Genomic DNA, 52,670 nt, shown 5'->3' on the forward strand with positions numbered 1-52,670 from the left:
TACAACAGTCTCAGGGAACATCTCCTTTACTTTTACTAGGAATGAACCTCCTTTTCTACTTGCAAATTATTTTAGAAGCATTTAATTTGTGGTAATTTAAATTTTTCATAGTACACCATTCAAAGTGAGATTTGGAAAAGTTTTGCAAGAAATAAGTATGCCTGTGAGATTTATGATGAAGCCAAGGCCCACAGAAATCAAATGAGATAACCAGCATAATGTTAACTCGTGGCTGAGCTAGTACTGGAACTTGAGAGTCCTGCTTCTGAGTTCTCTGATGTTAGATTGTACAGATTTGAAAAGATAGACATCTTGGACTCCCAGAGGAAAGTGTCCCAGACGAAATAAATCACTGTCAGAAGTGGGTGAGATTCCACTGAAGTCATGCCAGGAATGAGTTGAGTAATTCATCTTCAAAGAAATTCATTGCATCTTATCTCCAGGAAGATATTAATGATATTAATGGCACATTTACGCAATGTAAGTTTCATCATGCAAATTGCCTTTATTAAGACATTTCTTTTCGTTGTTTGCACTTGCTTTCAGGCTGAACTATAAAGGATTTGTCACTAGCCCTACAACCTATCCCACTTCTGTTGAAAACAAAGGTAAAACTCCCACTGACTGCAGCAGGAAACTACTGAACTGTATAAACCTGGTTAAAACCTGGAACAAAGTACTTGGTGGTAGAAGTAGCTTGAAACTTGAAAAAGCAAGTAAAGGGATCAATATTTAAATCACCATCAGAGTCAGTAAAAAGTAGACTAATTGCTATATTGTATTGAAGGACCGCTGTGCATTACTCTGTTCCTGGGATATGAGTTATCCTGCCTATCATGTCATAAAGCATTCCCAGAGCTTACATCGAGAATGTTTCACCAGTGAATAAAGAATACACAGCTCTTCCAAGCAAACTTCTGTACCAACAAGACATCCAAAACCGAGTATAACCAAGTAAAAGAAAGTTTGAGGAGCTCATAAATAGCTACAGATTCATGTCAGACAGGAGGAAGGTGAGTAATAACAGTTTGGTAACGGCCAAACATGAAAGCATGGGAACAATTAAATTGCACTTCTCAATTTCCCAGTCTTGATGTTCAAGGGAGGAGAGAGTCTGTGAGTGGTGGGGTGTGTTGCATAGAGCCCTTTACACCTGGCCATCTCTACTCTTTCTCCTCTTCCTCTGTATTCCTTTAGAGGTGTTAGCCCACATGAATGTGCACCATTTTTGCGGCATCATTGGAAAACAGTAGCTGGGCTACTGTCTATATTCATAATACACAATGATAAAACTAGACAGTAGCTACAAAAAGGCACTCTGTTTTACACTCTGTGAGTGAAATATTAGATCCTATCAACTGCCTCAGTCTCTCTGTGCTCCCCATGGAAAAATGAAAATCCACAAGGTGTATCTAGTATGACTTGAGAAATTTCTATGTACTTCACCCTTTCCTTTCCCTTCCAAAAGGCTCCACTCATTGCAGACAGCTTGCTCCTGTTACACACACATTGATGATTAAAAGAAAATTCTGCTCCCCACATGTGTGTCAATGCAGTCACCGAGTAGACACTTACTTACCAGACCACATTTGCTTCTTCCACATCTGGGAGAGTAAAGACAAAAGCAAAAGCAGTAGCAGGTGTCTGCCCCCTGATTCACAATGGAGGCATCCTCTGCAAAACGCTCCTTAAAAACAGGGAGTTTATCACACTTGCATCATGAGCAGAGAGCTCTATGTGTCACATCAGACAATTGCTACCAAATGTACTTTCTGTCGTGTGATGGGCAACAGTTCAGTAATTAAAGGCACAATGAAGGGGATATTTTTAGCAACTTGATAGCTTTAAGATCACTGAATTATCTACCAGAAGTAAGTCACACACATCCATGGTCATAATTGGAGTAGCTACAGTTATTCTGATGGGAAAAACATTTCCACAGGTCACCTGTGCATGGGGTATTAATTTGTGCATGTCGTTATCCAACGGAGGAAGAGCAGAACGGAGGCCAGCATGCTTTGGCTGATCTCTGCATGCTGCACATCTCTACTCTCCAACTTCCTCCTGGCACATCCTGCAAGCACAACCCCTTACCATGCAAGGCAATGCAGGTGTGAGTATGTTCCTTTTGCCAGGTGCTTTTTAAAATCCTCCCCAGGCATGAGTTCCTCCCTGATGGTGTGAGGCTAGACAGCAGTGCAAAGGGAGGGGGCTGAGAGGAGGGCTGGAGAAAGGGCTGCCAGAGCTTCCAGGGCTGCACCCAACGGATGGGATAGAGATAAAGGGCTTCTGTGCTGCTGTTAATGTCTCTCACAGCAGGAAGAGAAGGTGCTTGTATCTGCTGTTTGACACAAGATAATTGTTACTTTGTCTAGATCAAATGTAAAGGGTAGGAGTGGAGATATGGGGTATCCTGCAGACACAGAGAATATGTGACTGCTCAGTGTAGTTGTCTAATAGGCAAAGACACAAAAGGGGACAGAGAAGCCCTCTGTTACTCTGAGTAGTTCCTCACTAGTTATTTTCTAGAGCCTAAATAGCATCGGGCCCAGAAAACAGAGATATCTTATGCTACTCTGGCTGTTACATTCCTACTTCTTGTACCAAGCACAGAAACAGGAGAGGAAAGAAATGACAAGAATTCATCTGATTGGTGTCTTTCCTTCATCTCTTCTTTTTTTATTACCTACAACCGTAATTTAGCTGCTGCTCCGAAAAAACTTTGAGCTTCTCTCCAAGAAGCTGCTGGTAATATTTTCTCAGCAGATTAGCAGTTTTCCTACAGAACCAGGCAGATTTTAAGTAGCCTAGAGAACACCTTCCAGCTGCAGACAGAATTGTCTGGGAAGACTGCAGTTTAATTCAGGCAGTCAGCAAGCTGGCTGGTTGCTTATAGGCTTGGGGATCTTGGATAATGCACTATCCAGAAGTTTCAAAGACTTCATGCATATAGAAAATAGACATATTTTATACATATATACATGCATACTGTACATGTTCATACATCACCTATACAAATATATGTATGTAAGTTTTACACTGCTAAATAAATGAAAATGATCGAAGCAACTCAAAACTTACTGCAGTTGATTAGGAATACCCTGAGATTATGTATACACAGGCTGCCCCTTGTAGGTTGTGGAGTCTCCCACCTTGGAGATATTCAAAAGTTATCCTGACATGGTCTTGGGGCAACTGGCTGTAGGTGGCCCTGCAGGGAGGCTGGACCAGATGACTTCCAGAAGTCCCTTCCAACTGCAGCTGTTCTGTGATTCTGTGATATTTCTTACTGAAAACCTTATTAATGCCATTCTATCTGTGGGTAAACTCCCACCCTAAGTTTCAGTTCATACTGTACATATCTTGCATTTAGTCCAAGAAGTTGCCCAGATTTGCACTTTTTTTTCCCCACTGTTGGGGAAATTGAGGCCCTGAGAAACCAACTGACTTGCACTGGCCTTACACATCGAGCCAGAGGAGAGTCTTGCCCCTGGCTTCTGTTCCACCCTGGCCACTGAGACCAAAAATGGTAACTCTCCAAGACTTCCTGTTGCTTTTTTCCCTCCTTTTTATTTTCAAACTACTTGGAAAAACACATGCTTCTGTGATTTTTTTAGAGGTAAATGTGCCTTCCCTCAGCAGCCATGCTGACACCTTGAACATGTCATTGCATCAAAATGCATGGAAGTGGTATTCTTTTGATGAAAGATGATGATTAGCCTCCTTTGGGAAGGAGCTTTGACAAAATGCACTTGAGCCTGAACACGCAAGTAGTTTTGAGAACCAGGATCTTGATTCTAAAATTCAGTGACTGTCTTGAACAAGAGTCAGCTTTGTAATGAATGAAGAAATGTGGGTAGGTTTGAGATATCTGCAAAACTCCAAGAATCATACCTGTGATTCAAGATCAAGACTGAAGTGGCTGCTGTAACATCACACTGAAATAGCTAACTGTGGCATGAGTGAGACAAGACAAAAGGCAGCCAAAAGGCCACTACAAAAACCTAGAGGCATTGTGAGACAGGATCATACTTTCAACTTTTGTTTAGCTATTTGAGTATCTAAAGTACAAGAGATCTGTCACCAAATATAAACACTGAACAAAGTCATGAAAGAGAATTTCCCACCTGTCCCCTCAAGGCAACACTCAGGGCCCATCCTGCCCAGCAGAGCACCCAGGTCAGCTGTAGGCAGAAGGGAAGGAGAGCTTCTTCCTCCCCTCACTGTGAAATGGCTCTATCTTTAACAGAGGTATCTGGAATAGGTTCAGTTTCTCACTCTGTCTCTCCCTTGATGCAGAAGTTTGTAAGTGGGAAGAAGACCATGGGCAGTGCTCCACAAGGGATGAAAATCCCATTTCCCCAAGGATGCTATTAACCTGGAGAAGCACTGGCCCCAAAGGGACTACAAGAAGAATATAAACTAAGAAAGTAGCTCAAAGGTGTATTAGCTGATACTCGAGTCTCTTACACAAGCTTGGCAGGTCACATTAATCAATTTTTCAGTTTGGAAATGAAATCTGCTTCTTTAGATAGTTTATAAAAAACTGCCAGAACTTACATTTTCTCTGAGAAATTAATCAAAATAAAACTTTAATTTCACTCTGGGAAAATATAAGCAGTCATGAACAGCACCATACACGTGTTTAAATTTTTCCAAAAGTTTTCTTTTGTTTTCAGCAATGGAAAACATCATTTCTCCAACCAGTTGCACAGTGCTGCAGAGTAAGAAGATATATGGAGGGCATTTTTTTTCCCAGACTGCAACAGATTTCCATTCTGTTGGTTTGGCTGTATGAAGTGGTTTGGCTTTCTTTAAGTCACAGCATCAATACGCCACTGTGCAAACAATAGAAGGCATAAACAACATTTATTAAGGCATTTTTACCACACTCATTTTCATAGTATTTGAGTCCTGTGAATGAATGAAATCAGCAGTGCTGGAGAGGGTTAGGATGGCTGCCCATACACACCCTGGATGAAGAAATACCTTTGGCCTTAGTTTGTCCTGCTTCCAGATGAATGCTGTCAGCATACAACAAGCAATAGCTGTTCCAGCTGGCATTTCTAACAGCCTCATCCAGGGCCTGATCCAGTCCTTGATATATTCAATGGCAAGACCCCCATTGAGCTCACTGGGAGCTGGAACTGGCCCTAAAGCTCTGGTTGCAGCAACAGCACTATGAAATTGTCCGTGCTCACAGTAAAGTAACTCTACACAGGGAATGGCTCTTTGGTTGTGAGCAATCAAATCACAATCACATTTTAAATGCCAGAAACAAGGGGAGAAACAAGAAGGAGAGAGCATATTTTAAGGAAAGTAATTTGCTTTTTTTGAGTTCTTTACGTCTTTCTTTGATTTCTCTGTCTGGGATGGCTCGAGTTCTGCAGGGTCTACTCTTCATGTTGTTTTATACCTTTATTCCTACCTACCTTTCAAATTTTTGTAGAAAAACTAAAAAAACCTGCTTCAGATGTGTGTGTGTGTGTGTGTGTGTTTGTGTTGTTTGTGTGTGTTTGTGTGTGTTTGTGTGTGTGTTTTTTCATTTCCAAAATATACTTCTACTTAAACAAGGAAGGGCAGTAAAGGACAGACTTCTGTAGTAACTTGCACCAGGTCAGAGTCACAGTTTGCACGTGAGCATCGCCACAGGTACATGCTTGATAAAATTAAACCCAGACTCAACATTCCTTAAAGTAATCATAAAATTTCACTGGCTTCTCCGGCTTCATTGAAGATCAAGTCTTTAGGAGGGGAAAGTGCAATATTCTGCACAATTTGGGAGCTGAACATCTATAAAATATTGCCAAAGTCTCTTTCAGTGTCTTTTTAAATGAAGAATAAGAAAAAAAAAACAAAACAGCAGCATAAACATCTTATTCTAAAAGTAAAAAAATCATGGATGCGGTAACTAACTTTGCTACATATACCCTATAAACTCTAGCATTTTCCAGTCCAGATCAAAAGGAGAAATAAACTGATTGCCATTTGTTTTACACCATAAAACAGTTTAACTTCTCCCTCAATGAGCTGAAGTCAAAGAAAGAAATCACATAGCACATATTTCTATGTATCAGACACACTCCAGGCTCATCTTGCAGATTCTAATTCAAGCTGGACATGTAGGAAAACTTCTCTCCAAACATTTACTTTGTTTGATGAATTTGTCCTGGGAGATTCACAAGTAGAAATCTGACAGACGTTTGATTCTTTGTGAATTAGTCACTCCACTCCTTTCAAATAAATCTTTATGTCCCACTCCTTTGACTTACTCAAGAGAATGTATTGTCTTTTTAAAAACATAATCTATCCATTATCAAATTATAGTTGAAGAGTGCTGCCTCATCCCATTCTTCTCCATCACATAAAGTGTCCCACATGCTTGCTGCCTCCATTCTTTCCCATCCAGACTCTCTCTCTCTCTTTTAAATATCTTTCACCACCAGATTGGCATTGGCAACCAGCCAACCAGCCAGCACTTTAGCTACACAAGTGCTATGCTGATATACCTAAATCTTTGAAGTGTCACACAACAAGTCCAACAAGTTAGTTTTCTTCCTATTTTAATACTTTTTGCAGAAAGCCTCATCCACAAAGTACATTTCCCATCAGATCTTTTTCCAAAACAGCTCCTTTCTGTGCAAATATCTGTTGACAACTTCCTTTTTAAAATGCTTTGACTGCTATGATATTTCTGAGAATACGGCTGAGAGACGCCTCTGTAAATTATTTTACATTATGCCTACATTAGGTATAGACCCTGCACCAGGAGCCCAAGTTCAGAAAGTCATGGTTGGGTTGGTTAATACAATTTTTAATGAGCATTGATTTGACATGCTGCTTAGATCAAAGTGCAAAGAGCTGTTATTTGTCACTGCTTCCCATTACAGCTCATTCTGAACAGCAGCACAGTAATGAAACAAGTAAGATTGAGCATATGAAAAAAAAAAAAAAACACAACATGCATCAAGATTAAAAAAACCCATATCCCTAAAACAACACAAAACAAAAAAAGACAAGACAAAGTATAGACTGCGTTGGTTTTGGCAAGTTCTCCCATGTCTGAACCCACTGGGTATTGACCTCATTTTATTTCATCACCACATCTGAAGCTGCACTGATAGTAAATCATAAGTGGAGCCTAATTTACCAAGTTGACCAATGGAGCAGTAAAGTCCTTGCCTTTTCCTCTTATGAAAAGCTATGAATGATGCTGCCGTGAGGGGCTGTCACTTCCCAGGGGAGATTCCCAGGGGAGAAACCACGAGCTTCTGGTGTAATTGACTTTTGGGATAAATGACTTTTTGCAGGCAATTCTCAGCCTCCTCTTTTTGCAGATAATCACGTTGCTTGATCTGAGGATGGTAAAGCAGGTTGTGTTTACAGAAAAAAAAAAGCCTCTTTTTTTGGATGCTCCTGTTTTTATATGACTGTACTTCAAAACTGCTTCACAGTGACACTGGCATACCTTTTACATTCGGGTAAATAGCAGGTAACTTACATTAGGAGCCTTCCTACACACCATATTACCCACACACCTGTCAAATATGTGAAATTTTTCAAGCTGACTTTTTCCACCAGGCAGGAACCCTTCATAATAATGTGATGCCCATGGCCAACAGGGTAATCTGCTTTCTCACATATGCTGCCTTTCATTTCTCCTTATATCTCCCATTTGCACACCTGGAGTTCTCTCACTGATAGCCCTGGCAGGAACTTCTTTCAGGAGAAGTTCCTGAACCACACACAGATCTGAAGTACAATTTGAGTCCTCAACACTCAGAAATATAGATGCTTATACTGTATTTAAGTGAACATTATTGCTTTCCTTGCTCACTTTATGTATTTTACTTATTGTATCTGCAGGTAAAGAAAAACTACTTGGGCGTCTCTGCCGCTGTAGGATTCTTACAAGGGATGAGTCAGAACTTCGTCCTGTATTCATCCTGAAAACAGCCAAGGGGATACACGGGGTTTTGCGGTTTTTTTTTTTTTCAAAATTGACAGCAAGAATCACCTCCCTTCACACACAGGCCTGACAAATGCCTCTGAGGCAACCACAAGAATGGGCTGAAGATGAGCAAGCAATGTCAGGTAAGGGTATTTTTACAGCCTTACCCAGCGTTTTTTCTTGCGTTCACAGACACCTGTTTCTTGAAGGATGTTGCTTTTCTCAGTGTATCACTCTCCAGGTCACTGAGAGGATATCTGGCCACTACAGGCTTGTACAGACCGCCACCAAGTGCTCTGGAAACCAGCCTTTCTGGATTGAAAAACATCTGTGTGAAGGCTCAAGTGTAACCCTGACATTCCAAGGCACCGGTGCTGAAATTGTGACTCACCACTTACTTGTTTCTGTCTCCGTTTCCTCCCTGCATAAGCAAGGAAGATTAAATTTATTCTTCCTTCTCAAGGGAGTTGGAAGTAATCATCATTGTTTGTATTTCTTTTTAAGCACACAGTGTGTAAACACTTTAGCTCAGTTAAACTTTTCAAAACTCATGTTGATTTTCTTAAAATTTCCTACAATTTGTTACACATTCTTTGCCATGAGGTTACAGCTGAGCCCACGAGTCCAAACATAAACTAAAAAACACGATGTCCCTGTCCAGAGGACTCTACAAATGAAAGCCCCATGCTTAAACTCAGGCACATGAATCACTCACACGTACAACACAAAGTCCATGCGTGTCTGCACGACCAGGGCCAGACTGGACTAAAAAGCAAAACTAATCAACAACAGCCATGGTGAAAGCGTGTGGGAGAGTGCAACGCCGAAGAAGGCAACCTTGATATCTATTTTTAGCTTTCAAAATGCCCCATTTACAATGGGAAGCCGCAAGCACACAGAGGTTTCTTTTCGAGGCAAGGGCGCCTGCCAGCTTGCGTTCTCTCCAGCTTACGGGTGCAGCTGCGAAGACCCGCTTAGCACGTCTTGGGAAGCGGGATTCAGGCACCGGGAGCCGCAGCCTAGCCGGCACCTCCCTGCCCCTCTCGGGCCGATTTCCCCGCAGCAGGGGAAGGACCAGCTACCCCCGCACGCCATCCCGCGCGTCCTCCAGCCTTCGGCGGGCACAACCGGCCCGTCGCCTCCCGCCGCCTCCTCCGCAGAGCCTCCCGGCCGATCGCGGCCGCCAGCGCAGCGGCGGGGCCGCCTCCCTCCCCGCCCCGGGAGGAGTCCCCACCTCTCGTCCCCTCCTCCTCCTCCTCCTGCTGGAAGGAGAAATATGAAGCGGAGCCGCAGCAACACTCCACGGAGACGGTGAGGGACGCAGAGGCGGAGCGGGCATCTTCGGACATCGAGCAACAGAGCCAGAAGCCAGCCGGGGCAGCGGTGGCGTACGGAGCGGGAACCCTGAGGAGCGGGAGCGGCGGCGGCCCCCGGCCCTAGCCCCGGCCCCGGAGGGTGCCCGGGGTCCCACAGCCCCGCCAGCCGCCTGCTCCCCAGCGCCGGGCCGTGGGCTGCCCGCGGCGGCGCTGAGGCGCTGGCGGCCCGGCGGGAGGTGGCGGCCGGAGCGAAGGAGCGAGAGAGGGTCGCTGCGAGACGGGGAGATGTCCGCCCCGTACGGCAGCCTGATGAGATACCTGTTCCCAGCCCTGCTGCTGCACGGTGAGTGCCGGGCCGCGGCCGAGACCGGCGCCAGGGCGGCTGCCCGGGGGTCGTCGCCCGTTCTTGGCGCACCGAAAAGCCGGTGGGGTTGCGGGGAGAAGTCGGGGGAGATGCGCATAGCATCAACTTTCTGGTGGGGAAAGGGGGTCGCGCGTGGTGGGTATGCTCGCGTTTCGTCGGCGTTGAATTCTGGCTGCTCGGGGCTGGGAGTCTGGAAAGGTCCGAATGGATGCCGAAGCCGGCAAAGACCTTGGTGGCCCTTCCCGAACTTCCCAGTTAGCGGCACCCTTCGCCCGACGCTCGGGCGCGGTGCGGAGCGGCGGCCGGACGCTGTAGACAAAGCCCGCGGAAAACGTCCCACTCCGAAGTTTGTGTCGGCGGCGGTACGCTGCGCGCCTGTAACTGCTCGGATGGAGCAGCTGGTCCGAGCACCCGGCACAAAGATGCTTTCCTCACCTCCGGGCGAAGGGCCGTCTCAGCCGAACTGCGGGTAGCTTGGCCAAGACGTCCTGCTGGACCCACGTTTCACCTGCAGGGGAAGAAGAGGGTTTTGCCAAGGAGGTGATAGCTGAGAAGCCTTAGGCAGCCAGTGCCAGCACCAGATCTCACACTCAACTAAAAATGTTTTGCTGCAGAGCACAGAGACTCTGGGTGTTGTTATGCACGGTCCTGCTTTGACACTCTCCCAGCTTAGCCCTGGACTAGCACTCTGAAACTACACGTTAGGCAACGTTTTAATGAGAAAAGCCAGTTAAACTTACAAGTTCACATTGTAAATCCATATTTAGGCACTAAATCAGATAACCCATTTTTCCATAAAGCCAGTGTTCTTTAAGAGCAACTTCTGAAGAGTGGGCATTTAACGAGCTGCTTAGGTATGTCTAACATTTGGCAGCCAGATTTGAAAAACCTGGGTGCGATATTGTTCTGAATGTGTGACTTGACCTACCAAGTCACAGCATCATTTTGAAGAGTGTTTCTAATTCTGACAGACTGTGTAACATCCAGCCTTCTTCAGTTAAATTTCTTAGGACTCTAAGCTTACTCACAAAAAGAGGAAATTGTTTTAAGTGTTACAATGCAAGTGCCCCACACAGATTCAGTGTGAGATCTGTAAGCTGGGGTAAGGATTTCAAAGCTATTGCTGGAGTTGATTTTGTGGAGCAGGGATTGTCTTTCTCTGTGTTTGTACAAGTGCTAAGCACACACATGGTATTTAATAAGTAATAAAGAGCATGGGCTTCAGATTGTGTGTTTTGTTTTGAGAAAGAAATAGCAGGAGACCCTGTTCCCCAGGAGGGAGGCTTAGACTCTTTTTACCACTCAGTTATGAAATCCAGAGAGCGTAGAGACATGTTTGTCTGAGCCAGACCTGCCAGGACGCCAGAGGTGTTCTTTAAAACTGTGTGATCTGAGATGCAGAAGTCAAAATGGGAGGTTTGAAGTTAGAGGGTAAGGAGAGGAGGTATAATTACAGGGTAGGACTCCCGGCTCATCTGCTTGGAATTATAGAGCAGAGCTGAACCCTGGCTGGAGCAGGAAACAAATCAGGACCAGTGATCAGATCAAAACAGCAGCTGCCTAAAGAGGATGAAGAAGGAAAATCATCTATTTCTTCCATTTGCAGTTGTATTTTACCAAAAAACACAAATCTAACTTTGGTTTGAGCTTCAAGCACCGGGAAACTACTGGCCTCTTACAAACTTGAAAAGGGGCATGGGTGGCATATAAGGTATTTACATGTAGCCAGCATATCTACATGTATTTACCCCGTTAGCTTTAATTGGCCCAGTGCCTTTCCCTTTGTGCCATAGAATCAATAGGAACATCCTTCAGCCAGCAGCTAGCCTGAAGTGGTAACATGTAAGAATCACCAACAAACCCAGGGGATCATGGTGTTAAGCCTCTTTACAGCACGCCATGTTTTCATTTGCATTTCTATTGCACATGGCAATTCAAGGGTTAAAAGTGAGTGAGTGTGGGTGGGTGGTTGAGGATTTTTGGGGCTTAAAGCTTTATAACACAAGTTAAAATGGCCTATAAGGCTAAAGCTTCTGCTTTCATTACATTAAGAAATGCTTATTTTAACATCACTGAATTGAAATTTGGAAAAACTTGTCTTTGTTAATCAAGATAAAACCTGAACAGTGTCAAAAAATAAAAAAAGAGGAAGAAAAAGGAGTTGCAGCTGGAAGTTGTCCATTATCACTGTTTTCTTTGCTTAGACAAAAAGCCACAGAAGTTTCAGATGTCAAATGCTGAGATCATTCAGCTCCAGCAAACCTGATTAATAAAAGCTATGTTCAAGTGGGTTCAAAACAAATTTGGCTAATTTCTTTTGTAAGTGTAAGCTTTTTCTTCTTTTTAACAATAGAGATGCTAAGAAGAAACTTTAGCATACTTCTTGTTATGTTACTATTAGAGTAATGAACTAATGAACTTTAAAGCAATTTGTTGATAACATCATGGAATTAGTACTAGTAAAGATGATGAAGACAAGACCAATAGGCTTTTCAGAGCAAAACTGATTATGCTTTTAAAAGTTCTCTGGCAATATTTGTTTCCAAACCTGTTCAGTGTTCAGAAGATGTAAATACCCATATCCATTACATGGACAAATATTGTGCGCTGTGCTAGAGGCAAATTTGATCCATTCCCTCAGTAAAATACTGCATTTGGAAACCTGGAAGAAAACAAAGACAAAGAGGGGTAGATGCACTGCTTAGTGTAACACTCAGAGTTTGCAGGGACAGTTGGAAGATGAACTCAATTTTCCTCACAATATAACTATAGCTTGACTGTGGGCTAACAGCAGTATGATGTAGGTATCACAAACAGCAAGGACGATTTTGGCACTCTGTAAGGTGTCCGTAGGAGGAAAGCTGGCAGGCAATGAGGTCCAAAACCAGCCCCAACCGTGCTGAAGGCAAATACCTTCAGCTATTCAATGCAAGGCTACTGTTATTATTATTGACACAATGATTTAAGCAGAGCTGGTGGAAGGTAGGATTACAAGCAATGAGCTCGTTCACCATTGTCCTCACCCAGACACAAGTCCCATCATTGCTGGGGACACTTCCACTTGAATAAGTCCTGGTGCTGAAGTGTGAGTGGAGGACAGGGCAGGGGTCTGCAGGTTGCACAACAGATGTCTCTGACAGAGCAGATGCTTCCTTCAAAGAGGGCAATATCAAACTACCCTTGATACTAAATTGCACTTACAGCCTGGTGCCGTAACCCCTCATGACAGTGCCCAGAAAGGAGGTGGGCTTTAACCTTTTTGGGACTTCATAAAGAAACCAATGCTCTGGGCCGTAGCATTTCACTTTGCACAGGTAGCAGTAGTCAACCCAAATAAGAGATGAGCTTCAACTTAGCAAAGGTTATCAGCTGTGTAACTGCTTGGCTCTTCGTTCTCTGACCTCTTCCCAGATGGGGTATTAAGGGCCATGCTGTAGGGTAACAGAGGACCTCAGTGCCGGGCCTGTCAGCCTTAGAGGAGTTGTTTGTTTGGGTTTTTTTTCTGCTGTCCCATCTAAACATATTTTAGATCTCTCATGTGGCTCTTCCAACTCTGAAACATTCATTTTGCATCTCTTTGATAGCTGTACCTGGAAACTCTTTATGCACAAGAAAGGCAGCAGATACATGTGAAAGGAAATCATTATCCTGTCTGCTTCCATGGCCGTAAAACCCAGCTTTCCTTTCCCAACTCTTTTGTTTGTAGTAGCTAAATTAGGTCCCAATCCTGAAAGCACTCTTTGAAGTTTCAAGTGCAGGGAAAACACTGGTAAACACAGACTATGGCTTGGTAACAGGACTTTATATTCTCCATGGCAATTACGTAAGTTTGCGTTGTAGCTAAAAACCTATCATGGGCGTTATCTATCACTATCCCACATCATGAAAGAGCATAATCCAAATGTCTGTTTATTTAATTTGCAGGGCAACTGCCCAGATAAGGAGAGCCATAAACTTAATCCATCCAATTATTCTTTATCTGTTGTAATGTTTTTCAAGCTTCAAACATGTCCTAGCTTGAAAAGAGTTTGCGGCAGAAATAAAGAATGAGTGTTAAAATGTTTCTATCAGAGATGAAGCCATGACGTATTTTGAACTTGTACTATCAATCACTAGAGGTTCTTTTAACTCACAGTAAAACTGTGCTCTTTTGGATTTGCACTGCTGGAAATGAAAGAAAATGTGAAGTGGTTGCTGCTAAGCAATACCAATCTAAATTTAGATTTGAGTCTTACTTTCAGGTAACATTTATTCTCCTGTCTGGCAAAGGCTGAAACTGCTCAACTACTGATAGCTTTGAGTCTGGTTTGAAGTGCTACACTTGGACACGTTTGAAGCAATGCTTTATATTCCTGGTAGACATGTTCATTAAACTCATTAGATCTAAACAGTTTAAGATTTTACATCATTTGTGTTATAATTTTGCAGTCTGGCACAGCTGAGAACAGAATTTGGCCAAGGTGTTTAGGTACAAATTAAATTATAAGAATTTGTGTTCAAGCACAACTCTACTTATCATTATCTAAGTTGCAATTGTATGTTATTTGCATACTATTTTTCAGAAAACCAAAACATTTGTTCTAGCAGCTTGCAGTTTTTTGCAGTAATGTTGGCAGAAAGGTTTGTCATAGCCATTTTGAAACATGTTTGAGTAACAGGCTGCCAACAGACTCCCCTTTTAAGACTTGTATTTTACTTGCAGCTATGTGCAGTAGTCTTTGAAGAACTTGAAAGTAGCTTGTCTTCCCTTAACAGTTATTTTTATCTTGAATGGCTGTTCCCACATCAGATACAGGTTTCTAGGTGAACCCAAGAGCCTGAAGTCCTCTGTCTGGTGCAGCGCATGCTCCTATCCACATCTTACTGGAGTGGCAGCTGTGAACACCCACTCAGAGGGATGTTGCATCTGCCCCTGATCTGTGAGGGCCTGGGCAGGGATCTCCAGCTAGCTGTAGGACCTCTTATTCTGTTTTCAGTTACTTTGATGCAAGAGCTGTGATCTACACTGCCAGGGCTTGATTGTGAAAGGGAAGTTGCGTATCAGCTCATCAGAAAAAGCATTTGCTTTGCTTTGATTTTCTAGCTGGCATTTCTGACGGATTCTGGATTTTTCTGTTTCCTTTTGGACTTGCTCTTTTGCATAAACAGCCACCACAGGGTGGGTGATACAATCTTATGACCTCTGGTTGTGGCATAGCTGAAGTGAAAGCCAATCAGAAGCTTCACAGAAGTATAGCTGTTACTCTCATGCAAAGCTCATGTTTTGTTTGAAGTCTGTCACACTTTTGAGTTATAACATGGTGGGGTTTTGTTTTTAACAAGTGGGTAAGATTTCTTCATAGCACACAAAAACTTACAAGTCAGAGAGAGTCTGATATACTTGCATGGCACGTTGTGAAGGTACTGAAACCTATCATCTGTCTGTGCTATAGGGAATAGCAGACTTGGGTCTCTCTGAATGAAAATGGTGGCTCCAACTCTGTTGCAACTGTGTCTAGGATCTAAAGCGGGCTTTTAGAGAGCTACAAAATTATTTTCCCATTTTTGTGAAAGCATATTTTAACCTTGAGCTTTCCAGTGATGTCCTGTTTAACATGGCCAAATGGCTCTTTTAAAATTAGTGACATCATCCCTGCAGGACCTCAGTTCTGCAGAACTCCTTGTTGTCCACTGCCAAGGGTGGAGCAGGGAGAAACTTTGCTGCCTCTGAGCAAGGAGGAGCACAGGTAAACAGTGCCCAGTTTACAGAATCACAGAATGGTAGGGGTTGGAAGGGAAACCCAGAGATCAACTAGTCCAACCTCGTGCTCAAACAGGTCCATCTTAGATAAGGTCACTCAGGAACATGTCCAGACGGGTTTTGGAAACCTCCAGAGAAGGAGATACCAAGGCCTCCCTGAGCAGCCTGTGCCAGGGCTCCCTCACCCTCACAGAAAAGGTTTTTCCTTAAAGTGGAACTTTTCATGTTCTGGCTTTTCGCCCATTATGCCTAGTTCTATCAGTGGACTCTATAGAAAAAAGTGTTGCCCCATCCCCTTGACATCCACTTTTCAAATACTTGTATTTATGAGGTCACCCTCACTGACAGTACCCCATGTGGGAAGCGTGTCACCAGTCCTGGAGTCTGAGCTTCAGATGGTACAAGAAGTTAAGCTCCTTTGTATAGCAGTTATATGCACAGGCAGGTGTGCGGGTGTGCAGTACATACACAAGTGCTGAAATCATTACGTAGTAAGGAATAACCCTGTGCTAAATTGAGTATTTCCTTGCCCCAGCAGCATGAATACAGGTAAAGGTCCCATCACTGGCTTTTAATTTTATATCATGATTCATACTCTGATATTCATGTCCTATTACGTGATGTTGCTTAGCACATGTGAGTTTTCTGTGTCACTTCCTCTATCTCTGCAGCCTTCGTTATGTTCTCATGCCTGTCCTGATTACCTAAACATATTCGTGCCCTCATTTGCAACAGCTGGATGCATAGACTCCCAAACAAATGCCCCCTTTGAAGATGTAGATCTCTAGGGCTATTGATGCAAATCCCCCTTCTGTCCACTGGTTACAGTTTATTGTTTGCAAATTGCAGAAAGAACTACATACATGTGATGGGGAGAGCTGGGATCTGATTGCTCTTGATCTATATCAAAGAAAAGACATTGTATAATACCACATAAAAATTGACTTTTTTTCCAAAACTCCTTCTTTCCATTATTTCCTCCAGGGAATAATGGGAATGTATAACGTGGTTACCGAGGAAAATTCAGGCTGGATATGAGGAGGAATTTCTTTACTAAAAGGGTTATCAGGCATTGGAACGGGCTGCCCCAGGGAGGTGGTAGAGTCACTATCCCTGGAAGTGTTTAAGAGACAGTTGGATATTGTACTTAGGGAAATGGTCTGGTGGTCGACAGGGTTGGGACAAAGGCTAGACTTGATGATCTTAAAGGTCTCTGCCAGCTGAAATGATTCCATGATTCTATAATAATGCATTTTTGCCTTTAATATCCGCACATGCAAGATAGGTATCCTCCCACACAAGGATTTTTGGTCTGAGAAATTAAATGCCCAAGTATCTTTAAATGAATAAATCATTCATTTTTAAGTGTGTCTGTATTCATGAGTCATATGACATGAGCTATGCAAAACACAACTGCTTAAAAGCAAGTGGCATAATAAATACGCCTTGGAATAGTCGTTTGAACCATTTCCAAACCTCCTCTTGATGGCAGGTTTCAAACACTGCACAACTTCAGGTGGAAACATAAGTTTTCAAATACTTTTTTGGTGTGAGAGAGCTGTCAAGATGTCTTCTGCAGGCAAATTTTGTTTCTGTGGAAAGTTAGGACTGATGGCTACAGTCCCTACCTATCTTGCAGGAGGTATGGCTTCTGACCCATATGATGCTCTGAACCGCTAGATAGGAGCACTCACTCCATTTCAGAGAGAGGTGCTGCAGAAATGTGGGAATTTTGAGTGTGTGGAGACTTAGAGGTGTTAGAAGCTCTCAGTCACTAGCTGTGATTTGTAACGACAAATATACTGGTAAGCTTACCTGTACCTGACTGAACTTAGGACAAGAGGAAAAGGCCTCAAATTGCACCAGGAGAGGTTTAGATTGGAGATTAGGAAGAATTGTTTCATTGAGGGAGTTCCTGTTAGACCCTGGAACAGGCTGCCCGGGGATGTGGTGGAGTCACCAGCCCTGAAGATATTTAAAAGACACGTAGATGAGGGGCTGAGGGATATGGTTTAGTTTAGTGATGGGCTTAGCAGTGTTGGGTTAGTGGTTGGAATTGATGATCTTAAAGGTCTTTTCAAACCAAAATTATTCTATGGTTCTACAGTTCTATGAACTTCTTATTCTGGTGGTGTGAAAGTCTGGGATATCTGCTTCATACCCACAACGTTTCAGATAAACCAAATAAGCCTGAGTTTCAAGAGTGTCAAGTGATGCTCCAGGCGAGGTGGGCTATAGATGCAGCACAGCACAGGGGCTGGCTTCAGCCTAGAAGGCTGTACCACCACGTACATGGAGCACTGGCCCTATCTAGCAAATCCTGCCCTTCCAAAGACATAGCACAAGCAGAGCATCACCTTGCCATGGCCATACCATTTCTGAATCAGTCGCCTCACTTCTGGCTGCAGAATGGGAGTTGCTTGGTGCTAACATGCATGACTTTGCTCGGCAATGTAGACACACTTGAGAAGCCTTGACCTCCAGAAAGGGAGAAGTATTGACCCCCTGAAAAATCAGGCTTCTTTAAGGGCATCTCAGACATCATGGTCAAATATCAAAGCATCTCTAGTATTTATTACCCTTTAGAAAGTAAGGCTGTAAATTCTTATTCATATCAAAGAGTTGTTTGTAACCTGCAACAAAGCTACCAGATTTTTAAGTGAAGACTTTGTGAGGTTATATTTGTTAATCTTGCTAAGTCTTGAAGTCATTCATTGGTGAGCACTGTTTACATTCAGATATTTACTGTATTATTTATATTCATCCTTTACTTTGCTACTGGGTAAGTCCTTGCCTTAGTTTAGTTTAGGAATTGCTATTTTTAAACGGTTGACATGTATTTTTAGCAATGTAATTTGCCCAGGTGTCCCCCAAGTTTCTTCTGGAAGATCTAAGACCTAGCCAACACAATGAATCACTGACACCGTTTTTTTGTTTTTTGCAATAGGAAATGGCAAAGGTTTGGAACATTGTCTAGCTGAAAACAAAAAACACTGGTTTTCTTGTAACTTCCATAGCAATGCTGTGAGCTGCCCAAGCACGTGCCTCCAGTGAGATGTGGCCTGGGGAATAAAGCACAGGATCCCCATGTCAGGCAGCTCAGCACAGCGTAGGGTTGCACCATGCACTGGTGATCCCCAAGCAGTCCATGTCCTGAGCCTGGTCAGCCAAGAGGAGACCAAAAAAGATGGGGATGAATCCCAGACTGTGCCCCTGGGAACGTGTGTTCACAAGACATCCCTCTCCCAAGACATCTGGCCTGACTTTCTGGGCCTACAACCAGCCCCTCACTCCACCCCACCCCCCCTCACCCCACCCCATAGTCTCTTTTTAGCCTGATGGTTCTTTGAAGCCTGCTGCTTCTTAAATTCCTTCTGGCAAAGTAACACAGTTTCCAACTCATTATGTAAGGTTTGTGTTTGTCACCTATTAACCTCTAGATGTGTGGGTTTTTTCTTTTGATGAGTGTTTTCCAATGCATCTAAGAGTAGGCTGTGCCTTAAAGAGTAAAGACACATTCCTTCTGAAGCTACGTATTCATTTTGTTCAATTAATATTGCGTGGAGAGAGCACTGGTGGGTTTTGTATGTATACATTACTAGAAACCAAAATTACTGTGTGCTGGAGATAAAATTAGCTTTTGAAATTGCTTTTCTCCTTTAAAATAAAAATAGCAGAATCTGCCTTTAATTGACCACGTCAGTCATCACAGAGGCTTCCTGTGTGCAGAGGCTTTACTTTTAATATCTGTTTTCCCTTGGCTTTAATTTACATTTGAAAGTTTATTATAGAAACGTTCAAATTAGAGGTGGGCTGAAGTGGCAAAGTTTATGTCCGAATGTGGAAGCAACTTTCTAAAAGTTTCAAGGTCCAGATTTTTTATTGTCCTGATCAGACGTGTCTATAAGATTCAGGTTCAGAGCCACATGTCCTGGTAGTGAGAATGCAACTCTTTGATTCAAGCCCTTTTTGTCCAGTGTATTTTGTACGGAAATTTTACTTAGTGGGTTATTAGTGGGCTTCCCTTTTTTGTTTGTTCCTCAGATGAGAAAAGAAATGTAAACTACTTTCCCAGACACCATGAACGAGTGTCATTCAACACAAGATGTTCACAACCTCCTTTACTGTGTTGAAGCCCTTCTTAACACGGTCTCATGATAATTTACACTTTTTTATCACAGGGCTGGGAGAAGGTTCTGCTCTTCTTCATCCAGACAGCAGGTCTCACCCTCGGTCATTGGAGAAGAGTGCATGGAGGGCTTTCAAGGAGTCACAATGTCATCATATGCTGAAACACCTTCACAATGGAGCCCGGATCACTGTGCAGATGCCTCCCAATATTGAGGGACACTGGGTCTCTACTGGGTAAGGAAAGATGAAATGAGATTCTTGATTGCTATATGTGAAAGAGAAGATGGAAAGGAAACAGAGAAGCAAAAATGAATATTCCATCTTTAAGCAGCAGGGGAAATATTTTCTTTAACATGGCGATGCTCTAAATTCCAGATGCTTTCTGTGTTTATGCATAAAAGGAGGAGTGCTGTATGTTAGAATAGCGTGCTATAAAACTGTCATGATGAATCAATTTATAGCCTGGATTTTAAACTACATGCTGTGAAATATCTTCAGATCTCTCTTTGAATAGGAAGGAGCCCAACAGCTTACCAAAATGGATCACTTATTCCAATATAACATTGTACTATCTTTGACTTACATGCATTAGATCCATTGAATAGGTCCTTGTTTTCAGAGCATGTGTTTAGCACAGGTTTTATTAGCAATAGAAATTGAAGAGCTGTATTTCACCAGTTCTGTTACTCTCTGTACATGATGACTTGTAATTCAGAGACCTCTTTTGCTTTCCATGTCTCAGTGGGCAATATCCATATGCTTATTTGAAGTGACCCTTCATAGGAAAGACTGCGTTTTTTTAACAGAAAGGGGTGTATTTCTGTTAAGCAGTGTGAATGCGACAAGCAAGACATGTTTGAAGGCACAAAAGGACTTTCTACAGGAACTGGAATCTAACTGTCATTTATACCTTCAGAAAAAAAAAAAGAAAAGAAAAAAAAAAGAAACACTAAATATGACTATTCCATGGCCCAAATTCAAGACAAATAGTAGTTTTGTATTAACGATCAGAGGTTTGCATTCGCTGCCACCCCTGTTAAAAGCTTGAGTGGAAAAGCTGACAACACAGTCATGCACAACCTCTGCAGCACAGAACTGGTGAAGCTCCACTGAGAAGCTTCTGCAGCAGCACAGTACTCAGTTCTTTGTACTGTTCTATGGACATTTGGCATTTTACTTTCTGACATTTTCAGGCCTTTTGGTAAATCCACCATGCAAAAGAGAAGAATAGATGTTGAATAAGCTGCTATTGTTTTTCAGAGAAGAACTGAGTCACGTGGTGGTCCCTAGACAAAAAGAGAAAGCAAAACATTACTCAAAATATTTAAACCTACAAGGATAAAACCTTTAGATATGATCACCACGAAACAGTATATTAATAACAGAGTAACAGCAGAAGAAATTGTTTTGATTGTCAGGCCACAGATGCCTGGTTCCTATTTACTCCTATTGATGCCAGAGGGATGTTCACACCCAAGTGTCTTTATGGACCCGTGTAGGTTTGTTTGGTTTTGTTACCTGTAGTGTCCATGATGTGCCACCTTTGCTAAAATTTTGTCTTCATCCCTTTCTGTCTTCCTACAGCTGTGAAGTTAGAGCAGGCCCAGAGTTCATCACCAGGTCTTACAGGTTCTACCACAATAACACATTTAAGGCCTATCAGTTTTATTACGGTGGGAATCGCTGCACAAACCCAATCTACACGTTAGTCATACGTGGCAAAATACGTCTCCGCCAAGCATCCTGGATCATCCGAGGGGGTACTGAGGCCGATTACCAGCTACGCAATGTACAGATCATATGCCACAATGAAGCGGTAGCCAAGAAGTTCAGTGAGCTGGTGAACAATACATGTCCTGGATTTATACCAGAAGATAGTCCCTGGGAGCAGGATGTGAGCTACGATTTGCTGAGAGAAGAGAATGGCTGTGAGTGCACCAAAGCCCTGAACTTTGCCATGCATGAACTCCAGCTGATCCGCGTGGAGAAGCAGTACCTGCACCACAATTTAGACCACCTTGTGGAGGAACTGTTTCTTGGAGACATTCATACTGATGCCACTCAGAGGAGATACTATCGGCCCTCTAGTTACCAACCTCCTCTTCAAAATGCCAAGGTACATGTGTGTGTATGTACGTGTGCCCTCTTTTTAACATGCTGGTGACAAAGCCTCCATTATTCATCTCTTCTCAGTCAGTGCACTAGTGTAATCTCAAATGTAGATGTGCTTCTAAAATAAGAGGTCAATTGCAGACTTACAGATGATAGAACCAAATAATGAAAGATCACAGAACGTATTTTGTGAGAACAGAAACTTTTCTGTGGTTTAAGTGATGGCATCAAATACACAAAAAGTAGTCTGATGAACTAAGGTCAATAAAGGCCGCTCTGAAAATGGAATCAAAGACTTGTATGCAGAGGTGGAAGTGGTTGTCTGGGATCAGGGCTGTAGGCTAGCAGCTGAGAAGAAAGTCTCATACAGGACTGAGAAAGGAGAAGAGCAACAGGCGCCAGTGGGTGCTTGTATAGCTGCAGGAGTGCCAGGGAGAGAGGAAATTGAATTGTATCAGCACATGGAAGTTGGGTGATCCATAACATGAAGAGAAAAAGAGGAAATTGGAAACTAGACACATGAAAGGGGCGGCATGAAGGGAAAAAAAAAAATGTTGGGCTCTGCAGGTCATGGATCCAGATGCAGGCACACATTAATTAAATTAAAACCAGGTGAATTTTGAATGAGGCTTTAATTCTATTTGATAATTCAGTTTTCAAGGGGGCCTCAGAGTGCCATCAGCTTAACTGGGAACTGATCAACCCGTAGTAAGATAAGTAAAAATCAAACAGGAAGAGTAGACACTCATGGCCTGTAGTGGGAAAAGTTTCTGTAGATCTTTCCTGGTGGCATTTCAAAGGCAGATGGGGGTTGGAAGCACATTGTCAGGTGCTGCTGCCATCGGTCAGTGTGCTCCAGATGGACGCTGCCACAGCACCACTTCCAGATAATGGGTTATCACCATTTTTACTCATCCATATGTACAAATTATCTGACACCAGCTATATGTTGTATTTGTTCTAGAAAATATTGTAGATTTTTTCTGACTCTGTGAAAGACAGAAAAAAAATCTTGATTTAATGTACTTAGTTTAACTTAACTGCTTATTTTTTGTGGTCAAATCTAGGTGTCTTATTATGGGCTGATAGATAACATAGTAAATGCTTACACTTCCACCTCGTAGTAAATTCACTACAGTGAGAATGATCGGGTATGCTGTCAACCAGCTTTATAAAAATAAGATCCTTTTTTAGGTCCTCTGTAATTTTAGGACACACTGGTGATGGTTTTCCTGCCTGTGTCTTCTGATACGGTAGCATCACTTTTTCCCTCTCAGATGTCATGCTTAAATTTAAGGGATTGAAATCTTGCATAAGAGGTCCGTTTCTTCAGTCAGGATAGCAAAATAAACTATGAGAGCACTGAAACTCTCATTTATGTTCCCAAAGTCCATTATTTCAGGCATGATCCAATCCATTCTGACCCAAGTGGGTGGCATCTCTGTATGGATGATAACAGCAGCGTCAGCCAGCCTCCCTGCCTGAGTGGCCCTGCATGCCGTTATCCTGCAGACCCATGTGGGAGGGCAGGCAGGTCCTGCCCAGGGGTAGCCATGCACTCTGATCAGGAAGAGTCTGAAGCGTGGATCCCAGGGGAAGGTTCTACATTATATGTTTACAAGAACTGTGAGAGAGAGAAGAAAAGCAAACAAGCCAACTAGTTGTCCATTGGTACTCATGAAGTACAGAGATCCATTGGTACTCATGAGGTACAGTGCTTCCAAAGACATTTTTGTGTAGGCAGGTCTTGGCAGAGGCTGAATCTTGAGGCTGAATTTTTGACACTGGAAACCCATTCATAACAGTACTGTTGGTTACAGAAAGTGCTGTTACTATAGAAAGCACAGGTTAACTTTCAGTAGACCAAAAGACATACAGATTCCAGCTTCCTGAGGTGAAACCACTGTAGTTTCGTAAATGGGGGGCTCAGCTCCTGACCTGCAGGCCACTGCTCAGCTCCCAGTTTGGGTAGCTATGATTTCTAACAAGTTACGTTACCTCTGTTTCTCCTCCAGTCGTTGCCTACATGGTCTGCTTGGCTCCCACAGTGTGTATATAAAGCATCTAGTTTGCTGGGACACCAATCTCAGCTAGAGATTCAACAGCAAAAGATGCTTAGGTTTAACACAAGTTTTAAGTGTGCACCATCACAGCTTCTCTTTACGTTTTTTGGTAGGTTCCTCTTGCTCAGATTTGACATGAGATTTGGTTTTTTCTCAAGAGATGTAAGGCCTGCTAATGCTACACTTTCAGCATGATAGAAATAACAATACCCATAAAAAAAACCGCTTTGCCTCGGCTGCCATGGAAGACTCTTGGGTGTTTGTTTGTAACTAACCGTGAAGTTCTCTGTACCAACAGGTTCTCAACCTGGCCATCTGACCTAGTGTTTCTCAAATGTAGGAAGAACAGTAACAGAGCAGCTTTTTTTTTCAAGTCCAGGCAAACACACCATTGAAAGGTTATAACCCTTCTTCTTTGAACTCTTCTCCTTTTCTAATTGTTGTTCCACTGGGACCCAGCTGAAAATGAGTTTAAATGCTAAATTGAGTTTAAAACTACAAGTCACAGACTTCTCTGGAAACTGGACACCATGAATAAATAGAAACGTTAAATCAACTTGTTTTTTTAAGGTTTCTGCAGTCATACCAAGAGGTTAGGGATGCCAGGAAATTGCTTCTGAAGTGAATCAGGTGTATTGTGTGGAATCTTTCATTTAAGGGTTTTTTTCATTTCCTTTTTATTTATTTTAAACTTACAAAGGCCTGCCTAAAATGAGTTAAGAGGATTCACATTTTATGTTTAAATTTATAGTTAAGCCTCTATATAGAGGAAAGTTCCACCCAGCTCAAGAGTTTGCACAGTCTGTAAGTTGGATGTGGTAGCCACGTTTGTTACTTATGTGGTTGAAATGAATGGTAATTAAAAGCAAATGATTACTGGATATGCTAGGAATGCCAAAGCCACATGATCAGGACTTTAAACAAATAGAATTGGACCTTCTCCAAATTCCTGCAGCAATTTCACCACAGGATGGTAAATCAAAAGGGCTGTCCAAAAACCAGACAGCTTTATGCTGAGCTACAAATCTGAATAAATTCACAGATTACCGTATCTCTAGTGTTCATATAAAATCAGGGAGCTTTTAAAAATATATCATATGTCATCTCTTAACACTTTATGAGTTCTCTTAGATAAGAGCATACCTTAAACAAATTCCTCCTGTAAAACACATAGAAGTTTCTGAGTGCAGCTAATGAATAGGTCACCATATATATTTATCTTGGCAGTCCTCTAGCCTCACTCAAGATATCAATTAGGGCTTGCTCATGAACAAGGATCATCTTTGATGTTTCTTGATGTTGCAGGTTTATCAAGGAATTGAAGCACATGCTGCTTCTTTAGCCAGCGTGAGAGAGTATTTGAGTGGAAAGGGCAAGATGTGGGAACTGTTTAGCCATCATCACAGAATATTACACAAAATATTCCTCATTAGGACAACACTAAGGAGCCTGGCAGATCGGTCATAAAATCACACCTTATTAACGAATGCATACAGTGACTTGTACCACAAAGGAAGACTTGAATGCAGTATTCATTCACTATGCAGAAGGACAGAAGATGTTTTCAGAGATATCTGCTCTGTAACTACAGGAAATGTGTACAACAGCAACACTGGGACACTTATTTCACATGTAATTGCCTCAGAATAGTGCTTTGTGAACAAAGAACTCCTTGTCCTGTTTTATCGTCTGACAGGAAAGATCAGAGCAGGGCTGTGATGACCAGTCATTCTAGTTAGATCATTATTTAGGAATAAGGCTGGAGTGGTCTGGAACACAACAAGAAGCCTAAAACATGCTAGGATAACCTTCCTGCCTGCTTTTGTCATGCTCAAACATTTGCTGCTCACACACTTTCAGTGAGACACTTTCCCTCAAACACGCAGTTCCGGTGGATCGATTCTCTACCACGGGTTTATTCACTGCTGGAGCTGACTTCCAGCAGCACCTGGCATTTGCAGCAAATATCCATTCAACATATGGAAACTGGCTTTTGGGCTTTCCTTCAGCCATGCGGTGAAAGAAAAAAGTGTGCAAAGTTTTCTGTGCCTTTCAAAATTTGAGTCTTCATTTCTCCAAAACTCAGTGACTTCATACATACGGGAATGCTATGTACTTGAGGAGCTCCCAGGGAAAGGCAAGCCTAAGTTAATAAATAGATGTTAAATATGTGAAGCGCCTCGCAGAAATATGCAAAACATTATCTCAACCAAAAAGTGGAATTTTGGAGGACAAAACTCCTTTGTTTGCCAGAGTAGTGCCACTACTAGATTAAGCCAACACTTGAAGGGTTTCTTTTGTTCATTATTACTTGCAAAAGACTCTTGTTTAGGGAAATTACGAGGGGAAGCAAAGAAAGAATATTCAGAAGAATGTTCAAATAGGTTAGTTCTAGGTTTATGAACAATAACAGTGCCTGCGCTGCCCTTCAGAGACAAGAAAAGCAAACCAGCTTCTAGCTGAGGCTGGTCCTCATCACACTCTGCAGGCCGTGGCCTTGCAGGAGAGTGCTCTTTTGAAGGTGCCACTCTGCACTTACTGCCCTCTCCAGCGTTAGTGCTGGACAAGAACTGGAGCAAAAGACTACTTTTCACGCTCTATGTGCATCTCCAAAAGCTAAGCCTTGCTTTCAAAACCCTGCTCGTATTTGTTGATTTTGCAGAACTGTCTGTTCTGCACCTGTAGTAAAAGCCTGCCCCAACAGTACCAGGGATCAAAATGAAATATTTAGCCTAGCAAAATGAAACATGGGCCTTCAGATCAACTTGACATATATATCTAAACTACTGACGCCTTCCTTGTTGCTGGCATCAAACCACAATCTTTTGTAAGAGAGGAGGGAGGACTCACTGGTAATATTGCTACATGGTTCAGAGGGTTCTATAGGTTGCTTTTTAAAGATGTAATAAACACATAAGGCAGCTTTATTTTTGAATACTCTGTGGAGATGGACCCTTCAGGTTTTGCAGGATTTTTTTTTGTTGACACTTCCCAAAGTATTAATGTTACCATAAATTAGTATAAGTTTAATGGGATAGATAGATAGATAGATAGATAGATAGATGACATGCAAGCATACTCATCTGAGAAAAAGGCCAGTTTTCTCTTTGTTCTTTTCTTTTGCCCAGGCTGAAGGAGTTTATATCAAAAAGAACAACCAGAAGACTTTTGCATTTCTTGTCAGTTGTGTTTACTTCAGTTTTATGCACTGTTGTGCAACAGAATTGACATTGTAGATGAGACAGCTGTGTAATGGTAGTGCCTTCAGATTCCTTCACTATCTTTGCCTTCATGGAAGCAGTTAATGAAAACCGTTCCTCAATATCTTAAAATATATGGTGCGCATTTGCAGATAAATCTGAACATATCTCCACCCTCTTTCCTGTTTGCAGCTCCTCTTCCAAAAGAAATCTCACACTGACAACCTTGCAAAGGAGTTACCACTCTCTCCAGCATTTCACTTGCTTCAAGATTTTTAATTAAAGTTTTAAATCTTTGTTATTCTTCATTCCATTTGGCAGGCTGAATTATAACTGCGTCAACCGTGCTTGTCAACTCCCCAGAGCCAGCCTAATGCTCATTAGTCAGCTCAGCTTCATATGAGGTCATGGAAAGCCTGCAAGTTATCACTTTTGTGGTGGAGAGAGATTGTAGCCATTTGTTAAAGGATTGTCTTGATCTGTAGTTATCTAGAGTTGTGGAGGAGCTTGATACTGTACTGAGAAGTTCATAAAAGTGTCCTTTCTGTGGATTCAACTCCTTGGCAAGGTGAGGCAAAGCCATCCAACTTTTTTTGTTGAATTGGATGCATTTCCTTGGATTGATGTTCTCCCAAGGGTTTCTATTTGTACTCATCCTGGGAGAACTCAGTTACTAATGATGAAACGTGGCACCTGGTTTTCTCAGGTGGTGAGATTTAAATCATCCTGACCAGACGTCCCTTGTTCCAATCCTATCTAGCCCTGCCTGTGACACATGGTATTTGGGTGGGTGTGAGACGTCGTTGCTAAGTGTGGCTTTTCTTCCCCTCTCCTTCAGTGCTTTCCATCATGGTAATAACATGCATTCACATGACAGGAGTTTCCTACCCCAGTCTTTGTGACCACTGGACCCTACAAGATCTGAGGCCACCAGTTAAGTCTGTACTGCAGACACAGTTCAGGCCTGAGCCTGCTCTTGAGGAAACCCAATGCCTGGTCCCTCACCACTCATTTCCCTGTGATGAGGATATGCTGGGTACAACATGCTGGAACTAGATGCTGCTACATGGCTCATCTGATGACATTACATAGCCAATGTCAGACAAGCTGGCCACAGGATCCACCCCTTCAAAAAGCAACCTGACCACGTGAACAACCAGAGCTTGGGCTGCCTCCTGTGGTCTCTACAGCTTAGTCAGGAGCATCTTCCCTGGTAATGAGGGTGCAGAAGGGAGCTGGGTTGAGCCCTGGGGTGTTTGTTAGCTCTTGCTTCTCCTGATACTGTATAAATGCAACCAGTCCTCCTTTCCCAAACATGAACAAGACCTGCTTCCTGCCACGAGCTGGTAACCAGTGCAAATCAGGGCTGGCCAAAGGTGTTTTTGTATCAGCTGAAAGCCTGGCTCTTCCAAACAAGCTTACCATGCTACCAGCACAGATGTGGGGGCTGTGACAGCAGAAGTAGCATGTTGTAGAAATATTACTAATGGCTGTAAATGACCTGATAAGACAGGATATTGCTACAGAAATTTGAAATGAGAGACTTCAGCATGATATTGTTGTAACTGGCAAGGGGGGAGGGGGCAGGCAGAATGGGCTTTTGAGGAGATGCCCATCCCAATGGTGTGGGCGACCAGGGAGGGAAGGGTGTACTTAGAGTAGCCTCCTTGAATATCTGAGTTTGAATAAAAGGTAAAAGCTGAAAGGCCTGAGGCCCAAGGGAGACTACTCTGCCAAGGGTTTTGGGTTGGGTTTTGGTTTGACACTGACGTTGCTATTTGGGAAGAGAGGAGTGAGGAGGAGTCCATGGACAGCCCAGACAATTGCAAAAAGCTTGTGCTTTTCTGTCTTGCTGAGGCAGAGCTGATACCTGAATCTCTTTACGAGGTTATGATATGGGAAGGATGTGTCCACTGTGCAGTGGCTGTGGATAAAAAGAGGAGAGAGAATTTCCCAAATTGCTTTGAAAAACTGCTGTGTAACTTCATATAAGTTTAAAGATCTTACAGATGTAGGACAAACCACTACTGAGAAAACTAATAGGGTTCACCACTTCTCAGAATTGTCTGCTGCTTTTCCTTAGCCTGGGTCAGCTCTGAACAGCAGCAGTCCCACATCCCAGCTAGCAAAGAAGTGCCGTGACAGTCTCTTGCTGATAGTCTCTGCCACTTCTCTTTTCTCAGATGAGGATGGCTCCTGGCATTCTTCCCCTGCTCCAATACGGTGTCCCTCCCAAGGGACACAGCCCTTAATGAACTCCTCTGGTGTGGGTTCTTCCCAGCAGCTGCAGCTTCTGCTGATACTGGGTTCCTCACACGACATGCAGTCCTTAGTGAATATCTCTGGTGTGGGTTCTTTGCCACAGTTGTAGTTTCTGCAGATACAGGGTCTCTCTCTCAGGACATGGCCTCTCCTGGGCATAATTTTAATGAGCTTCTTTGGCATGGGTTCCTCCCCATACTTACAGCTTCTGTGAATATTGGGTCCCTTTCAAGGGACACGGCCTCCTCTGGCCATAGTCACTGCCCTTGGCACAGGGTATTTAATGAAGTGAATCACTGTCCCTGATGTGGGGTCTTCTGTAGCAAAATGAGTCTCTGCACTTGATGCGGGGTCTTTAGCAAAGTGCAAACAAATCTCAGCTTCACCAGTCCTCTCCACAGGATGCAGAGGAGTGTCTGCTCCAGCACACCTTCTCTTCTCTTTCCTCACTGACCTTGGAGTCTGCGTGGTTGTTTCTCTCTCTTCCCACTCCTTGCACCACCACCAGATGGAGAAGAAGGGACAGAAGAAAGAAGGAAGAAGCGTCCTCTTCCACCTTCTTCTTAAAAAGTGATTGTGGAGGCATTTAATTGGCTCAGCCCCAGAAGTGGGTCTGGCTCAGAGCTGGGGAGAGCTGTGAGCAACTTGCTACAGGAGCCATCTTTGCAGCCCCTTCCCCCTTACCAGAAATGGCTGTCATGTCAAACCATGACAATCTACCCCAACATCGGGCCTCCTCTAACAGGAGCTGCCATATTTTTTGGTGATTTAGGACCTAATTATGCATTGTTTCTATGCTTTTGTCTTCTTGATATGCCTGGTCTGGTAAAGTACCAACTATTTGCAGCTATAAAAGATGACAGAGAGAGCCTGTCAGAAAATGGTCAAAATTCTCCATTAAAAATCCCCCCCAAAATATCCCCTAAAAATGCTAGTTTTCATTTTTTCTGAATACCAGAAAACAAGATTTTGCTTTCTCTTTTCCTCCAGACTGTGTGTACTCAATGAGATATTTTCCCATGTCCTTTTTAACATCTAATTTTAAGAAATTGCATTAATTTTTCAGTTTGTTCTGCTAAGACTGCACTGCATCTCTTACACTCTTAAGTAATCTGAGGAATGAATTTTTGCTTAAAAGACAGTAAGTTATAGTTAATGTTAATTTTCCATTATATAAATAGCCAGATATCAGAATAGTAATTTATTGCAATTCTACAAGAGAAGAGTTGAGCACAATTTGAGGTGTTTCAGATGTATAGCTGCTTAAAAGTTGTGGACTGAGATACAGACACATTTTCAGGATATGAGGAATAAACAGATAGATACAGGAGAGACCAAGTGTATTTAATTTTTTTTAAAAAAACACATGTTTTCAGCCTCTTCTTTATTATTACTGCTCATTTGTTTTGTCCTTAAATACAACGTGCAGTATATCCTGCAGGTCTTCTCCTTGATACTAACCATTGATTTCAGCTTTTGCTTGAACCGTAAGGGAAAGATAGATTTCTTGGTACATTTTTAAAAGTGTTTGGCCCATTGATGTCTTATTCTGTAACAACAGCATAGAAATACAAAAGTGCTTCCAAAAAGATCTTTCCAGGTGTTATTTGAAGCTCATTTCACCATTGCTCGGAGAGCATCCCAGTTGCGTGACAGTTATTTTGGCCTGGGCCATAAAGAAACACTATGGATTGATTACAGGCAAATTAATCCTAGGCAGCCATAGAATCCCATAGAACTTAAGAGAAAATTAAACTAGGATGAGAGGGTTTATGTTTCTGACTATTCACAGCAATTGGGAAAAAGATCAAGGAACCTCATCCTTGTTTGCTTATTTTTTTATTAGAAACCTCACTGCTTGGCCTCCAAGAGCTCTCTGGCCCTGTTACCACTTCAGCTGACGCAGTAGGAGGGAGGGATAAGGAAAAATGTTGGTGGAAATTTTCAGATCAAAAACTATTTTCTTCCCAAGTGCAAGAACTGTGCTTCCAGACAGAAATTCAGGTTTATTTCAGCCCATATGGCCTCATGAATTAATTCAGAAAGAAAAAGAGTGAGGAGTTGGGGCACCATGGATTCAGCACTGCAGAGCTGGAAGGAGGCACCCTTCATGGAAAAGGATCTTCTGGTCATTGGGCAGCAGCCATTTCAGAGGACAGTCCTTTTAGCAGAACCCCACTATTAAGAGCACTGCATTGTACACCTAAGATAATCAAAACATGGAACAGATGTTCATCCTGTCCACTGCTCATTTTATTGCTTTTTAGTTTATGTCATGCCCAAATGAGCTTTTTATTAGAGAGTACTTAATCGTGTTTGGACTCGAATGTCTTCTGCCTCTGTTCCCTGTTTTCTTTGAAGGTCTGTTTTTAGAAAATAATCTTTCCCCAAGACACATGGAAAGTGAGTGATTTGCAAAGCCTCAGCTAGTGTAATTAAAAGCCTAGAGCAGCTGACCTGAAAAAGCAACAGCAAAAAATACAGTTGATTGTTAAACATAAATTACTCTATAATTTACTCTAATTGCCTCATAACAAAACTAGATCTTTCTCACATCCATTACTTGGAGAAAAGTCATACTGAAGGAGTTTACATGTGGCATATTCTTCCACTAAGAAGTTCATAACTCTGTGAAAGATGCTATCAGAGCCAAAAAAAAAAGAGATTTATGTAAGCTTAGAGTCAAGCACTGCTCTCAGGGAAGCAATGTGTTCAGGCTATGGCTGTATGAGGTGCCTGAGCCAGCTTTTGAAAAGGATACTTCCCTGCACCAACCTCTACCTGTCTCACTCCCTTTTTGTTTCAAAAAGTGCCTGTTCACCTTAACACCTTCATCTGGGCCCACAGTCAGTAACTAGAAGGCAGGCAGGATGAACATTTCTTGGCAGCGCAACTGGGCAAACCTTCAGAGCTGGTGCAAAGCCTTTGTGTTTGAAGGGCTGCACAGAATTACGCCAGCTCAGGACTGCAGAGGTACAAGAGCCAGATGAGCTACAGACCAGTGTTTATGCTGATGAACTTTAATTTCTGTGACTTAGCTTGGACTTTCACTGAGTTTGCCCAAGGAGCCACCTCTGCTTACAGTGTGATGACAACTGTACAAGTTTGACAAGCTTTGAGAAGTAACTCTTTCTTAAGCCTCAGGATAAGATGAAAGGGGCTGCTCATAGTTATGTGTTGTTTTTCTACTATGGAGCTCAGCGGACCTTTTTCTGTCCACTCTGCCACTGGCCACAGCCAAGGAAATACACAACTGTATGTGTAACCAGTCTGCATCTTCTGCACTCCTGATGTGATAGACAAGACATCAAACAATGCTAATACTCCCTGCCCAGCACAAGAGCCTTGACGCATAATACCCATGGGTTTTTATGTTTTAGAGGAAAGAAGAAACCTAAAATTGCTGCTAGGAAAATGACAAAAAGAACATTTATGCTTGATAATCCTTTCTGGTAAAAAAGTAAACAAACAAAAAAACCACATGGCTGCAAATAGGACTGATTACAGATCTTCATGTGTGTTCACTAGTCCTGAGAAACAACGAGCAAATCTCACAAACAGCCAAGGAAGAGCAAGAAGACAACAGCCTGGCTTTCTGTTTGGTTTTCTTCCGATTTTTAATAGAGGCAACCAAAACCACTGGTTCCTAGGTTAAATTGCCTTGGTTCACAAATTGCTTGTGCAGAACAGGCTCCTAAGAGGGAAAAGTGAATATAAACCAAACTACTATACTGCTCTGCCAGAGTCACCTCTGTGAGATGATAAGAGCTTTCAACTTCAATAGAGAAAGGACTGTAGCAGAAATTGCTTCTTAGCATTGACCAATTCAGCTTATATAAGCTATGTTTAGTTTACATTTGTAACATTCTCTTTTCCTCACTTTCTTGCTCCAATTTATGTGAGCAGAGCAAGTACAGCAATTCTGTCATCAGTCCGGTTTATTAGCCCTTACAGTGTTAGGCAGCAATAACACCAGTCTGCCCCATGGTGGGACAACCAGCTCATTTCCTAGTAATTTACAAGTCCTCTGTCCCCCAGCAATCATGAGCCAGAAACCACCCAGTAAACCAGATTGCTTTCTGCAGAAAAAGACCTGTGTCTTCTGAAGGGAGGTAGAAGTTCAATGGACTGTTTTTTTAAAGTCTCAGAGAAGTTTGCAGGTGAAACCAAATGAGATTTTATTGTAGGCAAGAGGAGGATGGACACTGGGCAGATTGTATTTGAAGGTTTGTTCCAGGAGTAGAGCTGCACACATTTTGTTATAACAATTATTAACATTATTTTATTTTAATCATATCTAGGCCCATGGAAGTTCAGTGTCTTTAGCCTCCTAACAGTCCTGTCCCAAACAGGATACTCGTAACCATCTGTGTTTCTACAAAATGAGGTTACGACACACAGGAAGCCAACGCCACCTGAGCGGGTGGGTTACAGAATCACAGAGTCACAGAATGGTAGGGGTTGGAAGGGACCTCTAGAGATCTAGTTCAACCTCCTAGGTCACAGAAGAAATGTAGAGCCAAACAGGAAACATAACTGGATCTTGATTCCTCTCTTGACCATCAGCAAATCCAAACTGAAATATGTAGTCTCAGAAAACAGCCCAGATGCAGCAGTCTTTACGCATTAGTGTTCAGGAGAACCAGAAATTTTGCAACAGCCCCTGCTGTCAGTCAATTATGGCACAAACCTGTGCTCACTTCACCAGTTGCAGTTAAATTACTCAAGTAATTTAAAATGTTCTTTGTTTTTTCAGTGAGTTAGTAATGGCCTTTGAACTTGCTTGCAGAATTTAGCTGAAAAATATACTTTCAAACTAGTTAACAAGCTCCATAGTGGGAAAGAACTGCATCTACTTTAATAGCATGCTGACCTGTGTTTCTCAGAACACCAGGTGTTTCTGGGTAGAAAGACTCTTTGGAGGTCATCAAGTCCAACCTGCTTCTCAAAGCAGAGCTCTTGGCCACCACTGATTCAGATCAACCTGAGCTACGTCATTGATAATTATTTTGCACATAGAGCATTATTCTACATGCCAGGGATGTAAAACAGCAGGCTTTTCATTGACTTCACTGATTTTTGGTATCTGTCTGGTCTGGGGCATGGGGGCAAATATAAACCCTATTTAATACATGTGAAAGGGATATATTATATGAGTTGTACATTGACTCTGAAGCCACTCAAGGTCATATTATGAGACAAACTGAAGGCACTAATGGAGGTTGTGCAAATGTAACCCCTGAAGCATGCCATGAGCTGAGGGAAGTGGGTGGAAAAATGCTGACTCCATAGCAGCTCACGTGGACTTTGAAGTACACATGATGAATATGAGTAATTATGTTATGGAGGAAGCTCAGAGAGATGTCAGAAAAAAAGAGGGCTGGAAAGGGGCACAAAGCGAAAGTATGTTTAGAAATCTGACTCCCCGATGGGTGCATGGGGAGCTTCAGCTCTTAACTCAGTGCACTCTGAATTGCACCTCGGGAAAACACCTCACAGCTTGAACAAGGTAGATGTGAGTAACCCACTTAGTGCATCCCTCTCTCTCTAGGAAGGCTTGAGTGTTCTTGAAAGATGAAGGTACAAGCTGTCTGCCTGGTCTTTGCCTTTCCCTCTGAGTATAAGCTGTCTTACAGCTCAGAGCTCAGCCCCTCTGCACATCACCAGCCAACTACAGATCCCAAGATGTAAACAGACACACATTGCCAACCCAAAACAGGCACTAATGGAACAGGAAACTGATTTTATCTGTGGGGCAGCATTTATTCTTCTTGATCTAATTATTTGTCATAAATGAAGTGAGCTATAAAAGTTAGTTTTGTAATCCTTCACTGGTCCATAAAATTTACTTCAAGGTTTAGCAGCACAGAGACAAATGCAAATGCTGCCACCTTTCTTGCCATTCAGAATGTGCAAAGTACAATCTGAAAAGAGAACAGCCAGGCCAAACACTTTTTTGACAACAAGACAAAACCTTGCAGAGGCAGAAACAGCCGTAGGAACGACATATAAGTGTTTGTGGCTTTATTTCCTGATGTCAGGAGCTGAAAGCCTCAGCACGAAATCCCCTCCCCTCCTGCCACGGACCTCAGAGCCTGCACACCCCTGGTAAGACCCTGGGGCTCAGGGATGGGGCTGGGGGTAGCCAGCTGCTTGGAGCTGGTGCTCCCCCCCCCCCCCCCCCCCCCCCGGCCCCCCCCCCCCCCCCCCCCCCCGCCCCAGCAGAGAGCTGTCATGGAGCCCAGCAGGCACCATCAATGCCATTCCTGCTGGAGAGGGGTATACAGTTTTCACTTTGACCGGTGGCAGCTGGCTGTGTCATACACATCATGAGCTTGCATTAGGGCCCAGAAAAGCTGAAACAATTTAAAATCGCTGGTTGTTGTCTTCCCAGTCTGCCACCCAGCTGACAAATGTACTTAGGTAACCTGTGTCCATCTACAGTACCCAAAGCTAACAACCAGAAAGAAAACATGCAAAATAAGAGCTCAGCAAATGTATTCCTTTCTAACAGAGTAAGTTACCATCTGATTTGAAGGATAAAGTCATCCTTTTCTAGATCCAATAAGAAGCTAAACTAAAATGTCCGTTTCAGGGAAATGCAGATGAGGAAGTTAATCTCCACTGTTGTCATGTAATCAACAGATGCCAAACTAAACGGTGCCATGTTTCAGGTGTTTTGAAGGGTAAGAATCTGCAGGACAACATTCAAAAGATAAAAAGCAACATTTTCTTTAAAACGTTGAGCTGGTGTCACTTCAACATCAAATGAGTGGCCTGATCCCTTGCCCTGCACCATGGATAATGCCTAACAAGGGTTTCTTTCTGCTTCATTTAAGAACCATGACCGCACATGCATTGCATGCAGAATCATCTACCGGTCAGATGAGCACCATCCTCCCATCTTACCCCCCAAGGCAGACCTGACTATAGGGCTACATGGAGAGTGGGTGAGCCAGCGTTGTGAGGTGCGACCGGAGGTCCTCTTCCTCACTCGGCACTTCGTCTTCCACGACAACAACAACACCTGGGAAGGTCACTACTATCACTACTCTGACCCCATCTGCAAGCACCCGACCTTTACCATCTACGCCAAGGGACGTTACAGCCGGGGAGTGCATTCGTCCAAAGTGATGGGTGGCATGGAGTTTGTATTCAAAGGTAAGAGTGGTTCTCACACTGGGGACAGAAGGAGAGTCACATAGTTACGGACCAGAGCAGCGTTTGCTCATAACCATTTGATGGCTGATGACTTCATTCTGCTATTTTTCTGGAGTTAGTAATTTCTTGGGAAGTTCACAGGCGTTGTGTGAATGCCCAGCCAAACTGTACAGATGCACGGTATTTTGCACTACTGAAGCAATACTCATTTGAGGCAGGGATGTTTAAGTACAGCACAAGAAAATACGATTTCATGGCACCGAGTCTTGAGTCCCATGGCCAGACTTCAAGCATCTAAGCAAAGTGTCTTGAGGTTAGATCCTAGGGCTCCTTGAGCAGACAGAAAAAAGCACCTTCAGAAGGCATTTCAGGTCACAAGCAGTATAAATCATTTTCTTGGGTCCTCCCCAGGCTGCAGGTGAGCCTGCTTCCCCATGGCCTCCATGGCTGCAGGGGCAGGGCTTTACCATAGGCTGCACCATGGGCTGCAGGGGAACCTCTGCTCCATCACCTGAAGTACCTCCTGCCCCTCCTTCTGCACTGACCCAGGTGTCTGCAGAGTTGTTTCTCACATATTCTCACTACTTTCTCTCGCTGCATTTGTACAGTTTTTTCTCCTGAAATCCATTTTCACAGAGGCACTACCACCATCGCTGATGGGCTGGGCCTTGGCGGGTCCATCTTAGAGCTGTCTGGCATTGGTTCTGTCAGACACAAGGGAAACTTCTGGCAGCTTCTCACGGAAGCCACTGCTGTAGCTTCCCCACTGCCATGTAAAGTCAATACAAGTAGCATTGTGTGTCTTCTCATCAGCTTCCAAGACGCCCTAGAGCAAGTAAGGATGTCCCCAAAGACAGCTCTGATTAATCCCAGCACAGTGAAGACTGGATGCATCTAACCAAAACCCCTCAAGTACTTTGGGAAGCAACACTCAGTGGTGCCCTGCAGCTGAAATCTTCCTATGCAAACAACCCCATAGCACCCTGCTTAGAAAGAGCTCAGCAACTCAGACAAACACCACTCAGACAAACAGCTGAGCCTCTGGAAGACCCATTTTGCAGGCTCTTCTTCTTATTTCAGTTATCATGCGAGAAGCATATAGCCTCTTGCATGTCTCCAGTTCAGGAAAGCATCTAACTATAAAAAAAATAATATCTGGGTTTTCCACAGGAGGCAGGAGATACCTTTGCCTGTCAGAGCTTTTGCTCTTTACAGCTGCATGTGGCGTGTCCCATCTCAGGTCATAGGGTGAAATCCATTTTTTGCTTGAATTGCTAGTTTATGGCATGCCATCTTGCCTCACACATCGAGGACACTGATTTGCTTTCAGTAAAACTTCTAGGTTAATTTTCTATAGATGACCTTTTACACCAGATAGGACAAATAATGTGAATTGTAGAGCCAATGAGTCAAGTATCTGTTTACAGAACCTCAGAACAGAGCTCCCAACAAATCTCACTGTAAAATAACCTGCAAAAGAATTTGGTGTTTTGGTATGTTGGGAGGCACAAGGGCTGGTCATTTGCTTCTGTTTTGGTCAGCACTCATTATTTCAAGTTCTGTTTTCTTGATATACAGTGTCAAAAGGACACCAGGAAAAATCTCTGTTCATCTTCCATAGGCTCATTCTGTTTGGCTTTTCCCAGCTTTTTAAACTTGCATGAAAAATAAAACTTTATGTGCCTTAAGCTCCTTTGAATTACAGACAGCTTGTAGCTGCAGAAGCTGCAGCACTTCCACATTTGATACTGCAAGCTGCAACCATTGTTTAGATAGCAGAAAAATAGTTCAGAGCAAGACTTTCTAATTCATGCAGAAAAAAAGGACAGGTAATATAGGAAGATAGCACAGCTGCAGTTTTTTCTAAATTTTCCAATTGGAAGTAATTATTTCATTAGCTTTACAGGGTAACAGATGGTAAAAAAGGATGAAAAATACATTCTCAAGAGTCCTACTTATGGGTTATTACAGATAGTAATAAAACATGAGTAAAGTTTTATTGTTTCCTCTTTTACCTATCTCCTAATATAACCAACCAGGCTTTATCTGTAAGGGATTATCTGGAATTTATTCTTCAGCTGAGCTTGTGTGTGCATGTGCGCCTGTGTTCTGTCCAAGCAGCAGTTACATCAAAGATGTAAAATGATACAAACAGATTTGCTGGCCACACCTGTAATATGAAAAATTGCTCTAAGAATTAACAAGCAGAGGCACTTCTGACCTGGCAGGTACAGCCCGGTCTGCATGTTGCCCTTGCTTTTGTTTCGATCCCTCTGCTGATAGTTCCCCTCTTTCTCTCTCGCAGTGAACCACATGAAGGTCACTCCCATGGACATATCCACAGCCTCACTGCTCAACGTCTTCAACGGGAATGAATGCGGAGCACAGGGGTCCTGGCAGGTTGGGGTTCAGCAAGATGTCACCCACACAAACGGCTGCATCGCCCTTGGCATCCGCCTACCTCACACTGAGTACGAAATCTTCAAAATGGAGCAGGATGCCAGGGGCAGGTACTTGCTGTACAATGGCCAGAGACCAAGTGACGGGTCCAGCCCTGACCGACCAGAGAAGAGAGCCACTTCCTACCAGATGCCTTTAATTCAGTGTGCTTCATCTGTACCCAGAGCTGAAGAGTCACCAGAGGAGAATAAAATTAGGCTGTATAACAGCAGGGCCCCAGAAAAAAATACTAGCACCCCAGCTTTTGCTTTGGTGGTGTTTATTTGTACTGTGTCATATTGGGACATTCTCAGCTAGAAGTGAAAAAAACTTATTTTTCATGACTACAAAGCCAGGATTCCACCAGACTGGGGGGTTGTTTTTCTTCTGAAAGAAAGGGACATTTATTTTCTTGATGCACTTGAATGCCTGAGAACTGTTGTTCTTTTCCTTACCTCCCCCCTCCTTCTCGAATCCTGAACGGCACTCGTTTGATGTTTGTGCTTTGAACTTCATCCAGTCTGATCCCTGGCCTGACATGACTGCACAAAAGTAATTGCACTTTAGGACTGCAGATTTCTGGGGGGAGGGAGGTGGTCTCCTTTTACTATTGTTTTTAAAAAAAACAACAAACCCAAAGTGCTGGGGTGAACGTTAGGATCCTGCTTCAGTCGCCTCTGCCATCTTACCATTGTGATACTCTTCTCCCCAACACCCGGGTTCTCATCAGAATCTAGCTCTGAGGAAGGGCTTGGTGCCATGCCAGTACTGTGATGGCAGCTTCCCTCTCTGACTTCACAGCTCTGATGTAGATATGTATATAAGGAGGAAACCCATAAAGGTTTATCTTGTGATTATCTCTCGGCTCGTAACACAAAACAAAACAGCAAATCCACAGCCCTCCGTTCAGATAGTGCTAAATGGTTGACACTTCTAATTAAAAAAAATACTCCAAGCAATTTAAGCTATTTTTACAATAATTAAGTTGTAAAAATAACCGGGGGTTTAACGTTTTCAGTTCCATTTCCTCAGCTCTATAATCACTCCGAGGCCTCCCTTTGTATCTAGCAAGCAGTTACGACCAAGCCCCCTTACAGCCAGAAGGAAGCCTTTTTTTTCTGTCGGATGCACACAGTGCAGGTAAGCTGCCGACACAAGGCTGCAGGGATGAGTTCTGCTTTCATGTTCCTGAGGCCTCACATGCACCATATGCAGTATTTGTGCTTTGGATTTTGTGTCAGCCAGGTGGGCAAAGAAGCAAGTGAGGTCTAGCATGTTCTGCAACCCTATTTAGCAGCATGTTTTGAGTGATGTGACGTGATATGACCTGCTGTAGGGACAAGTAAAGGGTTTCAACAGCAAGCACACCATGGCCTCTGGTAAAGCAAGCAAGCAGAAAGAAGCAAACAGACCCGCATCCATCTGATAGAGGAAGATTGGCCCAGTCTTACCAGAGGGAAGAGCAAAAGTTGCACAAATGCAGCCACATCCTCCCTTTTCTCCTTGCTGGACTGTCCCAACACACACATTGGTTTCACGGAGCTTAAATCAGCATTGGTTTGGGAGGACACTGCTGGGAAGGTGGTCAGGCACAGCCCTCAGAGAGCATTCTTCAACGAGGGCCTGCCTTGGAAACCCTCCGGTTTCTCTCAGTGGCAAATACATGCTCATAATAATTATGCAAATTAGAGCAGACTCTGGAGGTAGTAGGGGAGATATTTAAGGCCAGTAAGGAGGTACAAGGTCAGAGATGAACCACGCTCCTCTGCTTTAATGGGGAGACAGCCAAGTGCACAGCTTAACCTTGTGGCATTTGGGCTTTGGCTATTACTGATATACACACATTTTGGCTCTCAGAAGGAGCAGAAGCCTGTGTAAGAAACATAAGGAGTAAGATCAAGTGTTTCTTCTTCAGCAACTTCTAGATGCTCATTCCAGTACTATGTCAGGAAAAAAAAAAAGAAAAAGTGTTGTTTTCAGCATCACAGGAAAAGTATGTCTTGAATTAAGGTCTTTCAGCCTTACATAGGTGAGTCTCCATACTATCTGCTATAGCAAAAGCATTCTTTGAAAACATAGTGATAGTATGGACCTTCCTAGCAAAAGCAGCAAGAAAAAGCCATTTGAGCAGCAAATGGCTATGCTCAGGCTCCCTATCTCCTCAAGTCTTTGCCTTCTGCACAGTTATTCCAAGCAGGTATAAGCCTTGGATGTGAATTTTCTCAGAGCTGGAACAAAATCAGTTCACCTGGGTTTGAGACAGCAGGAGGAAGGGGAGATCACACCTTTCACATACTTTTCCTCAGATTAAAAGTCACAGAAAACTCATTAAGTCAGGAACATAGCTGAGGATGGCTCAATAGTCACCAGAGAAAGTATTCATCCATCTGATAGCAGATCCATCTTCAGCCTGCCAGGAGCTGAAAGCCAGCTCTCCATGATGAATTGAACCCTAAGAAAAACAGGTGCTCTGATCAACATTTTTTGATGGTTTTCAGTTCTACACAAATGTACTGGAAGAGTCAGTTCTGGATCACTTGCTGGTAGGGTGGCATCAAGAGCACAGTTTTAACTAGAGGGTCAAGAGGAAGACATGACACCTCTGAAAGAGAAGCTAGGAACCAGGACAGAGTGGTAGCTAGACTAGACTTGAGTTTTGTATTCAGCAGACTGACACCAGAATATCTCCAGCAGAGTTACTGAGCTGTAACAAGTCCAATAAATGTTAGCTTAATTTCTGACTTCTGTTTTGACCCCTAGCAGCATGAGTGAATTCACTTTAGTTTTTATTTATGAGGACGGATATGGCGTGACATCCCGTTGATCACACAAGACAAGCTTCTTCCACCGCTATTGATCATTCCCACTTCAGGTGGTCATCTCTCTGGAAAAGGATCAATGGCTAGTATTTGTCAGACCCTGTTCCTTCCCTATGCAAGTGCCACACACAGATTAGTCCCAGAAAAAACCTGCACACACTTGTGATGTGGTACTGAAGCAGAGAGCAAAGGAACTCCACAGCACGATGTTATATTCATCAGGGCAAGTACCTACAGTTTATTAGTGCTTTGTGGCTCCTCTGTGAAATGTATAATGTTAGAAATATTACAACAGTTTCAAGAGAAAGACCTGTCTACTTCTTACCTCTAAAAAGTACATTCACGTCTCAACTGTTTTGAACCACAGACATGCAAAGGTCTTTACAGTTACACTAAATGCAAACACAATTCAAGGTACAAATTGCAGAAGAACTGCGTTTTTTTCCCCTATCATCTCAAGATAGTTCAAAAGGAAGTATTTGAAAAATGTCTTTGTAGTGCATTACAAAAAATCTGACTGAAGACTTCTCTAGTTTATTTGTAGAGTTGACCAGAAATACCATTTTGTGATCTGAGTTCTTAGCACGTGCCGCAACAGCTTCCCTCCATGTGCCTGTATAATTTATTTTTTTCTGCTGGCCAGCACAAGTCAAGTTGGACAGAGATGTAAGACTTCAGAGTGCATAGTTTATTTGCCAATCCATGTTCTCTGCAAGACTTTTCCTAGGTTACGGGCACAGGACAAGGAGCTAAGCTTCCTTGATCTTTTGGTTTCATCACACACTAAATTAACTGCTGCACAGCACCATATATACTTGTGACGCAGTATATTCCATTCATTTTATTTCTTCAACCTGACCTCATGTGCTGACAGCCCTGGCTGCTAAAGAAGTTAAGTTGGAAGTGGTTTAGCAGTGCTAGACCTACGAACTGAGTAATTTGTCCCATACTGAAATGCAGAAGCTTTAGAAAAACAACAATAATTAAGGTTAGTATCTTAAATAACTGACAGTGTTGTCAGGACAGGAGAAGTTTTCCCTTCAGTAATATCCTACTCAAGGAGCCACCTGACAGAGAAATGGTAACCTGAAGTTGTTCTTGGGCAAATTATTTTAACATGTTCTATTTTAAAAAATAGGACAAAAGGGATCAGAAAAATAAAACCAAGCATTCTTAGTGTTTCTATACTGTTTACATATTGTGCCTGTTGCCTGGGGTAGAATGTCATTTCTATGAATGGAAGTCCACATTTTAAAATACAATGTCTGTCTTGCTTGAGTTGGAGAATGTTTGCTTAAAGTGCAGGATTTAAAAAAACAAACAAACAAACAAACTTTTTATTTTTGTAAAGTTATCAGAGACATTTTTCCTCTCAACTGTGTTCCAGATTAAACTGCCAGGGACATGTAAGCATTTGTTAAATGATTGATTGAAATAAAAACACCTAACTGAAAAAATAAGGATTTCCTTGCCTCCTATACATGTTAGTTTTCTCTTCTGTTGACTTTATACCTGTAAAATGATAGATGTCTCAGAAAGTGATAACCAAAAATCCCTCTGTTGACTAACCTTTGCACAGTAAAGCTCATTTCTTACCGTGTAAAAAAGAAAACATTTTCGCTTGAGAACATGTCAGGAGAAACAGCTCTGATATACACAGCTGGGATGATCTGGGTTTCCCAACACATCTTCAAGCTCTTTGAATAAAATAGGGACTGGAAATGTCCAGCAAGTAATGATGGTGGTGTCTTGTAAGGAGAGTACAGTCAGAGCAGCTGTGTCAGGAGAAAAGCTGTGCTTCAATAGAAACCAGCTATTTTTCATAAATGAGATGTAAGCAAACAAACCAGTATTACTGCTCTGTTATTGCATCTTACTTGTTTTAACGGCTACACAGCCTGGGGTAGAGAATAGAGATTAGAAAGGACACTTTTATTTAAAAGGAAGAAAAACCTGAAATGAACCAAGAAAGCAAGCAAGCCACAGGATAACAAATGCATCTTTCCTGAGTGCTGTGCAGTTTCATTCCTGCCTCATTTACACACAGAAAGAAAAGGTGAAATGCAGTCAGTGAGACTTCCATCACCACCATCAAAAGCTTTGGAGCTGACAAATTTCTGAGTTTTCAGAAATGACTCAAGAGTTCCCCAAAGGATGAGCTCGGTTTTCAGGAAGCATGCCCTAAATTACAAGCTACTGCGAATACAGCAGCCACAGCCTGTGAAGAAGTGGCTTCCTTTCCACACAAAGCAGTGGGTGCAGATGAGTGCAGCATAGATTCTACATGGCATAATTTACTTGTTCCTGACACAACAAGGAAGGCTAGGTAATACAAACAAGCACCACTCTGAATTTTATAGTTTCACTCATTTTCCATAATTTTCCTTCTTACTACAAGTATTTGCCAAGAATGTTTTCCTTCTAGTTTTTTCCTCTAGTGAAATCACTGTTCATTTTTTTTAATTGCTATTTGCTGCAAGCAATAAATAATTACAAGGAAATGAAGAAAGAAAATTTCAACTCCACTGCTGAATCAGGCAGAAACAAACATGGCTGTAAGGAATGAAACAAGTACCTTCAAGAGTTAAGGAAACAGCGCTGCTGGCCTGAGCAATTATTTATCAGGCACTTTCTCCCTACCCCTTCTTCTTCAGAAATCAGCTCCAGGATATAGGATCAGTCTACAGGATGGATTCTAGCTACGGCACTACCAACCCCTGAGGACAGTAATTAATTTCTGCACATCTTCAGTGATGGGAACTGCCTGTGATCACTGCCTCAAAGCGGGCAGACGCGATTTCCAACATCCCTTTCCCATGGGAACCACATCGTCTATCCTTGTCTGCTGCCCTTTCCAAGCCAGTCTATGTGAAAATGAGAAAACAAGCTGAACAGGACAGTGCTGCCTTCAAACAAAGAAATGAAAAATGTTTGGAGAAGAAAGAAGTTTACACTTGGAGTTGTTCAGCATGACATCTCCTAGATGAACTCTGATGATTTCTACAATTCCACCCCCAGAAAAAGCCTGGGATTGGACCTATGTACTTTCATCCAGATGCTTACTAGACAGATAGATGTGTGAAGAATTCCTTTAAATAAATGCCCAACTGCAGCATCACTCTTCTCTTAGCAGCTGAAGACCCCCAAAGATAATCAAGACAATACCTGGACATCAGCTTTATTAACTGCACTCTATAATGCATTGCTGGAAACAACAGTATCTTCCAGTAATTAGTCTAAACGCTACAAACAATAGACGCACAGACTCACAAATATTCTGCCACAAAACGGAGCCATAAAGCCCAGCTCTGCATCGGGAGCGTGTGATGGCGGCCGCCGGTTGCGGGAGGCGGCCGGGCGGGCCCAAGCCCGGGGCAGAGGCCGAGGCCGAGAGGACATTGCCATCTGGCGGCGACAAGCCGCTCAGCGGCAACCCTCTCGACAGCTTTCCCCGCAAAAAGACAACGGCAATCGCGGAGGCAGGAGGCCCAAGACGAGCCCAGCCTTAAGGCGCTCAGCAGAGGCAAGGCCTGATTGTAGTAATTATTTTAGGCCACTAAAATAATTGCGAGAGGGCTGAGAAGTAAATCTGGAGCAGTGCAGTGACAGCAAGGTAAGGAGGTGACAGCATCATCTCTCATGAAGGACTGAAACGACCCTCAGAGGCAAACCTTTACAGGAAACCTATAGTGGCCCTGAAGCCTGCTTCTCCACCAAGTTTGCGGCTTTAGCAAACAGAAAATAACATCCTGTAAAGACATTTGACAAGTCTTCCCTGAGGCTCTGAAGAAGACTACAATTTCATTCCACATGATGCTTTCTCCTTCCCAGAGAGGCACACACCATCCCTGGGGGCAGTAGCGATACAAGAAATCACACAAACTACACTCAGAAGAAAGTCGGAGTTACACTTTGAAGAGTTAAGAAAGTCCACAATGAAGCTTTGCCCCTGCAGCCTTCACTGCAGAACCTCCTGCATGCCTGCTGGCGTACAATCACAATAAAGCTTTTTCAATCTATACGGTGTGAATTAAAGGGATACTTTTTTCCACACTCCAGAATACTGGGGAAATGATCGCATGCTCTAAGATGCACCAATCATTTCCATGTTTTGTTTTCAATTAATACTAGAAGGAATATACTAGTACTTAACTGTATACTTTGCATTGCTTCAACATATTCTCATTTGTCAAAAAAAAGTATATAATTAGCAAATGAAAATTGTAATGATACAGCTATACAGTTCATATCTAAGTATTTTATCCATGGAATTACTAAAATTTTTTATGAGGAGTATCACACATTCACTAATAGTGTTTCAAGTACTACATAAACTCTAAAAAATCAATATATATGCCAAAAAAGAATACTGCCTTTTGACAGACACTCATTTTAGATTATTATTGGCTTACTCCGCTTTAAGAGCAAGTGCCTTAGCTTCCATGATTCCAACCAGGGCTAGGAGATAATTATTATTAAAGGCCACCAGGCATGAGACTGTGAAGAATTTCCTGTAAAATAGCTTAATTTCTAAAAATTCTTAAATATAAAAATGTTTTTGCATTGACAGCTGAGAACTTTGTGCTTCATAGAGCAGAAGCAAATGTTTTTGGATGCTGGAAATCCATCTGGTGTCAGCATCGTCCTGCTTAAACCTCCTGTTTCTCTCTGAAGGTGTCTAATACTTGTAGAGGCTCAGAGTGCATTTAGGATGGGGTTTTGGACAAGATGGCTCCCATTTGGCAAGAATGGAGGTGTTTCTGCACCCAGTTGCCTTCAAAATTAGCCATTCTAAACTAACTCATAAATTAGAAGCTGTTAACAGAATGGATTAGAAGCAACTGAAGCAATTACAAACACAGGATACCATAAAGCCCTATAGTAACCCAGTCCATCCTGACCACTAGTTTGCATATTTGGCACCCCAGAAAGATCTGTGTGCATGAATCAGAGGTAAATACGAATATACTCAGAGATACAATGGTTTTGCATAGCTGTGTCTCTGTGCCTGCCCACAGCGGAATGAGTGTTTTTGTGGTTCACCTAAGGAGCCGTGCTACATGCACAGAGTGCCAGACAGCTCAGGTTATGTGTTGCTCTTCTCTGCTGTACTCTCACAGCACTAGCCAAGCAGATCAGGAGGCCTTGGTCAGTACGCTGCTGGTTATGTTGCAGAAAATGTTTGATTAACTGCTTCATTTCCACACCTCCAGTTCCACAAATGCAACTTTTACATACCTCTACAAGTGGACTTACAAAATCACAATTGGGTTTTGGGGGTTTGGTTTTCTGTTTTTACATTGATAGTCTAAGAGAAGCTTTGAGCTCAGTTACAGCTACTCTGAACAGACTTCTCTTTCCTCCCATCTGTTTGCAATCATTGAATCATTAGAGTTTCTGCAGTGTCCGAGCAGAGCATGTTGGAGAAGTGAGAATGTGTACATGCAGGATTACGTACATACAGGGTTATACTTTCTTCCAACTTTTAGCACTTCTCTCCCTGTTATTTAGCAGTTTGCTAAATAGCTTCCTGTTCCCAGGGCAGATCAAGCTCTGCTCCCACCCCATACACCTCTCATGATGTTACCCGCTCTCCTGCCAGCAACAGAGGGGGGGCACAAGTGTGTCCTATGTGCTGGGCTATCATCAGCAGCTCCAGAGTGCCTGAGCAATGCCCATGCCACCAGCCTGGCAAGCACACCAGCACTAACAGGTCAGCAGCTTCAGAGTGCCCAAGCGATGCCCATGCCACCAGCCTGGCAAGCGCATAGCACTAACTGGTCAAACAGCAGCAAGTACGACAGGCATCTTTCAAGCTCACCATGTGGGCTTGCCCTGGATGGAAGCACCATTTGAAATGTCTTTCATCTTAGCTTTAATTTTCCTGTAATTGGAGGCAGTTGGTTTCTGCGAAACACCAACCTCTCCATCAAATCTGGCTTGAATTAGATTTCAAAATCACACCAGGAGAAGCAGCACAAAGACGCCACAATCACATAAACCTTGTCTCTTTAAGAAGTTATGTTTTTCCACAAATATGGTGACCTTCCTTTGTCATTGTAATCTGGTTCCTGTGGAGGCAGGATGAAAAGATAATTTCAGCTAATCAGGAAAGCAATCTGTTCTGATTTTCTTGAAGCTGCGACATGAAACAAGAGGTCCAAGGGCTCAAGCATTTCAAGGTATCGCACAAGAAAACAAAGTCTGAAAGCAGTGCCATGAAGTCTGCATTGGAAATCCAAGGTTAGACAATCCTGGGTGTGAATACAATGAAAATCCTTCTCCTGACATTCTCCTGTTTATGAGACCAGTCACCACATTTGAGTTGTTACACCGAGTCCATCAACACAGCCATTTCTGAAATGGTCCATCTCCCTCTTCTGACAACCATCTCTTCCTACCATACTCCCTTTTTCTTCACTTGACACCAGCCACTCTTGAGATGTGGGACAAATGTCTCATTTACCATTTCCAAATTTTAAACCGACCTGAGGTGATTAAGCCAATCAAGGAAAATCATCTACTGCATGTGTTCACACCTTCTCCAAACCACATTACCAAAGCTGTACTCTTCAGTACCCCCAATTACAGCCCCAGAGGGCTCCCTCTCTATTTGACCCACAGTTCAAGTTTTGTTTTCTGCACTTTCCTCCTCAGGCTTTCCAAAACACAGTTCTAGAAACCAGACTGTACAACATAATGGTTTAAAGCAATGCCTCTCAACCATTTAACAGAGCACCATCTTTATAACCACGATAATTACTAGGCACTCATTTGAATACTCCTCAAACCAGCCCTCATGCCACCACAGAAGTGTACTGCAGCCTGAAAAGCTGTCCTAACAAGGCATTTACTAATTCTGAATTAAAACACATCAGTGGATTTAACCTCTGTAAAACTCCACTGTTGCTGAAGCACCTTTGCTTGCAAGAGTCAAACATGTTTAGGTTGTAAAAAAAATAAATACTTGGCTCTTCTGAAGTGCCTCCGAAAATCTGAGTGTAGCTGTCTGTATCATCCCTATTAGGACTACCATCACAGTAAAGGATACTCCCAAGGGTACAGCAGTATATACCACCATCAGGGCATTTGTACAGATTTAGGACTTTTTGTTTTCTTCTACTCAAAAAAGTACGAACAGCACTGGCTCCACAGAAGGTTTTTTTTGCTACACGTACTTTTATGTTGTGTACATACGACTACATATAAAGACTACAAACACATAACATGCCCAAATGTTTAACATCTTTTGTTTCCTCTTTTTTTCTTTTTCCCCCCCTTCTACTGTCTTTAGCAGAGGTCAGGCTAAACTCCTCTCCAACAGCCCTGCTTTCAGCCTGCTCAGCTTCACAAAAGGGTGAGGCAATGGCTGAATCTTTAGGAAGGCCCTTTAAAAGCCTATGAAAGATTTCCAAGCAACATGAAGCAGTATTTTGGAAATCTAACCAAAAAAAACCCAAAAAACATTTGGACAAGAAACAAGTTAGAGTGTGGGCTAGAAAATTAGGGCTGTGACAAAACCATCCTTTCCCAATCACCGATCCCAGCACTTGTGCCTCAGTTTCCTCATTTCTAGAGCAAAGAGATGCTACCCTTACTTGGCTGGCTGAGACACTCAAAGACTGCTACTGAAATATCACCCACTCTGAGAGCAGCCTGGACACTGATTGCCAGTGACAATCTCTCTGAATTCACTTATGTAAGTGGAACTTGCACCAGCATTCGTAAAAGTGATTTCAAGAACATCCTGAAACAATTATTCCCAGATTACAGCTTTTTTTTTGTCAGAACTTGAATAGGCAGACTAACTTTACAAGGAAACAACTCACAACGCTTTGCTTTTTTATTCACTTTAAAAATCTCAGAATAACTATTTCAGTCACCTTTCAATTAATTTTTCATTTATTTTAAGTGTCTGAGCTCAGAGTGCTTAGCTACAACAAAGCTTGTCTGTCACATGCCTCCGTGCTGTAACATCCTTCACATCTTTTCTAAAGAGGGAGACAAAGAGCACCATTCCACCACTGCCAGCAACAGAAGTAGCTACTGTATAAACAGGGGTTCAATACCCTTCTGGCCATGTTCTCAACCTTATATAAACTGGTACTGAGCTTTAAACATTGTAATATGGTGGGAGATGTTTGTTAAAACAGGATTTGTATGGGAATAAACAACAGACTTCACCCAAAGCAGTTTCCAGATCCATTTCACCACACAAACACAAACCCTGGTCCCAGCAAAATGAGGAACCAGCACTGACCTTACCATCTAGCAGTAATGAAGACAGATAAAGGATAAGAAACAATTGTTTTGCTGTTGCACAAGACTTGGTTTTTATGTAGCCATATGTCACTTAAAGGGCAAATAAACAGAAGTGACAACAACCTTACTACCCTCTGCTTATGCATCCCTGTCAGAATCAGCAATTCTTAGAACAAACACAACCGGCATTCAAAAAGAAAACCACAACAGACCAATTTTGATCATGTGTTTAGTCATATTATGAGTGTCCCTGTAAAAGAATTTCAGACAGGAAGTAAATAAATCAGTTTCATTTAATGGTCATTAGTTTCAGTCCTTTCTAGAGATCAAACCCTTCTGAAAACTGACTCCCGTGTTTAGCTCATCTTATCCAACATTAAAGTGTGCCACCAGACTAAAGCTGCCACAGAAGCTCCAGATCAGCAAAGACAGATGGTAAGTGCTACGTAGGGATGTCTTCCAGCATACACCGCACAAAGCAATTCGACAAGAACCAGCGTAGGAAGCAAAGCAGGGGACTAGGATGTTCATAGCAATGTGACCAAAAAAAACCCAACTACAGCAATTCAATACCACCTGCAAACATGAAAAGCAGGGTACTTAGTACCATAGTCCATGCTCATTAGGGCTGCTCTGTAACTGTGTAGCACTCACTCCATTTTTTTGTCACAGACTGAAGAAAGTGTTCGCTCTGGCAAGTCAGTTCAAGCATAAACTCCTAGAGATTCCAAATAGGAAAACTCTTTGTCACAATGGCAATTATAAATCTGACAAACCTTCAGTGTCCTCAAGGCTTGCTTAGAGTCAGGAACCTGCTCTTCACTCCAACAGCGACTCGTCACCCAAAGCAGGTTCACATCACTGTTCTAGTACCTAGAAGCAGGGCAGTTACACCACCTGTGGGGTGGACTAGATGCACCTATTCAGTGTCAGCAGTCTACACACATCATAGTCAGTGGGAAGCTCCACAATAAAAAGGACACCACTACATTTTGAATGGTTTATTAACATTTCAACTTTTAATATCTTTGAAGAAGGTCTGAAAGGCAAGTCTTGCTAATCGACTTTGCCTTTTCCCCTTTGGAAAAATGTCACCTTCCACCTCCTCCCTCCACCCTCCCTCCTCCCAAGAGAATGAATTTTCAAGCTAATGTTTGGTTGCTTCTTGTACGTAAATTGGCTTCAATCAGAGCAGAAGAAACATGCAAGCTTGGTCAACAGTGTTTGTCAACAGCTTTTAGAGAATGTGCAAAAATGCACAAATAACCTGTGCATCAATGCAAACAACTTTTTCTTAAATGAACTTTATATATATATAAAAGTGGGTTAAATTTGGTGCCCAGAATTACTACAGAAGCTGTATCTTCTATTTAACTATGCTTTTATTTCCACTATCACGTTACCTTTTTTAAAGTGCTTCTATTCATAAAAGCTTCAAAATACTGCTTTGATACTGCATACTGGTTCCATCTTGCCCTTCTGAGAAATGAGAAATCTGCAACGCACACCAAATGGAAGTTGCACGTTTAGCCTCGCTTGGCTTCCTGGGCATTGTTGTCTCATACCACCACCAGGAGCAGTGGAGAGACTGCGTGTCCTTGTGCTTACATCCGCAAGTAAGCAGGCACACAAAGCAAGAAGTTCTAACCATTTTGGAAGCAATCAATTTAATCCGTATTACATAACTCATTGAATACAGTTGATCTCATCCAAAGTGACTCCTGAGAGCAAAATAGTTTCAGCATTACATTTTATATACAGCTATGAAGAGATTACTGGAAACCAAGATAGTCTCCTTACACCATTAGTAAGTACACGGGTTATGAGACCGCTGCACACTTTGACTTTGCAGACGTTACTTAAATCATGTCCAAGTTTTAACACCACCTGTTTGTTATTTATTAAAAAAAGGTTATTTCAATCTGATCTTATTGTTATTTTTACCTTCTTCCTGCTGCCAGACATCAAAACCTGAGTTGGCTGCATTGAGCAATGACTCCTTTCTCTGCTCTTGATCCCTCAAAGTGCTAACTACCTTTGAAAATCCCCATGCACTATGCTCTGAGCATTTTAAGATCTTTCAGAGGACTTTTTTCCCTTCAACACAGTAATGACTGCTCTGTCTGAAGCAAACTACATCCTGCACACTATTACTTTCATTATTTTCCATGTAATCATTTTGGAACAAGCTATGAAAGTTTGATTTGGTGGTGGTAGAGAAAAAAAAAAATCAGGAGAATTACACCATTTTCAGTGAATGGAACCAAAATAATCAAGACCTTAACATAGTTTTTTCAGTCACTGGGATGAAAAGAGACTTGAGTGCAGACACTGGAATAAGTAATTAGAAACATCTGTGCTTGCATGCTTAAGTAAAAAGATAAGCAGTATTTGCATTTTCATCATCTTCCTTGCACATATGCAAGATTTTGTTCTAAAAAAGTTTATCACAGAGAGCAATGACAGAGCACGATGTAATTATAGTTCTCTTAAAAAAAAAAAAGCACTAGAAATCAGAGGCAACAAAGATAATGTACATCTTCTCCACAAGATTTTTCTCAGCTGCATAAGGTGTGCATATACCAAGGTCTAACACACTTAGCTGCACCACATCAAGTCAAGGTACCCAAAAGCATATACAATTTTGCTTACAGGAGTATAGACTCTTCCACAATTTTTCAGTTTACAAGTAATTCTTTGTATTGGAGTTTGCTCAGTCAGAAGTACAGATAATATTTTTGTTCCAATACTACTGATTGTTTTTATGACATAGAGATGAGGCAAGACATAACATTAAGTGGAGGGAAGCATTTCAGTCCCTCCCCCAAAATGCATTCTTTAAAACCTAGC

General features: G+C 42.6%; 1 protein-coding gene across 2 annotated transcripts; it reads left to right on the forward strand.

The window, feature by feature from the left end:
- Window positions 1-9,226: 9,226 nt before the first annotated feature.
- On the forward strand, window positions 9,227-43,018 carry APCDD1 (APC down-regulated 1). Of its 2 annotated transcripts, XM_061994806.1 has the most exons (5): window positions 9,227-9,610; window positions 19,553-19,736; window positions 21,087-21,618; window positions 35,979-36,300; window positions 38,606-43,018. In XM_061994806.1, exons 1-5 carry the CDS (start codon window positions 9,553-9,555, stop codon window positions 39,055-39,057), a joined length of 1,548 nt encoding a protein of 515 aa, XP_061850790.1. In that variant the 5' UTR covers window positions 9,227-9,552; the 3' UTR covers window positions 39,058-43,018. The 2 variants fall into 2 exon arrangements, with proteins under 2 accessions (XP_061850790.1, XP_061850789.1); XM_061994805.1 differs by lacking the exon at window positions 9,227-9,610 and having other exon boundaries at window positions 19,477-19,736.
- The last annotated feature ends 9,652 nt before the right edge of the window (window positions 43,019-52,670 follow it).

The sequence above is a fragment of the Colius striatus genome, chromosome 4 (assembly GCF_028858725.1).
Source record: "Colius striatus isolate bColStr4 chromosome 4, bColStr4.1.hap1, whole genome shotgun sequence".
In the NCBI taxonomy this organism is placed as follows: domain Eukaryota; kingdom Metazoa; phylum Chordata; class Aves; order Coliiformes; family Coliidae; genus Colius; species Colius striatus.

Bases quoted from the DNA above. Each gene is read 5' to 3' on its own strand.
- APCDD1 (XM_061994805.1), top strand. From the start codon at position 19,477: ATGTTCACAACCTCCTTTACTGTGTTGAAGCCCTTCTTAACACGGTCT. The intron at 19,737-21,086 runs GTAAGGAAAGAT...GTCTTCCTACAG, and splicing joins GGACACTGGGTCTCTACTGG to CTGTGAAGTTAGAGCAGGCC. The intron at 21,619-35,978 runs GTACATGTGTGT...GCTTCATTTAAG, and splicing joins CTCCTCTTCAAAATGCCAAG to AACCATGACCGCACATGCAT.